The following is a 60948-nucleotide window of genomic DNA, read 5'->3' as shown; positions in this document are numbered from 1 at the left end:
TCGGGTCCAAAGACCGGCCCTGCCAGGACCCATTCCCCTCTGTCGCACCACTGCACTTGTGTCCCCGAGACCCACGTGTGATCCCTCTGGGTAACCTCACAGAAGCAGGGGATCCCTGGCCACCCCAGGGCGGTGCGGCCCCTTGAAGCCTCTCAAAGGCTCCTGCCGGGCAGCGTGTTGGAGCAGCCTGGCCCGCGGGTGCTGGCGGGTGGTGCTCCTGTGTGTGCCGCCAGGGGCTCTGGAGACCTGGCCAGCTCCTCCCACGCGTCCTGCTCAGGAGCTGCAAGGAGGAGGCTAACGATGCGCCGTCACAGCCACAGACGGGCCGGGGGCCCTGGGCCTGACCAGGCGGAGGACGGCGCCCTCTGAGAGATGCGGACTCCCTCTCTCTGTGTCCTGGTCACTGACCCAGAGGGCACGGCTGCTATAATTTCAAAGCGGCTGGAAACCTGGGTTTAGGCCTTTGTGCTGGGTGTGAGGGTCTGTGTTTCCCGCCAGACACAGGGACCTTGCCCCTCCCCAAGGCTCCTGGGCTTGGTGAACACTGTGGGGTTAAGGAGACGTGTGCCCTGCCCAGGTTTCGCCAGGCTGTGCTCTCTTGTTGACTCGCAGGGGGTTGGGCAGTCGGGAGAGTCACCCAGCTCAGCTCAGTAGAAACTCCTGGACGTCCCCCAGGGCCCCAGCAGTCCCCTCCCCTTCCCCACCCCCAGCCAGAGGCTATTCTAGGCTCTGCTTTTCGGCAGTGGAGGAAGTCACAACCCCCCTCCCCCACCCAACTCAATCGCCTCTCCCTGCCTTGGTCTCAGCAAGCAAGCCCGGGGCCAAGGGTGCTGCCCAGGGTGGCTCAGCGAGGCAGGGCAGGGCCAGGCCGAGCTCCCTCTTCTGACCTGACCATCTTCTCTTTTCCTCCAGGGGCCGTGAGCTGGGACTGCTCAGCCCAGCGCTCTGGGGCCTTCAGTCCACAGAGGCTGTGCCAGCGCTTGGCTGAGCAGGGCAAGCCTGGTGTGTTTGAACTTGGTCAATGTGCCCTCTGTCAACTTAAAACAAAAAAAAAGCACAGCATGAGAGTTGCAAGCTGCATCTGGGACAATATGAGGACTGCAGCCCAGGGGACGGCCCCTCAGATAGCTCTGAGAAACTGCCCCGAGGAGGCAGGGGGAAAAGGCCAGTTTGTGTGTGATTTCGGTGAAGGGGAAAGACGTGCAGCCAAGCACATATCTTTCCAGAAGATTCTACTAGTCTTGTGGAGCTTTTGCTAGGCACAAGGAACAATCATCACCATGGATATTTTTGGTGCATTTCTAGATATGAGGACACACAAGAACTGGGCTCATAAAATCAGCTCCTGAGAACGTCTAACTCGCTGCAGACCTGTCCGGTCTGTTCCCCGACCCTGCTCCCAGCACAGAGGGCCTCCTTTCTGCTTTCCGCCCTGAACTCCTTTCGGCGGGTGTTGACGGTCGGCAGCTGCAGCAGCGCGTGCTCAGTCCTCGTAGAAGCAGATGGCGAGTCCCATGGCAAGCGCCAGTTTGTAGCTGACGCCCCTGAAGCGGGCAGTGGCGGCCCTGATGGACCTGGAGCCTCTGAAGAAGGGGTTCCTAGGGCCTGGACCCCACCTGAGTCCTGTTCATGCTGCCCATGCTCGGCCGCCTCTCCAGGGGACTCTGGACTCCGTGTTTCGTGCCTGTAGAAACTGCAGTAGAGGGATGAGCCCCCCTCTGGACCGGGGCACCGTGCAGGTCACATCCCGGCTACTCATCGCCCAAGAGAAAACACATGTAATCACCCCTGCCTCCGGACAGGCCATAAGTTCTTTCTGTATCTACTGGAGCGAAACCGCAGGCTTATAGATTATTAACTGTTTGAACACCTAACATTTGAATGATGGGGTTATTGTGATTGTATTCACCCTTCCTGTGTTTTATGTAAGTCTCAAGGAAATTGGGGTGGTGTGTTCGGACACGTACACATGGGGTATGAAAGATTTTCACAAATGCTGGTCGGGGTCCTCAGCTAAGAGGAGACTCCGCCTCGGGCTGCCGGTGTCATAAACTGGGCTCCACTATCTGCATTGTCCTGAGTGACTTTGTTTCCCGGAATGCATGGCTATAACACCTCCTCAAAGGGTGAGATGGGGGCAGAGGTCAAAGGGGAAAGGAGAGAGGCGAGAAGCTGCTGCGGCTTTGAAGCAGAGGGGAAGGGTTGAGCTGAGGACTGGGCTCATCTGGACGCTGGAAGCTCTCGGTTCTCGGTTCACGATTGCTGAAGCCCAGCCTGCAGGATTCTGAGCGCAGCTTTCCTAGCACGTGCCCAGTTGTATGACAGTTTGAATGGTCTTTGGCATTGCCCTTCTTTGGGATTGGATGCTGACACTGATCAATCCAACGAAAACTGACCATTTCCAGTCCTGTGGCCCCTGCTGAGTTTTTCAAATTTGCTGACATATTGAGAGCAGCAACATGGGCTTCCCTGGTGGCTCAGCTGGTAAAGAATCCGTCTGCAACGCGGGAGACCTGGGTTCAGCCCCTGGGTTGGGAAGATCCCCTGGAGAAGGGAAAGGCTACCCACTCCAGCATTCTGGCCTAGAAAATTCCATGGACTGTATAGTCCATGGGGTTGCAAAGAGTTGGACACGACTGAGCGACTTTCAGTTTTTGAGTGCAGCACTTTAAAAGCATCATCTGTGAGGATTTTAAATAGCTCAGCTGGAATTCCATCACCTCCACTAGCTTTGTTCATAGTAATGCTCCCTACTACTTCAAGCTAGCCTTCAGCAGTATATGAACCGAGAACTTCCAGATGTACAAGCCGGATTTAGAAAAAGCAGAGGAACCAGAGATCAAACTGCCAACATCCATTGGATCATAGAGAAAGCAAGGGAATTCCCAAAGGACATAATTTAATACTTCTGCTTCACTGACTACGCCAAGGCCTTTGACTGTGTGGGTCACAACAAACTGTAGAAAATTCTTATTAAAGAGATGGGAATACTGGGCCATCTCACCTGCCTTCTGAGAAACCTGTATGCAGGTCAAGAAGCAACAGTTAGAACCAGACATGAAACAATGGGCTGGCTCCAAACTGGGAAAGGAGTACGTCAAGGCTGTATACTGTCACCCTGCTTATTTAACTTATATGCAGAGTACATCATGTGACATTCTGGGTTGAATGAATCACAAGCTGGAATTAAGATTATTGGGAGAAATATCAATAACCTGAGATATGCAGATGATACCACTTTAATGGCAGAAAGTGAAGAGGAACTAAAGAGCCTCTTCATGAGGGTGAACGAGGAGAGCAAAAAAAACTGGCTTAAAACTTGCCATTCAAAAATCTAAGATCATGACATCCAGTCCCATCACTTGATGGCAAATAGAAGGGGAAACAGTGGAAGCAGTGATAGATTTTTTTTTAGGGCGGGCTCCAAAATCGCTGTGGCCAGTGACTGCAGCCATGAAATTAGAAGACGCTTGCTCTGAGAAAGGAAAGCTGCAGCAAACCTAGACAGTGTATTAGAAACAGAGACGTCACTTTACCGACAGAGACCAGCGTAGTCAATGCCACGGTTTCTCCAGCAGTCATGTACGGATGCAAGAGCTGGACTGCAACGAGGGCTGAGCACCAAAGAACTGATGCTTTCAAGTTGTGGTGCTGGGGAAGACTCTTGAGAGTCCGTTGGACTGCAAGGAGATCGAGCCAGTCCATCCTAAAGGAAATCAAGCCTGGATATTCATTGGAAGGACTGAGGCTGAAGCTCCAATACTTTGGCCACCTGATGCAAAGAACTGACTCATTGGAAAAGACCCTGATTCTGGGGAAGATTGAGGGCAGGAGGAGAAGGGGACGACAGAGGATGAGATGGCTGGATGGCATCCCCGACTCAATGGACACTAATTTGATCAAGCTCCAGGAGATGGTGAAGGACAGGGGGCCAGTCCTGCTGCAGTTCATGGGGTCGCAAAGAGTCAGACACGACTTAGTGACTGAACGACACACAGCAGAGGCTGGAAAAGGCCCCCGGAAGGAACTCAGCCTGAGAGACCTGGAGTTTCTCCTGTAGGACTCGTTTTGTGCTTCTGCCCCCTGACCTGTAAGAGTAAATGTGTGTCGATTGCTTAAAGCCTCTGGGTGATTCATTATAGCCGCTAAAGCAAGAGCCGAGGGCCAGAGTCGCCGAGGGACACCCTGGGCCCTGACCGCGGCCTGCCTTTCTAGCCCCCAAGCGCACCGGGAGGGGGCACCGCCCAGGGCCCCAGCATGGAGGGCCTGTTTGGGGCTCATCACACCCCTCGTCATCAGAGCCTCTGGAGCCGGAGGACCCTGGGGGCCTCACAGAGGGAGTGAGTCCTGACGTCATGGTGTAAGGGAGCAAGTGGCCAGTGGACAAGCCCCGGGGAGGTGGCAGGCCCCTTCCTGGGCCTCAGACCTGGGAGAGCAGCCCTCTCCTCTTTGCTCCCACCTGGCAGAGCTGGGTGGTGAGTTGGGGGACAGCTTGGGGGCCCTGGGGCACCCAAGGGGCCTCAGGCAGGGGTGGGAGAGGCCTTAGGTGTGCGGTGTGTGCAGGGTGGTGGGTTTTTGTTCCAAGGGTCCACCCTGGGTCCAGAGGCAGGAGCTTACCTGGTGCACCTCCCAGGGGCCAAATCCAGGGACCGTTACTATGTAGATGTTGCCTGCCCCCAGATGGCACCCGAGACAGGAACACGGCGGGCTCCCTTTGCAGGGGCAGCCGTGCCAGCTCGTGGTCCTCGCCGCGTCCTGAGGCTACTGGACTATCACCTGTGTGTGTGTCAGAGCCCGGCTTCCAGCAGGGCTGAGGTCTCCGGAAAAACACGACCCCACTTTTGACTGTGGTACAAGGTGCCTGGCTTCTGCTCGGAGACACCAGTTTCCCTCCAGCAAAGGCTTTGTTGTGAATCTCGGAGCTTCCGAGGGACCTCTTGCCGCCTTCCTGAGGAGCTCAGAGCTCATCTCTGTCGCGGGCTCAAGCCTCCTCCAGGTGGGTCTTTCGTGCAACCGTTTTCCTTCCTGGCTCCTTCCAGCCTCTTGCATCCCTGAACCTGTCGTTGGGTGGAGAACCGAGACGCACCCTAGATTTAGGAGCCTATGAAGCTGACAGTGCAGGACTGGCCCCGTGGGTGATCCAGCCCTCGGGAGTGACGAGGAAGATGTGGGGGTGGGCAGGAGATGAACTGGGCAGCGAGGGAGGGGGGCATTCCTGGGGCAGGGCCAGGGCAGGAGAGAGATGACACGGTGGCGGTGGCGGGGTCGCCGTCTAGAGGGTCTGGACCGGGGCAGGGAGGGAGGGCTCATCTGGACGGCACCAGTCCAGAAAGGTGGCGGGGTGGGCGAGGCCCTGAGCTGGAGGAGGAGAGGGCGGGTGCGGGGTGGGTCCCCACCAGTCTCCCAGAGATGCCCCCCCACCCTGACACTGTAAGCTGCTCCCCTTGGGGTATTTTTCTCCTTGGTGCCTGGGTTTCCCCACCCCAGTTCCAGAATCCTGGAGAGGCTGACGATTAAATACGGGACGAGGCAAAGCATGAGCAGAGAGCAAGGTTTCTGAATGACAATGAGAAAGTTGATTGGGTGCAGGGAGACGGCTGGGGTGGGCCCGTGGACCCTCCTGGTTCCTGTTAGGACCCAAGGCCTAATCTCAGGAGCTCCGGGCCCCTGCTCTGGGCCATTCTGACTCTGCCCTGTCCTGTCTGCATAACTTGTCCCCCGGCCCGTGCTCCCTGCAGCTGCTAGCATCGGCGGCCATGACCTCTCACCCCTCCTGGGGCGTCAGTCTGCGGTGACCACAGTCCCCCCAGACCCCACTTGCTCCCAGGGTCCCCACACAGCACGGTCATCTGCCCCGGGGTAGGGTCTCCTCCCTTTTGTGGAGGGGGTTTCTTGCCTCACAGTCTCAGAAGGTGAAGCATCCAGGGAGGCAGCTCAGGAGGTTGTGGGGAGCCCGGGGTGAGAGGGCCCGGGGCCTGGTGGTGGACAAGCCTGCCGTCCCATACTGCCTGCCCATCTGGATATTCTCTGGGCTTTGCTGGTGACAGGGAAACGTGAAGAACCCCAGAGGGAACAGGCTAAAAGTGGGCAGGTTACAGGCGTAGGGCGACTGAGACCTCAGCCCCAGACGGGTAAGGAGACACAAGAATCTACCCAGCTGTCACTCCTGACCCGGAAAGCTGGAAGGGGGAGACTCACCCCGCATGGCCGGCTGGGTCCCTCCACCGAGCAGACACACAGTGACACAGCCTCGAGCATAAACCCTGCTGCCAGCCCACCAGCCCCGGCCCAGGCCTGCCTGCAGCTGCAGAGGAGCCCCGGGCCGCCACACACCCCCCACCCCCCGGCCCCCGCACCCACCTCCCCCTTCCCCCCTCCGGGCGGTTGAGGGGAGCTACCCCTCCCATCCTGTGAGCTCACCCCTGGGAAATGGGGCTCTGGCCATCTCCAGGTGGGGGAGGGGCAGGAGGGACGGCTGGGTGTCACACTGGGTCCGGTCCAGGGGAACTTCTCCTGGAGGAGGTGGGGGCTGCTCATGAGCAGCTTAGGGGGTCAACCCAGTGGGAGACGGTTTACAGCCAGGAGGGGATGGAGCTGTGGTCTCCGCAGAGTGAGGCCATGGTGGATTCTGGAAGGGCTCTGGTCCAACATGACGGTGTTTGCAGTAACTTGTGTGTGTGTCTAACGGTGCTCACGTGTGGTCCCATGTGAATACCTAGCACAGTCTATCCAGGTCTCAGATCCCATTCTGAGCTCCTAAGACAGCGACCAAGGTCAGAGATGAACACACCACGACCTCCCTAACTGGATTCTCAGCTTGCGCTCACGGAATGCATCAACCAAAACGGGCACTTGGGCCTGAGATGGTGCTGGGCTCCGTGGTGGGCTGAGTCCTAAGGGGTCGCAGAGGGCAGAGCTGGGCTGGTCAGCAACCTCAAAGGCAGCTGGGAGCCTCCTGACACACAAGCGGGAGGAGGGCAACCTGGGGGAACTGTGAGATGAGTGCCCAGGGTGGGGGCCTTGCCGGTCCCCTGAAGAATGTGACAGGGAGGCCTGGGGGAGGGGCAGAGGGCCGTGGCCTTGGAAAGGTCGAGGCAGGGGGAGTCTTGGCTGTGACGACTGGGAATCACCAGGGTGGGGTTTCAGCCAAAACACGCATGATGTCAGGGGGCTCATCATCTAAGTGGACAGAGGGCCGCTTGAGCAAGAGCAGCTTCCAGATGTGATTGCTGAGCACCCAGGGGAGGGAGCCGAGATGCTGTCCTGGGGCCGTGGCAACCAAAGAGTGTGTGACGTGGACCATCGGAGCTGGATACGGTCCACACAGTGGAGGAAGCGTGGCGGCTGACGGGGAGGGTGGACAGAGTTGACTCCTGCCGTGGCCCCATCCCCTGTTCTAGAATGTTCTCTGGGGAATTCTGGGTGACAGTGAAATCATCCCTCCCCAAACCCCCAAGCCTCCGCCCTCTCTCCTGATTCCCAAAGGCTAAGAGGATTTGTTTCCTTTGAGGATGATTGAGCTCAGGACACCAAATGTATCAACAAAAATGAGCAGAGAACATTCATTTCTGAATGACAATGAGGACATTTTATTGAGAGCTGATTGCGTGCAGGAGGAAGGGCTAGGGGGAGCCAGGGTGGGAGGGTAGGACTTTCAGGGGTGGGGGCCCAGGGCCCTAAGAGCACTCGGAGGGCCTCACTGTCTTCGTCACGGTGCTCCCCTCGTGCGTGACCTCGCAGCTGTAACTGCTCTTAGACTTCCACTCGCTGCCCGTCAGGGTCAGGTAGCTGCTGGCCGCGTACTTGCTGTTGCTCTGTTTGGAGGCCTGAGTGGTCTTCACGTTCTGATTGATGGTGCTGCCATCTGCCTTCCAGACCACGGTCACGCTACCCGGGTAGAAGTCGCTGATGAGACACACCACGGTGGCCTTGTTGGCACTGAGCTCCTCCGTGGAGGGCGGGAACAGGGTGACCGAGGGTGCGGACTTGGGCTGACCTGCAAAGTGGGGGAGGGGAAGAAGATCACAATCAGAGGTCTGGTGCCTGTCATGGGAGCCTCTGAGTCTGTGTCACAGTGGGACACAGGATCCTTTGAGAGCCCAGCAGGACCCCGAGTCCAGGCACCACTGTGAGCCAAAGGGTCCGTGCCAGGGAAGGTGGGTGGGTTTTCTCAGGCACCTCCCCATCTTCCTGGGAAAGCCTGAGCCTGGACCCCTGACAGTGCTGTCCTGAGACCCCCTGGGTCTTGGCTTCCCACACAGACATCTGACCCTCACTCTCCTTGCCTGCCCGTCTGATGGTTGATGGGGGTCTGCCTGGGGCTGTCTGTCTGTCCCCATGAGTGGGCGATGTGGCCTCCCTGGCCTCCTGTGAGTCAGTCCAGGCATATTTTGAGCTGACATGTCTGTTCGCGCCTTTGCCCGAAGGCGTCCGTTGGTCTCCTAGTCAGTCTGTGTCCCTTGGAGCCTCTGTGCCGGGTCGAGGGAGAGCCTGTCTGCCTGTCCTCGGTGCCCCCATCTGCAGATCTGAGTTCAGGTTCCTCTCTGATCCGTCTTGGGTCTGGAGGTTTCCTACCCTGGTACCTGTCTCTCTGCTCCCTCAGGGACTCCTGCTTCTGAGGACTTTGTCTTGCAGATGCAGGAGTCTGTGTCCCGCGCGTCCTGACCGCCTATCCCCTTCCCCAGTTCTGAGTCCAGCACCTTCTCCTCCCCTGTCTTCCCTCTTGCAGTTTCCATGGGTCCCAGGCCCGCCCAGAATCCGCGCGGCAGCCCCCTGGAGGCCTGGGCGAGCCCCTCCAGCTCTGCCAAGTCCCCGAGCCGCTCCCTAGACCCACAGTCCCCAGACTGTCCTGACGCTCTGACTTCGGTCCCCAGCCCTGAGGGTTCTGGGTCCCTCTGATGTCTCCCCATGGTCCCTCATCTGTAGCCCAGTTCCCTCTTCCCCGTGAGATAGGTGACCCTCAGAGACAAAGCTGGGTCAACATAGAGCCCAGACTAGAGGTTGGGGGAACAGAGGAGAGCGAGGTCCGAGAGCCAGACAGACCGGTCAGTAGGTCAGCCTGCTCATTCCCCTGCCTCTGGGGTCAGGGGAAGGGAAGAGGTTAGGGCCCCAGAGGCGGGTCCTGGTTGAAGGCTTGACCACAGGCTGACACCGGGCCCAGAAAAGAGCAAAGTGACAGAAAATCCAAACCTTGGGGAAAGAAGAGGGAGAGAAAGGAGGAGGGAGACTCACCCAGGACGGTCAGTCTGGTCCCGCTGCCGAAAACACCACACAGTGACACAGGCTTGCACAAAAACCCCGCCCTGGGAGGGCCCACCCCGCCCGCCCCGCCCCGCCCTGCCCCCAGCCCCCCACCTGCAGCTGTGCCAGAGGAAGTGGGGTCCCTGCCCCAGGCTGGTGTCTGCTCACAGAGGGGCTTCAGCACCCCTCCCCCGCAGCAGATGACAGGACAGGGGACCCCGTGCCGAGCTGCAGGAGCCTTGGACAGGCAGGTTCCCTAAGCAGGTGTGCGTGTCGGACGCATTCTTCCCACCAGGCGGCCAGGCGTGGGAATGGAATAATAGGGGGCCGGGGGCCTTCACTGCCCTAAGAGCAAAGTACCCCGGAGGAGAAAGCTGCTGCTCTTCTCTGTGGAGTTGGCAGGAGCCTGACCCCCTGGTGAGAGCACAGGCTGAGGGCGGGGGCGTCCCCATCCCCTCATGGACACGGCTGGAATGGATTTGCCGTGACCGTCTTCCATCTGACCCTAACTGGGGCTCCAGGGGCTCACCTCCAGTTCCTCGGGGTTCTCCTGGCTTCAAACGGGCATCTCTAGTGAGGCTTGGGCTGGTTGCTGTCCAAGTCCGGCCTCCGTCTGTAGGGAGGACTGGACAGTGTCTTGGCCAGCCCTCAGGGTCTCATCTGACGTTTGGAGGCATCTGAGAGCATCTTATTCAGAACAGAGATGTGAGCAAGCCCCTCGCTGTGGTCCTGAGACAGCATCTCTTTAAGGAGAATCAGGCTGCTGGGCTACATGGGCCATCCCAGGCCTGAGTCGGGCCAGGCACCAGAGGGGCCTGGAACACACGGTCCCCACAGAGCGCAGGAAGTTGTGAGGTCTCCTGTGCCTGAGCGGGAAGGCCTGGGGCCACCAGCCGAGGCTGCCCTGGACGAAGGTGGGAACTCCAGCACCAAGAGAGTATGACCAGGGCGGATTCAAACATTGCCTGCGCGCACCCTAGACTTCCCCGCGATACGATGAACTGTTGGCTTTCAGAAGATGGCAGAGACCACTCATTATTTTGTAAAAGTGCTCCACTAAAGGACAAAAATAAGACCCGAAAGCTACTCCTGGAGAAGTGAAGAGCATCGGAGGGGCCTCCCTTTGGGGACCAATTACTGCTTTCACTCCTGGAGAAGGAAATGGCAACCCACTCCTGTAGCTTTGCCTGGAAAATCCCATGGGAGGAGGAGCCTGGTAGGCTATAGTCCATGGAGTCGCAAAGTCAGACAGGACTGAGCAACTTCGCTTGCTTTCACTTACTGCTTTCACTAGAGCGAGGAGGACAGAACTACAGTTGCCCCTGGCTTCCCATCCCACCTGAGGGACCTGGGATTGGAGCGTCCAAGGAAGATAAGCTGGCTACTGACCTGTGATCCCGAAAGGGCCCTGTGGGGGGAAGTGGCCAGCCGTCCCAGGGCCGCCTCTGGCCAAAACGCGCCCCAGAACCCTGCTAGCCCTTTGCAGCTAGAGCCACTTTACTTTGCAGGCACGTGAAGCAGTGGGGATTTCCCAGATCCAGCTTGAGGTGGGGGGCTGGGGGCTGCACCCCAGCAACCGCACTCTTGCAGCCTCTTCCAGCTAGAGAAAGCCAGAGCGATTTGGGAGAGACTGAAGGACCCACCAGGCCCCAGACATACCCACCAAGCAAAGGGTCAAGTCTTTCCAACCCTCGTGGAAAGAACACAAAATACACCAAATCAAACAGCGCCCCAAACACAACCAAGTAACCAGGAGGCACGTGGAAAGATGCTCGACATCACTCACTATTAGAGAAGTGCAAAGCAAGACTGCAGTGAGGCACCAGCTCCAAACGGTCAGAACGGCCATCATCTAAACGTCTGCGAAGCGTGCATGCTGGAGAGGCTGTGACGAGAAGGGAACACTCTTGCACCGCTTGCAGGAATGTCAGCTGGTGCAGCCGCTAGGGAGAAGACTGTGAAGGTTCCTTAAAATCCAGAAATAGAGCTACCGTATATGATCCAGCAACCCCACCACGGGGCATACACCCCGAGAAAACCACAGCTCAAAGAGACACGTGTACTCGTGTCCACTGCAGCACCGCTCGCAGTAGCCGGGGCGTGGGAGCAGCTTAAATGTCCGTCGGCAGATGAATGGATAGTGAAGATGTTGGTGCGTCCGCGCAAGGGGGCATGAGTGACCCATAAAGAAGGAAGTAAGGCCATGTGCAGACATGGACGGACGGAATGAAGTCAGACAGCAAAAGACAGATAGCACTTGATACGGCTTAAATGTGGAATCTAAGAAAGTGGTTCAAAGGAACTGATTAACAAAACAGAAACGAAGTCACAGATGTAGAAAACAAAATTATGGTTACCGAGGGGGACAGAAGCGGGGGGATAAACTGGAAGATTGAGGTTGACATACACATGCTGCTCTTACCAAGTCTGTATATCAAGTAGACGGCTAATGAGAAGCTATTATACAGCGCAGAGAGCGCGAGTCAGTCCTCTGTGATGGCCCGGGTGGAGAGAGAATCTAAAAGTGTGGGCACACGTGTGTGTATAGACATAGACAGCTGACTCACTTTGCTGTGCAGTAGAAACTTATCCTACCACAGCTCAATAGAAATGAGTGAACACAGGGTTTTCTTGGTGGTCCAGTGGTTAAGAATCCGCCTGCCGGTGCAGGAGACATGGGTTTGATCTTCCCTGACCTGAGAAGGTCCCACGGGCCTTGGAGCTCCTATGTCCTCACACCACAGCTGTTGAGCCTGGGCTCTAGAGCCTGTGCTCTGCAACAGGAGGAGCCTCTGGAACGGGGCAGGCTGCGCTCTCTGCAGCCAGAGAAAGAGCTGGAGAAGCAGTGAGGACCCAGCATCAGATTCCCCTCAGAACTGAGCCCACCCCGGACCTGGCTTCAGGTGCCTCCAGTCCTCCTGCGGGAGGCCCCGCTCCCCGCTAGGGCCCCAAGGCTGCCCTGTGTGTCTCAGTCTCACCCGGAACCCTCCTCATTTCTCCCCGAAATGAATGAGATCAAATAAAAGGAGACTTTAAAAGCTAATCACTGTCCACATGAAAAATTACCAGGAAAAAAGACGTTACGAAAAATGAATGGAAACACAATACAGCCAAGTAAATCTGCTATGACAACTGTGAGTCATTTCATGAGAAGCTATTTTTCGGACTTCAGGAATCATGGACGATTTCTGTTTGGCTTTGCTCACGATAATTTAGTTACAGTTTAGGTTCTTTCTTTCCAGGCCACGAGTGACATCTTTTCAGATGAGACGACGTAGTGGGGGATGGGCGCCAGAGGCTCCCACTGGGGAGGAGGGATTCTGTTGTGGGGAGGAGCTGGCGGCGCCCCTGAACTGATGACCTGGGGTCCAGGCGACGAGAACCTGGGGGTATTATTATTCCCCTGCCTTCTCATGTCATGCTCTCAGTTCTTCACGATGAACACGTGTGGCGATACAGGGGAGTTAGATTTGGGCGGCCGCAGCTCTGGGTGGGGGACACGGTGGCATTGTGCCCAGCAGGGCCATCAAGACGAGGGCGACCTGGGTGGTCCCCTTCTCCCTTGGGGCCTTAAGTTTCCCATCATGGAAATGGGATCAGGCAGCAGCTATGGAACACCGCGCCCCTGGCTTCTCTCACCTCCTCGTCTGTGATGTGGGGTCGGGGTACCAGGGATGTGGGCTGCCGTCTGTCGGGTCGCACAGAGTCGGACACGACTGAAGCAGCTCAGCAGCAGCAGCAGCAACCAGGGATGAAGACCTGGGGAGGGGGCCTCTCCTCTGCTGCAGGGAAGCCGCAGAGTCCTCTGTCCATGTGGACTTCGTCCCTGGGCTGACCCGGCTGTCTCCTGGAGGCTGAAGCTAGAGGCACAGGCGGGCTGTGAGCCTGGGGTCCTGGGGACCACAGAACCAGTGGGGCTGCAGCTCTGGGCGGATGGTGCTCGCCCCGGGCCCTGAGCTCGTGTGTCCAGCTACAGGCGCGCTCGGGTGAGCCACTAGGTTATGGGGGGAGGGCGCCCTGGGCAGGGATCGGGGGTGCTGACTCCCCTGAGAGCCCGACCCTGTGGGAGCCCTCTGGCCATACTCTAAGCCTGGTAAGAGCAGGGTTCATCGGCCTGACTCTCCTCCTGAATTTCAATGCACTCTCTCCAGGTGGCAGTCACTGGATGGCCTCTTTATCCCCGATGGTGTCCTTTTCTGCTGACCCGGCTCTCCTGACCACCTCCCACCCCCCCACCATACAGGAAGATGGCACCTGGTCCCTGCAGATTCCCCTCAGAACTAAGTCCACCCCGGACCTGGCTTCAGGTGCCTCCAGTCCTCCTGCGGGAGGCCCCGCTCCCCACTAGGGCCCCAAGGCTGCCCTGTGTGTCTCAGTCTCACCCGGAACCCTCCTCATTTCTCCCCGATCCCCAGAGCCATCCCCTGCCCCTTTCACAGGCCCTTGGCCCTTCCTGGGGGGACGGGGTGTGCGGGAGGGCAAGCCTGCCCCCAGCAGCCTGCACCGCTGACCATGGCCTGCTATGCGTCACCGCTGCCCGGGCACTCAGGGCGCCCTGGTGCCTGGGGATGTGTTGGGGTGATAACAAGTGGATGGACTCTCAAGTCACAGCTGTCCCTTCCGTAAGGAACTGACCCTTAACCCCGACACTAGCCCAGACCCAGAAAGCACTTCAGACATGTCGGCTAATAAATGAGAAGGTCTTTATTCAGGAGAAGCGGGAACAAGGAGGAAGGAGAGGCCTCTGGTCTGAGCCGACCTGGGCGGGGGCTCAGGGGTCCATGGCGAGCTGGGGGAGGGGGTGTGGGCCAGAGGGCCCCCAAGGGTGGGGGCCCAGGGCCCTAAGGACACTCGGAGGGCCTCACTGTCTTCGTCACGGTGCTCGCCTCGTGTGTGACCTCGCAGCTGTAACTGCTTTTTGGGTTCCACTCGCTGCCCGTCAGGGTCAGGTAGCTGCTGGCCGCGTACTTGCTGTTGCTCTGTTTGGAGGCCTGGGTGGTCTCCACGTTCCGAGTGATGGTGCTGCCATCTGCCTTCCAGGCCACGGTCACGCTACCCGGGTAGAAGTCGCTGATGAGACACAGCACGGTGGCCTTGTTGGCGCTGAGCTCCTCCGTGGAGGGCGGGAACAGGGTGACCGAGGGTGCGGACTTGGGCTGACCTGTGTGGACAGAGGAGGGGGTGTAAGACGCTGGGGAGGTTCTGACCTTGTCCCCACTGTAGTCCTGCTTGCTTCTCTGTGGCCCCCTGCCCCTTGCACTCAGCCCCTGGGCTGCAGGCAGCCCCTCAGAAGCCGTTGCACGTCACTCTCCCAAGTGACCTGCCAAGCGTGGCCTCAGAGGCCCTGCTGTGACCAGGGCAGCTCTCCTCCGTCCTCCTGGCCCCGGGAGTCTGTGTCTGCTCTTGGCCCTGACCCCTTGAGCCCTCAGCCCCTGCCAGACCCCTCCGTAACTTTCCGCTTCTGCAGCCAAGTGCCTCCTCCGTGAACCCGGGCGCCCAGCCCACCTGCCAGGACGGTCCTGATGGGAGGCGTGGGGACAGGTGCGCCAGGGGCTCGTGCGGAGCTGGGCCCAGGCCTCCCTCTCCTCGCCCAGCCCAGCCTCAGCTCTCCCGGCCAGAGCCCGCGACTCCTCTGCGGCCCTGCCTGTCTCCCTGTTCCCCCTGCCTGAGTGTAGGGCCCCTTGCCTCGCCTGACTTCAGGGGATGGTGCCCCCACACAGCACCTCCAATGACCCTGATTTTGTGGGGGTCAGAGCCCTGTTCATCATCTTCTAAGTCTAACCCCCGCTTCGAGGCCAGCGGAGGCCGACCCTCGGACAGGTGTGACCCCAGGGGATCAGGGCTCCCGGATGGAGGCGTTTCTGCCCCAGGGGACCCGCTCCTTTCTGACCGCTGTCCCGAGAGCCTCTGGTCAGCTCGCCAGAGACCCCTCTCTCTCTGCCCTCCAGGGGCCTCCCTCAGGCTGCCCTCTGTGTCCCTGGGGGCTGGTCATAGCCCCCAGTGAGCCCCCAAGTTCCTGTCTGGCCCTCCCGGCTGGGGCACAGAGCTCACAGCCCAGAGCCCGGGGCTTAGAGATGCCCCTAGTCAGTACCAGCCTCTGGTCAACACCCCAGCATCTGCCCTGCAAGAGGGGAACGAGTCCCCTCATTCCTGGACCAGACACCAGCCGTGGTGCCCGGACCGGCCCCGTCGGATGGTCGGCCTCTGGAGGCTCCTGCTAGTTACCCCAAGACCAACCCGCCTCCCCTCTCGGCCCCACGGAGAAAGGTGGGGATCGGCCCTTAAGGCCGGGGGGACAGAGAGGAAGCCGCCCCCAGAGCAAGAGAAGTGACTTTCCCGAGAAACCAGAGGGTGAGACTGGCTGGGGAAGGGGTGAGAGCCGCTTACCTAGGACGGTGAGCTGGGTCCTGCCACCTAAGACGAAGCACAGTGACTGAGCCTCGGACCAAAACCCGCCGGGCCAGCACCTGGGGCCTGTCCCCCGGGGGCTGGGCCAGGTGGGAACCTGCTGGGCGTGACGGGCGCAGGGCTGCAGCTGGTGGGGTTGTGTCCTCGGGCTGAGGGGTGTTGTGGAGCCAGTATTCCAGAGGCCAGGGCAGCCCGGGTGGGCTCATGTCCTGGAGGTGCCCCGTGCCCAGCCCCCTGGCTGAGGCAGCAGCCACACACGCCTTGGGGTCACTCAGTGCCCCCTCACTCAGAGGCTGTCCTGGCCACCACTGATGCCTCAGCACTGATGGAGACACGGAGCGCCGGGCCTGCGTGGTGCGGCAGAGGAGTACCGGGCTGGCTCCGACCTGCCCGGCCGCTCCTGGCCTCACTGTAAGGCTGCTGGGTGTCCCTTCCCACAGTTCCTCATGGTCCAGCCAGGTAGCTTCCTTCCTGGGACTGTGGACACCGGGCTATTCCTCAGGCCCCAAGTGGGGGACCCCTGGCCTGTTTCTCCACCCACGGAGACACAGTTCAGCTTGTTCTCTCTGATGAACATTCTCTGCTGTCAGTTCACTGTCTTTCTGTACATCTGTTTGTCCATCCATCGATCCAACATCCATCCATCCATCCATCACCCATCCATCCATCCGTCATCCAACATCCATCCTTCCATCCTTCACCCATCCATCTGTTCATCATGTATCTGTCTGTCTAACAATGGCCATCAAGCACCCGTCTGCCAAGCCCTGTTTCACACGCTGGGACTTGGCGGGGGGAGCCCTCCTCCTCCCACCCCCATCCCTCCCTGAAACTTCTGAGGTCAAGTCTAACAAGGTCCCGTCCCGTCGAGTCTGAGGCCCCCACACAGCCCCCAGTCCTCTTCCACTCTCTCTGCTTCTGACCCACACTGTGCACTCGGGCACCTGCCCAGGGTTCTTGCATCCCTACTTCCTTCCTGACCTCTTTTTTCGGCTCTGGATTTATACACATTCTGCCTCCTGGATGTGTCTCTGCCTGAGTGTCCCACAGCCACATCAGACTCAGCATCTTCCATCGAAACTGCTCCCAGGCCCTTGCAGACCTGGTCCCCCGCATTGTTCTCAATTTGGTAGATTTCTCTGCAGGCCAGAGGCCTGGACTCATCCCATAACGCTTGGCCCTCATTGAGTCAGCCTCTGTGTCCTACCATAACAAAACATACCTTCAAAAATCTCAGAAAAACAAAAAAGCACCCAGATTGCACTGTCAGAGTTTATGACGACAAGAATCCTCAGACCTTGCCAAGTCTGATGCTATCTCCCTACGTGGTGAGTCTAAGCAGGACGGTAGCCAGAACTGCACTGCGTCCAGCATTCTTCTAATTCAGCAACGGAACTTTTGGGTCATGGTTGTGTTTAAGGTATGCACACAGAATTTTCGAAACAAAATTCAACAGGACAGCAATGTAAATTCAGCACTTATTTCTGATTAAAGAGAGCAAATATCCAGCCTTTTACTAAGTTAATTAACTAAAGAAACATCCTCAACTTAATGAACAGTATCTCCTGAAACTTACAGAAAGTTTCACATTTAAAAGCAAAACCAGTTTAGAGGCCAGGGTTCCCACGCTTACTTTTATTATTTCACATATTCTACAGATTCAAGCCCATGAAATGAGATGGGGGGAAGAGTGCGAGTGTTAGGAAAAATGAGATAAAATTGGGTTTTGCAGGTGATGGGCTAGTTTACTTCAAACAACAAAAACAAGCTCAAGATGAACTGAAGGACTATTAGAACCGGTACAAGAGTTAACCTGTGATCGAATACAAGCAGCCTGGGCAAAACTCAGCGGGTGTCCTTCTGTACAGGCGGTAACCGCTGAGAATGCGAAATGGCGGAAGCACTGACAAGCTCGGTGACAGCTCTAGTAAAAGCCCTAGGAATAAACTTAACACGGGATGTCTAAGATCTGTGAGGATAAAATATAGCACAACCTAGTGAACGGACACAGCAGCAAAGACATCAATTCCCCTCAAGTGAACCCATGCACTCCATGAAATTGCAAGCACAGCATCAAAGGAAGAATTTCGGCCTTTCCTGGTGGTCCGGTGGCTGAGACTCCAAGCTCCCAGTGCAGGGGCCTGGGTTCGACCCCTGCTCAGGAAACTGGAACTCACGTGCTGCGGCTAAGAGTGTGTAAGTCGCAACTAAAGGTCCAGAGTGCCGCAGCTCAGACCCGGCGCTGCCAAATAAACAAGCATTTTTAAAAAGTCAGTGAGCCAGTTTAAAGTCCAACAGTACGAATAACTGTGGAGTTCAGTTCAGTTCATTTGCTCAGTCACCTCCGACTCTTTGCGACCCCACGGACTGCAGCACGCCAGGCTTCCCTGTCCACCACCAACTCCCAGGGCTTACTCAAACTCACGTCCACTGAGTCGGTGATGCCATCCAACCATCTCATCTCAACGGTGGATAACAGACACAAATATTTTGATTGAGAATAACACCGGCGGGATTTTTCTCCAGCACCAACACACACTGTAAAGCCACCATCATTAAAACATGGTGGAAGGGACGGGGGAATTGATGGTCAGAGCCACAGAGAGGATGCGGTAAGTCGGTAATTCAGCGTTTGATGAAAGCTGTGTTTGTATTCAACAGATACAGGACGACTGGTTTCCCATTTGGAAAATATATAGGGACACATTTCTACCAACACAAAAATAAATCTCAGGCGAAGTAAAAACAAACACCGAGACAACAGAAGTACCTGAATTAAAAAAAAAATCAAAATAGAAATGTCTTTGCTATGCTCGCCACAGATCACAAACACCATAAAGAAAAGCAACCAACCTGACACGTAAAAATTAAAAAGGCTTAATGTTGAAAGACCCCACAGATGAAATTGGAAAACAGATCAGGGAAGCATATTTACCACATACATACTGAACGAGGGGTTACTATCCCAAATGGATGAAGAGTTTCTATAAACCTTAAAGTACAACCAACTGAACAAAAAATAAGCCAGACGAAATGACAACCGGTGCATTCACAGAAGAAAAAAAATCAATCAATTAAAATATGAACGGAAAATAAATTTCACCAACAAGCAAAGAAACAAACAGCAGACAGCTTTGTTCTTACTTTTGCTCTTCAGATGCACAAAATAAAAAAAGATCCAAATGTCACAGTATTGGTGAGGATGGAGGGGAAAGCACTGTCATTCTGGAACAGACTTCCGGGAGGACCATTGGCATCGCCTATGAAAATTTCAAAGCCTGTTCTCTCTGACCCAGCACCCCATTTTCAGGCATCTTTCTAGGCAGATAAAGTGTGCAAAGTACAGGCACATAGCTACGCATGTGGGGGTTTCCACGTAGCATCTCTTGTAATTTACGTTTTTTAGTGGAAGCACCCTAAATGTCCATTAATAGGCGAATGATTAAAGACACGCTGCTTCTTCCAAACTTTGAATTCATACAGAGCCATTCAGAGAACATGGGGGATCCATGTGGGCTGATATAGAAAACCTCAACAGACTGTTTAAAAAGATAGTTGCAGGCTCATAGGCAGAGTATAAGTCTGTTTTGAAAAATACAACCCCAGCACCATTAGTCGTGTGTGTGTGTTTTCAGGGAGATACATGCCTAGGAGGAAGGCCAGACGTGTACAGACCCACGTGACATTGTCTCTCGCTGGAGAATGGGTTTTAGGGCAAGACGTGCGCGCTTGGTGAGCAGAAGCCCTCCGGGTTTACTTTATATGCTTCTGTGCTCAATCGTTTTTAAAAGCACATATTATTCTGGTATTAGAAAGTATTGTAGGAGATAAAATCACATGTATATCTTCTTGTGAACATTTTCATAACCATTTTTATAGTTCATAATTTTATAATTATATTATATTTGTGTTATAATTATACAATTATAAGTTTATAAAATTATAAAGCAAAAATTAAAAATATCTGGCTAGAGACACATTATTGTCATATTTCTATATTTTCTGACAAGCTTTTGAAAGGGCACACATGCTTTAAAAACCCAATTTTAGAAATATCGTTTTGGAAGTTTGTGTCAGGATTCCTTACGACGGACGTTCCATGCTGTGTTTCATCACACCCTTTCTGTTGGAGATTTAGGTTATTTCCGGCTTTCTCCCATCATTAATAAGCTGAGTTTCTGGCTTGTAAACCTTTGGTCACATCTCTTTGATTGCTCCCCCACCCCCAGATGAATTCCTAAAAGCGGAATTGCGCAATGTAAAGAAATAGGCTTTCTTTAACGACTTGCTGCATATTGCCGAAAGGTGCACGTTTTAGATTTTAGTAGCCGGTTCATGACAGGGCCTGTTCCTCCCGACAGCCCTCTGACGACGTCACTGTAAATTCGCCTGCGGACTCCAGAGGCGATCTCGGTGCCCGGTCACCGAGGACGGTCCCCCCACTCTCCATCACCTTTTCACAGCTTCTTCTCCATCTGGCCTGACCTCACACTGGTCTCTGATCTGAAACCATTTTTCCACAGCACGAACTGGACTCCGACAGCCCCGCACGTAAATCCCTCAATACCTGCCCTGGGTCCCAGGACAAAGCAGGGGTGGACAAGACCCCGGTTCTGTACCCCGTTCTCCGCAGCTCTGGAAGCTCCCTGCATGGCTGTGCACCCCTCCGTCCTCCTCGGCCTCCCTACTCCCTTTGCCTGGAGCACCCCCATCCCAGGTCAGGGCCCCATACCTGGACGTGACCCCTTGGTTCAGGCTTGGCCCCATTAGACACTTAGGAACCTCACTGAGGAGCTGACCTCCGTGGGGGAGACCGAGCCAAGCCCTTGCTCCCTTCTCTGGCTGCCTTGCAGACTTGCCCCTTCTCTTGGACCGTTTTCTGGTGCCTGTCTAGTCCCGGGATTTCTACAGTCCTGGGACTGCGCCCGTGTGCTGTGTGACCCTGGGCAGCTTGCCTCACCTCTCTGGACCTCTGTCCCCGCCTGTAAGTAGGGGAGGAAGGCAGACCTGCCTTGTGGGCCGCTGCCCCTCAAAATGATCAGTGCCTCCTGGACACGTCCTGCCCCGTTGCGCTGTGTCTGCCCCGCTCAGAGGGCCGGGGTGAGGCAAGTGCGACACCAGCCGTGTGTGCAAAATCTCAGGGCGCCGAAAGCTCCACAAGATAAATAGTATTTCAATACAAAGTTAAAAAATAAAAACCAACACAAACAAAGGCACTCTAAGCACAGCCACTGTCTGCTCAGGCTCCTTCTCTCCAGCTGGTTTTTCCTTCTCGTTCCCCGCTCCTGCGGTCGTTCACCCCTGGGTCCCATCGAAGGGAAGCCCCTCGACTCCCCCGGCCCTTACCTGCCCCACAGGCTCCACGGGCTCTTTCCTGACGGGGCTTCCATGCGGGGGGCCGTGTTCCGAGGCGCCGCCGTCGGGGGCAGCAGGCCGTGGGCGCCCACGGGCTGAGAGGCCAGGCCCAGCAGGATGAGAGGCCAGGGCTGCCTGGGGACACTGCGCTGACCCCTGGGGCCCTCACGGGCCCCCTGGCCTGGCCTGGGCCTCATGCGCGCTGGTGCGGGCTCCTCCTTGGAGGGGGTTGAAAGTGCCCCCGCTTCCCCTTGCTGGCAGGGGCCGTCTCGGTGCGCCCCGTCCCTTGGGGCCTGTCCCCTGCCTGGGCCTTCTGTCCCTGCCCCCAGCCCCGCCCCCTCCCCCAGGGCCCAGGGCCGGTACTCCGGGGGGCCTCTCCCAGGGGCCTCTGCCAGCTGCCCTGCTCTGGTTCCAGGACTCAAGGGCTTCTCACTAAGGCCCGCCCACCAGCCCCGCCCCAGCCCCGGGGCCTGGTCCGGCACACCAGCTCTGGTCCGCTTCTCTGCTCTGCGGGCGTGTCTCGGGCCCTGGAGAGGCCGTGGAGGGCCAGGTCACAGCGCTGTCGGGACTCTGGCTGCAGGAAGAACTCCACGCGGCAGGTTGCACGTTCCCGCTCATCACAGCCAGCACCTACCCTCCGGCTTGCCAGCTGCTTCAGTTCTGTCAGTCGCTCAGTCGGGTCCGACTCTGTGCGACCCCATGGACCGCAGCACGCCAGGATTCTCTGTCCATCACCGACTCCAGAGTTTACTCAAACTCATGTCCATTGAGTCAGTGATGCCATCCAACCATCTCATCCTCTGTCGTCCCCTTCTCCTCCTGCCTTCAGTCTTTCCCAGCATCAGGGTCTTTTCCAATGAGTCAGCTCTTCGCATCAGGTGGCCAAAGTATTGGAGTTTCAGCTTCAGCATCAGTCCTTCCCATGAATATTCAGGACTGATCTCCTTTAGGATGGACTGGTTGAGTCTCCAAGGGACTCTCAAGAGTCTTCTCCAGCACCACAGTTTAGAAGCATCAATTCTTCGGCGCTCAGCTTTCTCTATGGTCCAACTCTCACATCCGTGCATGACCACTGGAAACACCGCCACTTTGACGAGATGGACCTCTGTGCTGCAGGTGCTCGGGCCCACTGAAGTCCAGCTCTGCGGCCCTCCCGGCTCTCTGTTTCAGCCGCTCTGGGGAAGGACCCCAAAGGGACTTTCCTGGAAGGGACCTTTCAGACATGTCTGGCCCTCATGTTTTGAGGCTGATACTCCTTAACATTCCTGCGACATTTGGTGAAAATCAGTGCAGCCTGTTCCATGGGATGCGGTACCAGACACACAGCCTGGGACTTCAGTTCCTTCACATAGATAGGGTGCTGGGAGACAGTGTCTGTGGACCTCTGTGCTTCTGCGCATCTCAGGAGCAAAGGCACGGGCTGCCTTTGGTGTGGATTGTCTTTGGATGTTTGTGGAATGAGAAACCCTGGAAGGTGGAGGTGGTGTCTCCCTCCGGAGCGGAACGTGCTTACTGTCCGGCATAACAGACTTGGGGTCCCCCAGCTTGGACGTGCAGGTGGCTCCTGGCTCCTTTGCATCACCCTGTCGGGCTCAGAGAACCACTGCTTGGATGATGCTCGTGGCCCGACCGCTGCTGTGGCGGAGTGACAAGCTGGCCTTTGTCTCCGGCCCAGCATTTCGGGTCTGCCCGCACCAGCGCAATTGCGGCAGCGTCACGGTTTAGCTGGCAGGCGGGATGACCTCCCAGACCCTCCACAGCTCTCGATAATGACAATAACGACGGTGATAAGTAGGGCAGAAGGGGGCGAATGGATGGTAGTGATTAGAACCTCATGGTTTGACCAAACTCATAAAGCAGTTTTGGAGGAACCCCAGGCTGCCTGGTCCAGTGCTGAGGCTGGACTGCGCGCGGGTGCGCGTGCGTGTGTGCACGCGCACCCACACACCCACCCACACACACACACACACACACACACACACACACACACACACACACACACCCCTGGCCTTGGACACTGGCCAGCACTGAACAGCAATGGGGTGTGAGTGCCCCTAACAGCGGCCGTGCAGGTATGGGGGAGCCCCTAGGGGCCCGATCCAGTCCAACTTCTCCCCACCGTGGTGCTTTGCTCACCCCAGCCTGGGAGCTGCACTCCTTGCATCTTGGGGGCTGGGTTCCCTGCCTACCCCCGAGGTCCCAGGCAGAAGCTGCTTTGTCCCAGCACCCCCCATGCGGGTGTGACACTCCCCCACTGCCCAGGGCCTGGAGGCTGCGGTGGCCCCTGGGACAGCCCGAGGTTTCGGGGAGAAAAAGGGACTGTCCCTGAACTCAGCGGGTGACTCCAGCTGCCCCCTTCCCCCACCCTGCACCTGCCCAGGCCTCTGGGCCGACTCCATCACGACCACTTCCTCCTGTGGGGGCTGCGGTCGGAAATCGGAGTCTGGCTAGACCCCGGGGGACCCCGGGGGACAGGGCCTTCCCAGCCCTTGCAGCTGCAGCTCTGGCCACTGCACTCAGGCCTGCCCTGCACCCTGCCTGGGCTGAGCACGGCTTAGAGCTGGATTCCAGCTGGCTCAGAGATGTCTGGGTCCAGCGGCCCTGCTCGGTGGGCCCCCTTCCCAGGGTCTCTTGCTCCTCTGTGCCCCTGCCCCTGCCCACCTCCCCTGGAGTGGAGGGGTGTGTCGTGTCCAGTCACCTCTGTCTACTCCTGCCCGCTCTCCACCCCGCAGGCCCCAGAGACCCTGACTGCAGCCTCTGTGGATTCCTGTCTCCCAGGCCCAGGCCCCTCCCAGCTCCCCATTTCCCTCCTCCCTAAACTCAAGCATGGTGGATCCTTCTCTTAAGTGCTTCACTGTTGGGGCTTGGAACGTTTGAGGCGGAGCGGGGGGACAAAGGGTCGTCTGGAGGTGTGACCAGGTTTCTGGAATCAGGGTCTGGCTCTGTGGTTCCTGAGCCCCCTCTGAGGGATCCCGGGGAGCCCTGAAGACCCCGGCTCCTCTGGTGATCCTAGGGGTGCAGAAGCTTCCCCCACCTCGAGCTGTCTTTCAGCAAATGGGGAGAGAATCCTGTGGCTTCTGGAGACGTCACAGACTCCCCCACCTGGCAGTCCCTTCTGCGGATGAGGGAACAGAGGCGCAGAGAGGGAGAGTTTCTTTCCTACGACACACAGCAACTTGACGTAAAGACAATATCCTGGGACTTAGCGGCACCAGCCGGAAACCTGGGAGGACCAGGCTTTCTGGGACATGGGAGTGGGGTGGGGCCCAACCTGGAACTTGGGGGCTCTGGGAGATTTCCCTTCCTTAAATAGATGGGGAAACAGTGGAAACAGTGACAGACTTTATTTTTTTGGGCTCCAAAATTACTGCAGATGGTGATTGCAGCCATGAAATTAAAAGACGCTTGCTCCTTGGAAGAAAAGTTATGACCAACCTAGATAGCATATTAAAAAGCAGAGACATTAGTTTGCCAACAAAGTTCCGTCTAGTCAAGGCTATGGTTTTTCCAGTAATCACATATGGATGTGAGAGTTAGACTATAAAGAAAGCTGAGTGCTGAAGAATTGATGCTTTTGAACTGTGGTGTGGAGAAGACTCTTGAGAGTCCCTTGGACTGCAAGGACATCCAACCAGTCCATCCTAAAGGAGATCAGTCCTGAATATTCATGGGAGGGACTGATGCTGAAGCTGAAACTCCAATACTTTGGCTACCTGATGCGAAGAGCTGACTCACTGGAAAAGACCCTGATGCTGGGAAAGACTGAAGGCAGGAGGAGAAGGGGACGACAGAGGATGAGATGGTTGGATGGCATCACTGACTCTATGGACATGGGTTTGAATAAGCTCTGGGAGTTGGTGATGGACAGGGAGGCCTGGTGTGCTGCAGTCCATGGGGTGACAAAGAGTCGGATACAACTGAGCGACTGAACTGAGCTGAACAGAGGGGACGGGCCTGGTAGCGGCAGCAGAAACCAGCTGTAGAGGGAGGCACTGCCCAGAAAGTGTGGAGATCAGACCCAGGACAGGGGAGACCTGGGGGCAGGGGTGGGGGGTAGGGGAGTGGGGGGTGGGGTGGGAGGTGGGGTAGGCGGCTCCAGTGGAGGAGTTGGTGGGGGGAGGGGGCAGGGGCTGGACTCTGTCTTCCTGGCACCCCTGGAACTCCTGGAACCCCAACCAGTCCCAGGGTGGGGGGTGCTTAAGGTGAGTTACATCAGTGCACGTCAGAGCCTGACTTCACTTACTATTTCTATGCTTTATTCATCCGGATTGGGCGGGGGGCGGGCAGGAGCTTAATGTCAATTCTAAAACCTATTGCATCAAATATTTCTCTCTCTCTCTTCTTTGTTTTTTAAATTTGACCATGTCTTGTGACTTGTGGGATCTTAGTTCCCCGACCAGGGATTGAACCGGTGCCCTTGGCAGTGAAAGTGCAGAGTCCTAACCACTGGATTGCCAGGGAGGTCCCGAAATATTATTTACCTTGATGACTGAGTTTTGGGGACACTTCCTGGGCCAGCAGCGCCTGCCTCTCCTGGCCAGGTGGGTTTATATTAATATCTGGTGGGTAGCGCTTATTTTCCAGGTCCTTTCCAAAGGTGTGGACTGACACCCGGGAAGGGCACACTCCTGTCACAAGGAGACCCTACTTTGGCAGCTGGTGGTTTCGCAGCAGCTGCTGCTTCCTTACCTGTTCCTCCGGCAACTGTCAGCTCGGTGAGTCCTCCTGGGACCCTGGGATGGTGGTTCAGAAGGAATCCCTGTTCCGTGCATGGGAAATGCTTCACCTGATGGCTAATGATGCCAAGGTGATTTATATTTGATTCTTACTTCATCGTTTCTAAACGCCAAACACCTAAACACCCTGACGTTTATTCCTCACTATCCATGGCGGCCAACAGGATCTGCTGCTAATTCAAGAATGATAAGTAGCCTGGTGACTTGTTTTTAAAGAGCTTTTATAAATGTAGGTAAAGTTAACGTTGATTTCACTAGACAGACACATCGTTTAAGTTTCAGTGATTTTGTGATATTCCTCACAATGCACACGGATACGTTTGTACTGACGCAGTGGGAAGGCTTCTGACAGAGCGTGGTCGGAATGGGACGTTTGGCAGGAGGACTGGCTTTGTTAGATCACGCGCTTAGACTCTTCCATCGACTGAAGGATTCAAGTCGGCGGCCTCAAGCTTGGGAGGAAGCGTTTACTGAAAGCAGCAGTCCTTTTTGGCTCCAGGGACAAGGGTGGGAGGTGGCTTCAGGCTGGTTCAAGTGAGCTACGTTTATTGTGCAGCTTATTTCTATTATTGGTGCATCAGCTCCACCTCAGAGCTCAGGCGTTAGATCTTAGAGGCTGGGGACCCTTGACTTAGAGGGCGTGATAAGACGCAAGCGTTTTCCTCATAAGATACCCGATTGGCAAAGATGCACGAAATTGACTAGCATGGGCATGCCAAGTCGTGTCTGACTCTTGCGACCCCGTTGACTGTAGCCCACCAGGCTTTTCTGTCCGTGAGATTTTCCAGGCAAGAGTACTGGAGTGGGGTGCCATTTCCTCCTCCAAGGGATCTTCCCCACCCAGGGATGGGACCGATGTCCCTCGTCTTGTCTGCGTTGGCAGTTGGGTTCTTTACCAACTGTGCCGCCTGGGAAGCTCCGAGATGGCAGATATTTAAGATTTCCTCAGTCTTTAAAGCTGCGTCTTCTACAAGGGGCCTCTAAAGTGAAGATTTAAGCGGGAAGCTCTGCTCGCGCTTTCTTGGTATTCACCCCTGAAACGGAGAAAGTGAACAAGGGACCGGGTGACACCTCTCAGCAGGTGGTTTCTTGAAAAGCTGCCTCTGGGGTGGGGCCAGCTTGCGGGGATTTCCTCCAGTGGATGGAACAGTGAACCCTCCTCTCAGACGGTCCGGAGGTGCCTCAAACGGGTCCCTCTTGAATCCTCTTGAGGTTAGATGCCGTCCGATGTTTTGCGATCTGCAAAATCAAAAGAGAATGAATTGGAGCTGTCAGCTGATAAGTCGTTCAGAGAAACAATTTCTGACCATCCAGCACGAATCGTTTTTGGCAGCTGACCAGGAAGGAGTTCATGGCAGGCAGTGACGCTCTATTGCAAAACTCCTATTTGTGGGACTGAAGTTTCTCCAGGTTTGTTGTAGAAACGAAAGCCAGAGCAGCATTGTTGACCACGCTGGACCTACTTCATTCCAGAGGTAAAGAAAGAAAGAAGGAAAGTGAAGTGACTCAACCGTGTCTGACTCTTTGTGACCCCATGGACTCCTCCAGGGAGCCCTACCAGGCTCCTCCAGGCCAGAACACTGGAGCGGGTAGCTGGTCCCTTCTCCAGGGGATCTTCCCAACCCGGGGATCAAACCCAGGTCTCCCGCATTGTGGGCAGATTCTTTATCAACTGAGCCACAGGTGAAGGCCCTAAAGGTAAAAGCAAATTGTACCAGTTGATGGATCCATGAATCAACACTAGCTGATAATTATTTGTAAGGATTTCAGGACGTCCCTGGTGGTACGGTGGGTAAGAATCTGCCGGCCAGTGTGGATCTGATCCCTGGTCGGGGAAGGGCCCACCTGCCACCGAGCGACAAAGCCCACATGCCGCACCCGCTGAGCCCGAGCGCCTGGGGCTGTGCCCCACGACAAGAGACAATTCCACAGTGAGGAGCCAGGCTGTGCCCCACGACAAGAGACGATTCCACAGCGAGAAGCCAGAGAGGCCCGCTGGTCACGGGTAGAGAACGCCCACCCGGTGACAGAGACCCAGGGCAACCAAAAATTAAAAATAAGTAAATAAACTGTAAAAAAAAAAAAGATTTCAATACATTTATGTTGTTTGAGTCAAACTCTGCTACTAATAGGGTAATAATTCAAGGTAGGAGGAAACTTTTAGCACTTTAAATCGCGGTGCCGTTGAACATTTTAAAAGGAATGTACATGTTCTGACAGAGATGTGTGGCAGGATACTGAACGAGATTCTTGGGTGTGAAAACGCATGAGCAGAAGTCCATCTGCTCCGTCTGCGTCTCTACTCCTGCCCTGGAAATAGGGGCATCTGTGCTATTTTTCTAGATTCCACACGTATGGATTAATGCGCGATATTTGGTTTCCTTTCTGACTTACTTCACTCTGGGTGACAGAATCTAGGTGCAGCCACATCTCTACCAGTGACCCTATTCCGTTCCTTTTCGTGGGTGAGTAATACTACATGGTATGTGTGTGCCACGTCTTTAAAAAAAATTATTAAATCTTTCTCTTTCTTTTTTGCTTTCTAAATGATGAAAGTGTAACAACACACTTAGAGGAGACTTGGAAAATGCAGAGCAAGTTTACACAGACTTCCACTATATATTACAGTTATTTTTTTAAGTAGATAAATTAAGATTTTTAGTTGGAGTTTCAACATCAAGCTCTCAAGAATGAATGGAACGAGTATGCAGAGAAGCAGAAGGATAGCGTAGAGCTGAAAAGCACGATGAACCGACTCAACATCGTTAAGGTCTGTACAGTTTTCCCACAACAGTGGAATCCAAATTCTGTTCAATTTCCCATGAACTATAAACTAGGAGACAAGAGAACATACCTAGGGACACAGAACAGTTGCAAAAGTATAATGGGTTAAAGGTACTGAAATCATGCAGAGTCTGTTCTCTTATTACTGCGGAAATATGTTAGAAATCAATACAAAAGATATTTGAAAATAACCCACATATTTTGTAGTGCAATGTGACATATATCAAGAGAGATCTTTGAGTTAACCATTGAAACTCTCAATAAAATCAGAAGACTGAAAAAACACAGAGGGTGATTGCAGAGAAGAAAACATTTAAGTGAGAAGTTAATATCAAAATGAGCAATTAATATCAAAGATACTTAAAAAAAAATCTCATGCAAATGAAATGTCCACTTTTAAATGATGGGTGTATCTAAGAAACCATAGCAAGGAAAGTTAGAGAATATTTATAACAGAATAAAAATGACAAGAGAATTTACCAGAAGTGGTTGCAAGCAGCTGAAGCTGCTCCGTGCATCATGCCCTCTCTACTCATTCCCTGCCAGTGGGCATTTCGGCTGTCTCCATGTCCTGGCTATTGTCAACAGAGCAGCTTTGGGAAGGGGAGAGTGGGGTGGGCTGGGAGAGGAGGCCTGACACATACACACTGCCTTCAGTGAAACGGGTAGCTCGCGGGAGCCTGCTGTAAAGCACAGGAAGCTCGGTGCGGTGCCCTGTAACGGCCAGGAGAGTGGGACGGGGTGAGGTGGGAGGAGGCTCCAGAGGGAGGGGATATGCGCATGGCCTTTGCCTTTTGCTAAGTTGCTTCAGTCGCGTCCAGCTCTTTGTGACCCTATGGACTGTAGCCTGTCTATCCATGGGATTCTCAAGGCAAGAAGTAGGTTGCCATGCCCTCCTCAGGACAGTTCAGTGCAGTTCAGTTCAGTTGCTCAGTCATGTCTGACTCTTTGTGACCCCATGAATCGCAGCATGCCAGGCCTCCCTGTCCATCACCAACTCCTGGAGTTCACTCAAACTCATGTCCATTGAGTCGGTGGTGCCATCCAGCCATCTCATCCTCGGTCGTCCCCTTCTCCTCCTGCCCCTAATCCCTCCCAGCATCACGGTCTTTTCCAATGAGTCAACTCTTCACATGACGTGGCCAAAGTATTGGAGTTTCAGCTTCAGCATCAGTCCTTCCAATGAACACCCAGGACTGATCTCCTTTAGGATGGACTGGTTGGATCTCTTTGCAGTCCAAGGGACTCTCAAGAGTCTTCTCCAACATCACAGTTCAAAAGCATCAATTCTTCAGTGCTCAGCTTTCTTCACAGTCCAAGTCTCACATCCATACATGACCACAGGAAAAACCATAGCCTTGACTAGACGGACCTTAGTTGGCAAAGTAATGTCTCTGCTTTTGAATATGCTATCTAGGTTGGTCATAACTTTCCTTCCAAGCAGTAAGCGTCTTTTAATTTCATGGCTGCAATCACCATCTGCAGTGATTTTGGAGCCCAAACAAATAAAGTCTGACACTGTTTCCACGGTTTCCCCATCTATTTCCCATGAAGTGATGGGACCAGATGCCATGATCTTCGTTTTCTGAATGTTGAGGTTTAAGCCAACTTCTTCACTCTCCTCTTTCACTCTCATCAAGAGGCTTTTTAGTTCCTCTTCACTTTCTGCCACAAGGGTGGTGTCATCTGCATATCTGGGGTGATTGCTATTTCTCCCATCAATCTTGATTCCAGCTTGCACTTCTTCCAGCCCAGCGTTTCTCATGATGTACTCTGCACAGAAGTTAAATAAGCAGGGTGACAATATACAGCCTTGACATACTCCTTTTCCTATTTGGAACCAGTCTGTTTTATGTCCAGTTCTAACTATTGCTTCCTGACCTACATACAGATTTCTCAAGAGGCAGGTCAGGTGGTCTGGTATTCCCATCTCTTTCAGAATTTTCCACAGTTGATTGTGATCCACACAGTCAAAGGCTTTGGCACAGTCAATAAAGCAGAAATAGATGTTTTTCTGGAACTCTCTTGCTTTTTCCATGATCCAGTGGATGTTGGCAATTTGATCTCTGATTCCTCTGCCTTTTCTAAAACCAGCTTGAACATCTGGAAGTTCACGGTTCACGTATTGCTGAAGCCTGGCTTGGAGAATTTTGAGCATTACTTTACTAGCATGTGAGATAAGTGCAATTGTGCAGTAGTTTGAGCATTCTTTGGCATTGCCTTTCTTTGGGATTGGAACGAAAACTGACCTTTTCCAGTCCTGTGGCCACTGCTGAGTTTTCCAAATTTGCTGGCATATTGAGTGCAGCACTTTCACAGCATCATCTTTCAGGATTCGAAATAGCTCCACTCGAATTCCATCACCTCCACTAGCTTTGTTCGTAGTGATGCTTTCTAAGGCCCACTTGACTTCACATTCCAGGATATCTGGCTCTAGATGAGTGATCACACCATCGTGATTATCTGGGTCGTGAAGCTCTTTTTTGTACAGTTCTTCTGTGTATTCTTGCCACCTCTTCTTAATATCTTCTGCTTCTGTTAGGTCCAGACCATTTCTGTCCTTTATCGAGCCCATCTTTGCATGAAATGTTCCCTTGGTATCTCTAATTTTCTTGAAGAGATCTCTAGTCTTTCCCATTCTGTTATTTTCCTCTGTTTCTTTGCATTGATCTCTAAGGAAGGCTTTCTTATCTCTTCTTGCTATTCTTTGGAACTCTGCATTCAGATGCTTATATCTTTCCTTTTCTCCTTTGCTTTTTGCTTCTCTTCTTTTCACAGCTATTTGTAAGGCCTCCCCAGACAGCCATTTTGCTCTTTTGCATTTCTTTTCCATGGGGATGGTCTTGATCCCTGTCTCCTGTACAATGTCACGAACCTCCGTCCATAGTTCATCAGGCACTCTATCTAACAGATCTAGGCCCTTAAATCTATTTCTCACTTCCACTGTATAATCATAAGGGATTTGATTTAGGTCATTCTTGAATGGTCTAGCGGTTTTCCCTACTTTCTTCAATTTAAGTCTGAATTTGGTAATAAGGAGTTCATGATCTGAGCCACAGTCAGCTCCTGGTCCTGTTTTTGTTGAGTGTATAGAGCTTCTCCATCTTTGGCTGCAAAGAATATAATCAATCTGATTTTGGTGTTGACCATCTGGTGATGTCCATGTGTAGAGTCTTCTCTTGTGTTGTTGGAAGAGGGTGTTTGCTATGACCAGTGAGTTCTCTTGGCAAAACTCTATTAGCCTTTGCCCTGCTTCATTCCGTACTCCAAGGCCAAATTTGCCTGTTACTCCAGGTGTTTCTTAACTTCCTACTTTTGCATTCCAGTCCCCTAGATTGAAAAGGACATCTTTTTTTGGGTGTTGGTTCTAAAAGGTCTGGTAGGTCTTCATAGAACCGTTCAGCTTCAGCTTCTTCAGCGTTATTGTTTGGGGCATAGGCTTGGATTACTGTAATATTGAATGGTTTGCCTTGGAAATGAGCAGAGATCATTCTGTCATTTTTGAGATTGCATCCAAGTATTGTATTTCAGACTCTTTTGCTGACCATGATGGCTACTCCATTTCTTCTGAGGGATTCCTGCCCACAGTAGTACATGTAATGGTCATCTGAGTTAAATTCACCCATTCCAGTCCATTTTAGTTCCCTGATTCCTAGAATGTCGACGTTCACCCTTGCCATCTCTTGTTTGACCATTTCCAATTTGCCTTGATTCACGGACCTGACATTCCAGGTTCCGATGCAATATTGCTCTTTACAGCATCGGATCTTGCTTCTATCACCAGTCACATCCACAGCTGGGTATTGTTTTTGCTTTGGCTCCATCCCTTCATTCTTTCTGGAGTTACTTCTCCACTCATCTCCAGTAGCATATTGGGCACCTACTGACCTGGGGAGTTCCTCTTTCAGTATCCTATCATTTTGCCTTTTCATACTGTTCATGGGGTTCTCAAGGCAAGAATACTGAAGTGGTTTGCCATTCCCTTCTCCAGTGGACCACATTCTGTCAGACCTCTCCACCATGACCCGCCTGTCTTGGGTTACCCCGCGGGCATGGGTTGGTTTCATTGAGTTAGACAAGGCTGTGGTCCCAGTGTGATTAGATTGACTAGTTTTCTGTGAGTATGGTTTCAGTGTGTTTGCCCTCTGATGCCCTCTTGCAACACCTACCATCTTACTTGGGTTTGTCTTTCCTTGGACGTGGGGTATCTCCTCATGGCCGCCCCTCCTGACCTTGAACGTGGAGTAACACCTCTCAGCCCTCCTGCGCCCATGCAGCCGCCCCTCCTCAGGACATGTATAACTAATTCACATTGTTGTACAACAGAAACCAATTCAACATTGTAACGCAAATATATTCCAATAAAAATTTTAAAAAAAGAAAATACCCGAGCAGCTCAAAGGTAGTAAGAGATGCGGACAGAAAAGACATCTAAGGAGCGGGAAAGACGATCGTATGGAAGAAGTTTAAGGAGAATGGTTAGCAAGTCATGGTAATTTTTAGCCTCTGAGGAATGCGCGTAAAGGCGCGGTGTGAGTATTGTGCAGAAATTCTGATGAAAATGTTCGGATGTCAGGTTGCAAAGGGCAGGCATCCTGGGGAGCCCGGTTCTTCGAGGGTTTGGGGTGACGGTGTGGGGGGCCGGGCTGCAGTCCAGCATCCTGCCCTCCCAGGGAGGCCCTGGGTCTCAGTGCTGGACGATCCGGTAGGCTGACCAGAATGGCTGCCTGACTCAGAGGCCAGCAGCGGCCACCAGCGACTGACAGTTTCCTGCCTGTTTCTGGAATCTTCCCAGCACTCCTGAGAGAAGTTGAGCATGGAGAGGGGACACGGCTGTCCTAGGACTCCGCCGGCATGGGGGACCCTCTGGCTCAAGGGTGCTGGTATGCCCCCAGGACTCGGGACCCAACATCCACTTGGCACTGCTCAGCAGGATGAACAGAGGCCCTGAGCACAGAGGGCAGCGGGCCTAGCGGGACCTGCAGCTGCTCAGAGGAGGCCGGGGCGTGCGGGCCAGGCAGGGGGTTTGCGTCTCGCTTCCCATCTGCCTGCGTCACTGTGAGGATTATAACTGCTGTCCCACAGCTGACAGTCATAGTCGGCCTCGTCCTCGGCCCAGGCCCTGCTGGTGGTCAGGGTGGCCGTGCTCCCTGAGTTGGCGCCAGAGAACCGGTCAGGGACCCCCACGGGTCGGTTATCGTCTCCATAGGTGACCAGTGCAGGGGCCTGGCCTGGCTTCTGCTGGTGCCACTGAACGCTTTCACCTCCAGCGCTGGTCCTCCCACACGTGATCCTGGCATCTGGGGACACTGACGCCGAGGGTGGCTGAGTCAGCTTGCAGAACAGGCGCCTGCAGGAGTGGAAAGGAGAGGCGGCTGGACATGAAGAGCCCAGGAACAGAAGCCCCTGCTTGACCCAGATTAAGTGCCTAAGAGTCTTTGGGACCCAGGGACACCCTCTCCTCAGTCTCAGCCACCCCGGGTCATGGGCCTGGTGGACGGAATCTCTGAGTAAAGGAGACCCCCTTTTCCCTGGCAGGCACAGCCCTCAGGGCTGACCCAGCAGTGAGCAGAGAGTGGGGATTTCAGCCCCTCCAGTTGCCCACCCTGCAGCAGCCCCAGGAGCCCCCTGCCCCCATGGGCAGATCCCACTATGCTCAGAGTCAGGGCCAGGCCTGTCCCCGAGTCCTGGGCTGGGGTGGGTGGACCGTGGGGCTCACCTGTGCAGTGAGCCAGGAGGCCGAGGAGGAGGGGGGCCCAGGCCATGGTGGAGGCGCCCCGAGTCTGCTTGCCAGGCCCAGGCTGGGCAGGGCTCCTCCCAGGCCTGTCTTATCCCCTTGCTGCTGGGGATGCCAATCAGCCTGAGCTGGGGGTGGGGGTCGGGGGGGTGCTGCCTGTGGCCGTGGTGGGAGAGGCTCAGCCCAGGGACACGGGGGAGGGCCGCCCCGCACACTCCCCTCAGCCTGGGGAACACGGGGGTGGGGGGCGGGTCAGCCCAGGGCTCCCCCTGCACCTGCTGGTCTCAGGGTCTGGGGGGACAGCTGCACCCTAGTCTGGGTCCTGGCCCCACTCCTGGGAGAGAAGCCCTTGTCACTGAGAGCCCAGAGGTGGAGACTGTATTTTCCAGGAAACCTGAGTCCTTTGCACCAGAGGATCCTGGGCCCTGCCGTGCATGTGGCCAGAGTCACGGTGGAGATGTTGGGGTTTCCTGGAAGCCAAGTCCTTCCTCTGCTCCATTCTGGTTCAGGTGAAGGATCTTAATCTCATCCAGGACTTTGAAGTGTCTCCTCCTTCACTGTTTCGAGGTGACGTTCACATGTGGGTCTGGTTCTAGCTCCACCTCCAGAACTTTTAATGGAAGGTTCTTCTGACCCTTCAGGTTCCCTGGGCGGTGACCCTCACCAGGCCCACACCACAGGTGACGCACAGCTGCAGGGCCCAGCCCAGACACAGCTCCCGAGTGACAGAGCCAGGATGACATGCTCCTCTGCCCAGAGCAGAGGGAGACCTTACAGGCCCCTGAGGTCCTGTAAGCGTCCACCGTTGCCCCTGAGGTCCTGTAAGCATCCGCCGTTGCCCCTGAGGTCCTGTAAGCGTCCGCCGTTGCCCCTGAGGTCCTGGGCAGCCGGTGGGTGCTGGCCCTCAGTATCGCCGTGTGTGGTCTGGGCCATCGACCGATCGTGTGCTCAAGGGAATGACTGAGTGTAAGGCAGAACACGTGCTGTGAATTATAAAAGCACCTCATGTGAAATGTATACGTACTAAGCTTTTGTTTCTTTGCCTACATCGGGTGGCATGCAGGGTCTTTATTTGCCACCTGTGGGATGTAGTTTCCTGAGCAGGGATTGAACACGAGCTCAGAGCCTAGCCACTGGAGCACCAGGGAAGTCCCGGAAATACATTTTTAAAAGTTGCCTTCAGTTACTGGGGAAACGCAGGAATACAAAGAGTTTTTCTAATTAAGACAAATAGACCTCTTGGCTCTGTGTGCCTGGAGCGGACAAGAGAGATCACTGTAGGGCCCCAGCCCTGTGGGGAGGAGCCTGTCCTGCAGGAAGGACAGAGGCTGTCAGTGCAAGCGAAAAGGTGGAGTCTGTGCATCCTGACGGGACGACACCACAGAAAGCCGGCCGCTGTCCTCAGGTGTGAGGTGTGGGTACCCAGCCCCTGCCCGGGGACCTGATGCCCAGGTCTCCCCAGCTCCAGGTGTGGTGTTGAGTGACTCTGCTGCCCCCTGGTGGCCACTGACTGCTGAAGGGGCCAGGAAGTCATCTGCCAGGTGCAGATTCAGAACCCGCTGCCCAGGTGGTGAATCCCTGGGCCTTGACTGTTGGTCCCGTGGGAGGAACCATGGCTCTCTTCATGCCCTCAAACTGCCTCAGTGTCAAGCTTTAGGGTCTCAGGTTACCTGTGAAATGATGGGCAGACCTGTTTGGAGAAGGAGGCCCAGGGTTGCACCTGAGGCATCTCTGTGTTGCCACCTTTAAGACATTAAGTCTCCAAAACACAAACTGTCTTTCTATATGATTTGCTCGTATTTAATTTCATCACCAAATGTTTTATAACTCTCTGTAAACAGGTCTTTTCTCTCCTAAGTTAAATTAACTCCTTGGATACTATTGTTAATGGAATTGTTTGTTGGAGCATCAAAACCCAGATGATTTTTGCATCTGAATCTTGAGCCTGGACACATTTCTGGATTCATTATGAGCTCTAGTAAGTTTCTGTGGACTTTTGAAATTTGTCTATATTGTATTATGCGGCCAGAGAATAGAGACCCTTTGATTTCTTCCTACCAGTTTAGACGGCCATTATTTCTTTCTCATGCTCATTTGCTGTGACTAGAAGGTCCAGGACGGAGTTCAATGGCAGTGGGGAAAGCTTTCAGTCTTTCTCATGGAGTGAGATGTATGTTGTGGGTGTTTCATAAATGCCCTTCATTGGCTTGATATAAAGTCTTTCTACACAGAATTCTCTGGTGTTTTGTTTCTTTTTTTCCTTCGGTCATGAAAAGATGTTCAATATTGCCAAATCTTTTTCTGCACCATTTGTGATATTTAATGTCTTTTCTCTTTAATTTGTTTCGGTGGTACACTCATGACTGATTGTCTTAGGTTGAATCAGACTTGCATTCCTGGGGTGAATGTCACTTGCACTTTTGATACATTTTTGTTGATTATGTTGGCTAATATCTTAAAAGATTTTTTCTTGTATATTTATAAGGCATTTGGGGCTTCACTTTCTTTCTTGTAACGTCTTTATTGGTAAGTGTAATTCCAACTTTATGGAATAAACTAGAGAGTACCCTTCCTCCTCTACTGTTTGAAAGATTTTGATAAAGATTAGTGTGTAATTAGTGTGTGTATACACCATTAGTGTATAATTACCATCTGTCCTCCCTGCTGGCTCAGACGTCAAAAACCTGCCTGTTAGGTAGCAGACCGCATGCACAGGAGGCGACTCAGGTTCCATTCCTGGGTTGGAAAGATCCCATGGTGAAGGAAATGGCTACCACCTCCAGTATTCTTGCCTGCGAAATCCCATGGACAGAGGAGCCTGGCGGGCTGCAGTCCATGGGTTGCAAATGGTCAGACATGATCTTGCAACTAAACAATAGTAAGAGTTAGTTAGCAAACCAGGACAGGAGTGGAATGCCTCCTGCTAAGAAATGCATCCGGAGATGGCCAGTCACAAACAGCAGGCGGTCTTCGCAGCTCCCTGTTCCTGCCCTCTGGCCATCATGCAAATTCCTTGCTTTGCTTCCACTTCTTTCCAGCTCCTGATGGTGGAGCAACCGCTCCTGAGACTTTCCCATTTGTTGCTAACCATTCAAGTGTATTTTTGTTCAGCTAAAACCCCACGTAATAAAAAATGCCAAGCTTTTCTTTTGAAAAGAAAAAAAACCCCACCACATTGGACATATGTCTTTGCCGGACTTTAAATGAGACCCGAGCTCTACATTTCACACATTGTCAAGAAAACACCATGGAGCCTGGTCCTGGAAGCCCTAAATCCATTCCTGACCCCCTGTGCAGAGCCTGCCGAAGGGCCGGGAGGAGGGGCCGCCTGGGGGCTCAGCGCTGAAGGTACTGGGCCAGGCCTGTCCCTGCGGTGTCCACAGTCCTCCCGGGGCTGGAGGAGAGCGTGAGCAGCACGGGAGGGTTTGTGTCTCACTTCCCTGTCTGTCTGTGTCACTGTGAGCATCACCACTGGTACCAGCTGACTGACAGTAATAGTCGGCCTCGTCCTCGGCCTGGGCCCCGCGGATGGTCAGGGTGGCTGTGGTGTCTGATTTGGAGCCAGAGAACCGGTCAGGGATCCCTGAGGCCCGGTCGCTACCACCATAAATGACCGTCACAGGGGCCTGGCCCGGCTTCAGCTGGTACCAGTTAGCACTAAGAAATGCTAAGTTGTCTCCCTGGCAGGTGATGCTGGCCGTCTGTCCCAAGGACACAGACACCGCAGGCGGCTGAGTCAGCTGAGAAGAAGCCAGGTGACCTACAAGAGAGGAGAGGAAGGGGCGTGTGAGGAAGAGGGTCTCCTCCCTGCGGCCCCCAGCCCCTGCAGCAGCCCCTGTGCTGAGCTGACGTTCAGGGCCAGCCTGAGCCCTGGTCACTTGGGGGCCGAGCCTGGGGGGCCGCACCTGTGCAGAGAGTGAGGAGGGGCAGCAGGAGAGGGGTCCAGGCCATGGTGGACGCGCCCCGAGCTCTGCCTCTGAGCCCGCAGCAGCGCTGGGCTCTCCGAGCCCCTTTATTGCCTCTCAGAGCTTTGCGGGGGGCAGTGGGGTTTCGGGTTTATGCAAATTCACCCCCGGGGGCCCCTCCCTGAGAGGCGGGGTCACCACACCATCAGCCCTTGTCTGTCCTCAGCTTCCTCCTCGGCTTCTCACGTCTGCACGTCAGACTTGTCCTCAGGGACTGAGGTCACTGTCACCTTCCCTGTGTCTGACCACATGACCGCTGTCCCAAGCCCCCCGGCCTGGGGTCTCCCCTGGGCTGTCCCAGCGGAGCCCTCAGCCTGGCAGGATCCTGGCCATGGGCTGAGGCGTGGACTGTGCCCCTTGCTCTGGGTGTCCTGTGTGTCCTGAGGGGATGGCCTGCCCAGTCCTGACTTCCTGCCAGCGCTGCTCCTTGGACCCCTGTGGACCCGCAGGGCTGGTTCCCCTGAAGCCCGCCTTGGGCAGCCCAGCCTCTGACCGGCTGCTCCTGGCTGCGCTCTGCTGCCCCCTGCTGGCTACCCCACGTGCTGCCTCGAGCAGAGCTCCGATTTCTCAGCATGGCTGATTATTTACTGTCCTGAGTTCAGCTCAGTCGCTCAGTCCTGTCCGACTCTATGGGGAATTCTCCAGGACAGAATACTGGAGTGGGTAGCCTTTCCCTTCTCCAGGGGACCTTCCCAACCCAGGAACCGAATCGGTGTCTCCCGCATGGCAGGCAGATTCTTTACCAACTGAGCTATCCTGAGCGTGAGTGTAATTATTGTCTTCAGTTCTGTTCAGTCCCGCAGACTTGTCCACCTCTTTGCGACCCCATGGACTGCAGCACGTCAGGCCTCCCTGTCCATCACCAACTCCCAGAGTTTACTCAAACTCACGTCCATCGAGTCAGTGATGCCATCCGACCGTCTCATCCTCTGTCGTCCCCTTCTCCTCCCGCCTTCAATCTTCCCCAGTATCAGGGTCTTTTCCAATGAGTCAGTTCTTCGCATCAGGTGGCCAAAGTTTTGGAGTTTCAGCTTCAGCATCAGTCCTTCCAGTGAATTTTCAGGACTGATTTCCTTTAGGATGGACTGGCTGGATCTCCTTGCAGTCCAAGGGACTCTCAAGAGTTTTCTCCAACATCACAGTTCAAAAGCATCAATTCTTTGGTGCTCAGCTTTCTGTATAGTCCAGCTCTCACATCCATACATGAATACTGGAAAAAAACAAAGCTTTGACTACACGGACCTTTGTTGGCAAAGTAATGTCTTTACTTCTTAATATGCTGTCTAGGTTGGTCTTAAATTTTCTTCCAAAGAGCAAGCGTCATTTAAATTCATGGCTGCAGTCACCATCTGCAGTGATTTTGGAGCCCCCAAAATTAAAGTCTGTCACTGTTTCCATTTTTTCCCCATTTATTTGCCATGAAGTGATGGGACCAGATGCCATGATCTTAGTTTTCTAAATGTTGTGCTTTAAGCCAATTTTTTTCACTCTCCTATTTCACTTTCGTCAAGAGGCTCTTTAGTTCTTTGCTGCCAGGCTGAGGGCTCAGCTGGGACAGACCAGGGGAGACCCCAGGCCGGGGGGCTTGGGACAGCGGTCATCATAAGGGTGGTGTCATCTGCATATCTGAGGTTGTTGATATTTCTCCCGGCAATCTTGATTCCAGCTTGTGCTTCATCCAGCCCAGGATTTTTCATGATGTACTCTGCATATAAGTTAAATAAGCAGGGTGACAATATACAGCCTTGACGTACTCCTTTCCCTATTTGGAACCAGTCTGTTGTTCCAGGTCCAGTTCTAACTGTTGCTTCCTGACCTGCATATAGGTTTCTCAAGAAGCAGGTCAGGTGGTCTGGTATTCCCATCTCTTTCAGAATTTTCCACAGTTGATTGTGATCTGCACAATCAAAAGCTTTGGCATAGTCAATAAAGCAGAAATAGATGTTTTTCTGGAACTCTCTTGCTTTTTCTATGATCCAGCGGATGTTGGCGATTTGATCTCTGGTTCCTCTGCCTTTTCTAAACCCAGCTTGAACATCTGGAAGTTCACGGTTCACATACTGTTGAAGCCTGGCTTGGAGAATTTGGGGCACTACTTTGCTAGCGTGTGAGATGAGTGCAATTGTGCAGTAGTTTGAGCATTCTTGGCATTGCCTTTCTTTGGGATTCGAATGAAAACTGACCTTTTCCAGGCCTGTGGCCACTGCTGAGTTTTCCAAATTTGCTGGTATATTGAATACATCACTCTAACAGCGTCATCTTTTAAGATTTGAAATAGCTCAACTGGAATTCCATCACTTTAGCTAATTCGGTCCATTAGCTTTGTTTGTAGTGATGCTTCCTAAGGCCCACCTGACTTTATATTCCCGGATGTCTGGCTCTGGTGAGTGATCACACCATTGTGATTATCTGGGTCATGAAGCTCTTTCTGTATAGTTCTTCTTAGGAACAGATTTTATGATCTCCATCCTTGCATCTCCTCATATCTAGAGAGGCACTAACTCCCTTCATGGTGACATCAGACCCTCATGACTCATAAAAAGCCTTTTGTAAAACGAGTGCTTCATGGCATTGAACTCTCCCTCCACCAAATCCTTATGTACCGACTTTCCCCACTGCCCCAGATAGCTCCCAGGGCTCTCTGAGAAGCTGCCTCCTGGGCCGCAGTCCTCATTTTGCCCCACGTGAAACTTAGCTCGCAACTCTCAAGCTGTGCATCTGTGTTTAGCTGACACTACAAATATAATGGAAAATTTAAATTAAATACAAACCATGGGGAGAAATCCAAACATCTTATGAGGGAGAGGAAGGAAAGAAGAAGCAGCAGGAGGAGGAGAGGAGAGAAGCGCGGAGAAGGCGGCGGGGAGACGGAGGGGAGGACACGCAGGGGAAGGGGAGGAAGGGGAGTGAAGTGGGAGAGAGGCCAGAGTTCATCAGAGTCTGGACTCGCAGCCCAACCCCGCGGGTGTTTCCCGAAGCCGGGGAGAGCCGGAGCCAGGCGGGGGACAGAGCTGTGTCTCCAGTCCTTGTGGCCGTGACCTGGAGCTGTGTGGTCAGCCCCCCTGACCCCAGCCTGGCTCTGTTGTTGGTCGGGGGCTGTGATCCTGGGCACAGTGTCTGAGCGTCTGTCTGAAATCCCTGTGGAGGCGCCACTCAGAACGGACCCTGCCTGGCCCCACCTGGATCTGCAGATCCAGGCCCGAGTGGGGCTTCCTGCCTGGAACTGAGCAGCTGGGGGGGGCGTCTGCACCCTGGCAGTGGAGTGGCCCCAAGGTCACTCAGAGCTGCTGGGGGCAGACAGAGCTTGTCTGAGACCCAGGGCTCATCTCCAAGGGGTCCCCTAAGGTGTCTCCTGGCCACGGTCAGAGCCAGGATGAGCACGTGGTCTGAGTCGGACTTTCAGAGCTGGTGGCTGCATCCCTGGGGACAGAGGGCTGGGTCCTAACCTGGGGTTCAGAGGGCGGGATGTGAGCCCAGCTGACCCCTGGGGACTGGCCTCCTCTGGGTCTCCCTCGAGCGGTCACAGCTTCCCCTGGAGGTGGACTCTGAGGAGGACAGCTGGGGCCCAGCTGCCACGAGGGGGTTTGGGAGGCCACACTCAGGGGAGGAGACCCTGACCTGCCCGGGTTGTGACTGAGTTTTTGGGTCCTCCTGGAGGCTCTGGGCAGGCAGGCCCTGCGAGGTCATCCATAAGACTGATGAGCTGAATCCTCTAGGAGAGGCGTGATTGTGAGGGGCAGCATTCTAGAACCAGCAGGGTGCTCAGGTAGCTGGCACTGGGCCCAGTTGGCGGTGGGCAGGGGACTCAGGGCCGACCAGGGGTCTGGGGGATTCGATGATGCCCACAGCACTGGGTGTTCCATCGGAATCCCAGACGTCACAGGGCGGTTTCGGGGATCAGGTCAGGTCATGAGGGCCACAGAGAGGTGGCGATGGCCTAGACAAGGCCATCACAGAGAGAGCTCCAGGAACCACGATGGGATGGATGAGTCTGTGTTGTCAGCTTCCCCACATCAACACCATGCTCCCGCCAGCCCGTCATCCACTGCGGACGCCCCGGTGCAGAGCCTGCCTGGAGGGCCGGGAGGCGGGGCCGCCTGGGGGCCCAGCTCCGGGGGACCGGGGCCAGGCCTGTCCCCGCAGTGTCCACGGTCCTCCCGGGGCTGGAGGAGAGCGTGAGCAGCACGGGAGGGTTTCTGTCTCACTTCCCCGTCTGTCTGTGTCACTGTGGACATTGTAACTGCCACTGTCCCATGACACACAGTAATAGTCAGCCTCATCCTCTGCACGGACCCCGCTGATGGTCAAGATGGCTGTTTTGCTGGAGCTGGAGCCAGAGAACCGGTCTGGGATCCCTGAGCGCCGCTTGCTGTCTTCATAAATGACCAGCTCAGGGGCCTGGCCCGGCTTCTGCTGGTGCCACTGAGTATACTGTTCATCCAGCAGGTCCCCCGAGCAGGTGACCTTGGCCGTCTGTCCCAAGGCCACTGACACTGAAGTCGGCTGGGTCAGTTCATAGGAGACCACGGAGCCTGGAAGAGAGGAGGGGGAGGGGATGAGAAGGAAGGACCCCGTCCCCGGTGAGAAGGGCGTCTCCCTGAGGTTGTGTCTGGGCTGAGCTCTGGGTTTGAGGCAGGGTCTGTCATGGGTGCTGTGGGACCAGGGCCAGGGTGCAGGGCTGGGGGCCGCACCTGTGCAGAGAGTGAGGAGGGGCAGCAGGAGAGGGGTCCAGGCCATGGTGGACGCGCCCCGAGCTCTGCCTCTGAGCCCGCAGCAGCGCTGGGCTCTCCGAGCCCCTTTATTGCCTCTCAGAGCTTTGCGGGGTGCAGTGAGGGTTCGGGTTTATGCAAATTCACCCCTGGGGGCCCCTCCCTGAGAGGCGGGGTCACCACACCATCAGCCCCTGTCTGTCCCCAGCTTCCTCCTCCCCAGCTTCTCACATCTGCACATCAGACTTGTCCTCAGGGACTGAGGTCACTGTCACCTTCCCTGTGTCTGACCACATGACCGCTGTTCCAAGCCCCCCGGCCTGGGGTCTCCCCGGGACTCTCCAAAGGGGAGGTCAGCCTGGCAGCGTCCTGGCCGTGGACTGAGGCACTGTGCCCTGGCGTTCACTGTGGATGTGACCCTCAGAGGTGGTCACTAGTCCTGAGGGGATGGCCTGTCCAGTCCTGACTTCCTGCCAGCGCTGCTCCTTGGACACCTGTGGACCCGCAGGGCTGGCTCCCCTGAAGCCCCCCTTGGGCAGCCCAGCCTCTGACCTGCAGCTCCTGGCCGCGCTCTGCTGCCCCCTGCTGGCTACCCCACGTGCTGCCTCTAGTAGAGTTGATTTCTGAGCGTGACTGATGACCGTCTCAGGTACATTCATGTCCCCGTGAAGGGCTCACTTAGCTTTTCTCACGCTAGAGAACCACGGTCCTCCTGTGTACAGTGACCACACGCCTCTCTGTGGGACTTTTTCAGAAGATGCTGCAGCCAGGAGTCACAAGGAGTCTTAGCTGAGAAATGCTGGATCAGAGAGACCTGATAACCAGTGTGAGCGGGGAACCTGGAAGATCTTCAGTTCAGTTCATTTCAGTCATTCAGTCGCGTCCGACTCTTTGGGATCCCATGGACTGCAGCACGCCAGGCCTCCCTGTCCATCACCAACTTCTGAAGCTTGTTCAAACTCATGTCCATCGAGTTGGGGATGCCATCCAACCATCTCATCCTCTGTTGTCCCCTCTCCTCCTGCCTTCACTCTTCCCTAGCATCAGGGTCTTTTCCATGAGTAAGTTCTTTGCATCAGGTGGCCACGTTTTGGAGTTTCAGCTTCAGCATCAGTCCTTTCAGTGAACAGTCAGGACTGATTTCCTTTAGGATTGACTGGTTTGATATCCTTGCAGTTCAAGCCACTCTCAAGAGTCTTCTCCAGCACCACAGTTAGAAGCCATCAATTCTTCGGTGCTCAGCTTTCTTTTTGGTACAACTCTCACATCCATACATGACTACTGAAAATATCTTAGTCTTGTAGAACCGGTTTGGGGCTTTGCACGTGGCGCTAGGGGCAGAGACTCTGCCCGCCAACTCAGAAGGTGTGGGACATGCAGGTTCAGTCCCTGGGTCGGGAAGGTCCCCTGGAGAAGGGCGTGACAACCCACTCCAGTATTCTTGCCTGGAGAATCCCATGGACAGAGGGCTGCTGGGCTACAGTCCATGGAGTCTCACAGAGTCAGACACGACTGAAGCAACTTAGCTACATGCAAAAGAGCATGCATGAAGCTGTCGAAAAAACAGGTCCAGAAATCTCGTGTTTTGAAGGCTTACTGAGAAAGGTGATGCACTGTTCCAACACCCCCTCTCAGGTGAAAAAGATCAGCAGCATTAGTTCAAATGGTCATCAGTACCTTGGATGTGCTCCAACAGGTTATATCTGCAGATGGAAATGAAGGCAATTTATGGCGTAATTGGAGGACAAGATGAGATCATACACTTAGAACACTGTCTGGCATTTAAGGCATTATGATAAACATTAGCTATTATTAGCAAAACAAATTTAGCTTAAATCACCAAAATCAGATAGTATTCTTAAAGTCACTGAGCTGTAAAATCAGAGATGTGTAGCCAAAATGTAAATTTTGACTCGTTGTGATTTCCATGTCACAAGACAGAAAATCACAAATGTAATATTAGTTAAAAAAAAAATCCAGAAAGAATCCAAGAATTTAAAATTGCATCACATTTCTATGCTAGACAAGCTGATATTAAGTTATAATTACTAAAGGATTGGAGTATTAAACTCTTAACGTATGAGGCAACATGGCTCTCTAGCAAAACATTTAAAAATATGTTGTGGATAAATTATTGTTGTCCTTAAAGAAATAAAAAGACATAAGCATAAGCAATTGGTTGATATAGTCCACTGAGAATTTCAAAAGCCATTTGGCAAAGTTCTACACGAGCTAATTTCAAAATCTGGTCGGGCTGTAGTGAAGAGTCTGTTTTATCTTACAAAGGGTCTAGAGATAAGAAGCAAATAATATAAATTAATTCTTCTCTGAACAGAAATGGGTGAATAAGAGAGTTCAGTAAAGACTGCATGAATTAATAAAAACTTTTATTAATAATGTAATAACTTGGAATGGGGACAACAAAGCAAAATGTTTACATTTGGAGATGATACTAAGCCATTTTGAGTGGCTAAGAATAGCCTCCTGAAAGATCTGATTTATCTTTGAGAATAAATAGAAAAATTTATTAGGATAAACCATTGTATTTGTATACTACAAAGGATTTACTACAAATGGTTTACAAGGATAGACCGTTGTATTTGTATACTACAAAGGATTTATTACAAATGGTTTACAAGGATAAACCATTGTATTTGTTACTAAAAGAATCCAAGCCAGAGAAATGGAATTCTAGTTTCTGGTAATGGAGGAATAGCTTTTACTGGGCCAAATAGTCTTCAAAAAACAACAATGAATTCTGAGAAAATACGACAACCACCTAAAGTCACTGGAAAGCAAACAAAAACAGCAGAAGCTTGACAGCAGCCCACTCTTGCAAGGAAGACGTGGCATGGACTAAGTCTCTCATTTTTCTGAATTTGTTTACCTGAGAGCAAACCCCAACTTATGCCAGATGGAGTGGCTAAAACTTGGCCAGAAAATTCACAGTCCTAGAGGCGTGAAAAGTCAGAGGACAAGTGTCAGGGGAGCCACAGAAGGTTGAGGTTGAAGAGCAAGTCTCAGAGCGGAGAGCGCCGTGGGGCAGGCGCCACCCTGCGCGCCAGCTCCGCTTGAGTCTCTGTCTGACTCTTGAACTACATAGGTATGCAGAAGGCTCCAAGCAGCCTACTTAAGTCTAGAAGAAATAGACTAGGTTTCTGCTGCTTCATCTACTGGATGAGACGGCTGGATGGCATCACCGACTCGATGGACGTGAGTCTGAGTGAGCTCCGGGAGCCGGTGATGGACAGGGAGGCCTGGCGTGCTGCGATTCCTGGGGTCGCAGAGAGTCGGACGCGACTGAGCGACCGAACTGAACTGAACTAATGCTTCAGGCAACACGAAGAGTCTATCATTAGAGTTCTGTCAGGAAAACGGTCTGGTAAAAGGTTCGATAGTCTCAAGAGGGACACAAAAGAAACCAGAACCTGTACACCATATCATTAGCAACGTCCAGGGCATAAACCAAAATGACCAGGAATGTGAAGAAATAAGAAAATGCGGCCAATGTTCAGATAAAAGGCAAGCAATGGAGACAAACCCAGAGACAACCGGTACAACGAAATCACCAAAGATTTTAAAACAGCTTTTTAACTATACTTGACACTAAAGGAAAATACACTCAAGTGAACAGAGAATTCCAGAGAGGAATAGAAAATGTCGAAAAAAACCCAATTAAGTCTTAGACCTGAAACATCAATGTCTAAAACGAAACATCCACTGGGTAGTCTCAACAGGAGACTGAAGACACGGAAGAAAGTGCTGGTGAACTTAGAGACAGTTCAGTCCAGCTCAGTCGCTCAGTTGTGTCCGACTCTTTGCGACCCCATGAATCACAGCACGCCAGGCCTCCCTGTCCATCACCAACTCCCGGAGTTCACTCAGACCCACGTCCATCGAGTCCGTGATGCCATCCAGCCATTTCATCCTCGGTCGTCCCCTTCTCCTCCTGCCCCCAATCTCTCCCAGCATCAGGGTCTTTTCCAATGAGTCAACTCTTCGCATGAGGTGGCCAAAGTACTGGAGTTTCAGCTTCAGCATCAGTCCTTCCAAAGAAATCCCAGGGCTGATCTCCTTCAGAATAGACTGGTTGGATCTCCTTGCAGTCCAAGGGACTCTCAAGAGTCTTCTCCAACACCACAGTGCAAAAGCATCAATTCTTCAGCGCTCAGCCTTCTTCACAGTCCAACTCTCACGTCCATACATGACCACAGGAAAAGTCATAGCCTTGACTAGATGGACCTTAGTCGGCAAAGTAATGTCTCTGCTTTTGATATGCTGTCTAGGTTGGTCATAACTTTTCTTCCAAGGAGTAAGCATCTTTTAATTTCATGGCTGCAGTCACCATCTGCAGTGATTTTGGAGCCCAAACAAATAAAGTCTGACACTGTTTCCACTGTTTCCCCATCTATTTCCCATGAAGTGATGGGACTGGATGCCATGATCTTAGTTTTCTGAATGTTGAGCTTTAGGTCAACTTTTTCACTCTCCTCTTTCACTCTCATCAAGAGGCTTTTTAGCTCCTCTTCACTTTCTGCCATAAGGGTGGTGTCATCTGCATGTCTGAGGTTATTGCTATTTCTCCCGGCAATCTTTATTCCAGCTTGTGTTTCTTCCAGCCCAGTGTTTCTCTACATGTATTCTGCATATAAATTAAACAAGCAGGGTGACAATATACAGCCTTGACGGACTCCTTTTCCTATTTGGAACCAGTCTATTGTTCCATGTCCAGTTCTAACTGTTGCTTCCTGACATGCATATAGGTTTCTCAAGAGGCAGGTCAGGTGGTCTGGTATTCCCATCTCTTTCAGAATTTTCCAGAGTTTATTGTGATGCACACAGTCAAAGGCTTTGGCATAGTCAATCAAGCAGAAATAGATGTTTTTCTGGAACTCTCTTGCTTTTTCCATGATCCAGCGCATGTTGGCAATTTGATCTCTGGTTCCTCTGCCTTTTCTCAAACCAGCTTGAACATCAGGAAGTTCACGGTTTACGTATTGCTGAAGCCTGGCTTGGAGAATTTTGAGCATCACTTTACTAGCGTGTGAGATGAGTGCATCATTTAACCTTTACTCACTACATACCTGCAGCAAGTACATCCTCTCCATTTGTGTCAATCAAAACTGTCTCCAGACATGGACAAACGTCCCCTGGGATGGTGGAAGGACCTTTTGTTAAGAACCACTGGGTCAGAGATTCGTAGACTTTTGTCTTGTTGACTTTTTAAAAATACATCTTGTTTTTTATTTTATTGGTTTCTGCTCTTATCTTTATGATTACTTTCCTTTTGCTTGGGGCTTCCCTGGTAGGTTTTCCCTTCTGGCTCAGCTGGTAAAGAATCTGCCTGCAATGTGGGAGACATGGGTTCAATCCCTGGGTTGGGAGGATCCCCTGTGAGGAGAAGGGCTACGCACTCCAGGATTCTGGCCTGGAAGATTCCATGGAGTGCATAGTCCATGGGGTCACAGAGTCGGACATGACTGAGTGACTTTCACACACACACACACACACACACGTCCATGGTAGCTCAGCTGGTAAAGAATCCCACCTGCAATGCAGGAGACTCCGGTCCAATTCCTGGGTCAGGAAGATTCCCTTTTGTTTACTCCGTAAGATCTTGTCTGGGGACAAAGCTAACAGCTATGCCAGGCCTTCTGGGCATCAGGGAACGTGGGGGCTGTGGGCTGGACAGATATATGTGTATTCTCCCAAACACAAACATAACCTATACACATGTACATGGACAGAGAGACGGGGAGGCAGTGAGTCTCCAGGGGGCCGTGTAACCCACGTGACACTCATGGAGGCGTTTGTGGCTGATCACTACACAGTTTTTCCTTCCGGTTTCTTGGTCAGTTGACTTCACAGTTCAAATTCCTATACTTCATTTTAGACTGAGGGAGTTTTAAACTATTGTAAATCTATGTGTACATGAGTTATTATGTCCAGCGCCATGAGGGCTCATTTCGTGTGTCCACTTTACCTGGAAACAAGGCAATCACCCCTGATTTACTTCTAGGGGCGTCTGGGGGTGTTTCTGGAGGACAGGAGCACTTGAACCCAAGGGCTCAGTGAAGCAGGGGGCTCTCTGCAGGTGGACCCAGGAGGAACGCAAGGCCAAGGAAGGCAGAGTCCCCTCATCCCTAACCCGAGGTCTCTGCTCAGAGAAGGGACAATCTAACGACTAGAAGGAAAGAAAGAAAACCAGCTGTTGGAGGCTTGCTCTCTGGAGCAGATTCACACTCTGAGGCTCATGTGGAGGAATTCTGGGTGAAGCAGAGCACTCACCATGTGTGTTGGGAAATCTTAAATTACATGTGCAGTTACAACTCTGTTTAAGCCAGACAGGGTAGCACAGCAAAGTCAGCACATCGGTCACTTGTTTTTTTGATAAAGGAGAGGGAACTTGCTGGCACATTCAGGAAAGGCTCTGTCTCAGCTTTGGAAGAGAGAGGCCACAGGAAGTTGGTGAGGACCAGGGTCTCGGGCAGAGGGATCAAATTCCCTGCTCTTCACTTTTGCACACCTGTGTGCTGTCCATCTTGTCCAGAGTAGTTCAGTCTTCAGATGCTATAGTTTCCATTCGAGTAAATTCAGTCTGGATCATTTTTAAACCTCTCTTGTTTCTACTTAACGTGTTTAAAATCTCTTTATCTCAAGAAAAAAAAAAGAAACACAATTTTAAAGGTTGGTTTTGTGTCCTTGACTATGAACTACATTATCTGGGCCATTTCAGAGCATGTTTGAATCAGTACATTTTGTACTTACTATGGCTCCTATTTTCTTGATTCTTTACAGGTAATTTTTGTTAGGAATCGGGTACTGTGAATCTTTCCTTGTCGAATATGGGATATTTGCGTTTTTCCCTAATTTTTCTTTTTTTGACTTTTGGGTTTACCTTCAGGAAAGTCACTGGGACTCAGGAAAGTCCTTTCTCCGCTTGTTATTTCGTCTCTTCCTGGGGCCAGGGCAGCGCGTCCTCTGGGCTGAGTTTCCCCGCACGGGGCCAGCTCTCCTGACTCTCACGCTGAGGCCTTCGTGAGGAGCTCCCCCTGCATCTGGGCAGCCGGCTACTGGACGTGCGTGTGTCTCTGGCCATCGGCGTCCAGTGTCCTTGGAGGTTCCGCCCTCACCTCCGCGTACTGTGTGCCACACTCGAGCTCTCGGGGGCCGAGCAGTGTCTGCAGTCGGCAGACCCTCTGTGTAGCCCTCTCCTCCTCAGGGCTCTCGTCTCTAGACGTGTGTTTTCTTTTGGCCCCTGGGACCTCCGCTCTGAACTGCAGGCATGGTGCTGAGTGTGACCTCTGGTGGAAGCCTGGGAGGCTGGACGGGTCCGCCCTGCGGTGTGGTGACAGGTGTGGGCTCGGGACGGGGCCTGCACGTCGTCCTGGCCCGAGCCGGGACTGGGCTCCGGGCCTCAGGCTTCGCTGACCTGAATCTCCCCTCAGAGAGGGGTCGGGGCCTGGGCGGGGGGACCGTCTCTGCAGCGACAGCCCCTCCCAGGGAGGGCGCAGCGGGGAGCTGCCGCGGCCCCAGCACAAGTGGGAGGCAGCGGGGCCCAGGGGAGGGCTCTGATGGCCCCACACCGGCCCCAGGCTGGTGCGTTCTGTCTCTCGAGCTCCACAGAAGCTCCGAGGAGCTGGGTAGCTCTCTGAATTCATCCAGGAGTTTCGGCTGCTGAGGGTCCCGTCAGCACCGTAGGGACATCCAGGGTCCATTAGCAGTGGTCTCTGTCCCTCTGTCTGTCCTCATCCAGGCCTCCATTCCCCAGGTCACTCCACGGCCCAGACACCCACACAGCTGGGCCCGCCAGCCCGTCGTCCACTGCGGACGCCCCGGTGCAGAGCCTGCCTGGAGGGCCGGGAGGTGGGGCCGCCTGGGGGCTCAGCTCCGGGGGACCCGGGCCAGGCCTGTCCCTGCGGTGTCCACGGTCCTCCCGGGGCTGGAGGAGAGCGTGAGCAGGACGGGAGGGTTTGTGTCTCGCTTCCCCGCCTGTCTGTGTCACTGTGAGGATTATCGCTGCTGTCAGCTGACAGACAGTAATAGTCGGCCTCGTCCTCGGTCCGGGCCCCGCTGATGGTCAGGGTGGCTGTTTTGCCTGAGCTGGAGCCAGAGAACCGGTCAAGGATCCCTGAAGGCCGCTCACTATCTTTACAAATGACCTTCACAGGAGCCTGGCCCGGCTTCTGCTGGTACCAAGCTGTATATTTTTCATCCAGCAGGTCTCCCGAGCAGGTGATCTTGGCCGTCTGTCCCAAGGCCACTGACACTGAAGTCGGCTGGGTCAGTTCATAGGAGACCACGGAGCCTGGAAGAGAGGGGATGAGAAGTTAGGACCCCTTCCCCGGGCATCTCACCCTGAGGCGGTGCCTGGACTGTGCTCTGGGTTTGGGGCCGGCCCAGCCCAGCGTCCTGTGTGGCCTGAGCCTGTGGGCAGGGCTGGGGGGCCGCACCTGTGCAGAGAGTGAGGAGGGGCAGCAGGAGAGGGGTCCAGGCCATGGTGGACGCGCCCGAGCTCTGCCTCTGAGCCCGCAGCTGGGCTGGGGCCTCTGGGCTCTCTTATCCTCAGAAGGGACATCCTCATGCAAATCTCCTTCCTGCCTCTCCTGGCCTGGTGACCGGCCCCCTGCTGAGCAGAGAGCTGCTGGCTCCCAGGAGGAGTCTCCTGGGGCCTAACTCTCAGGCCTTTGCCCAGGTGCCCAGACTCTCTCTGGGCTGAGTGAGAAAGGTTGCCCCTTCCCCCAGCTCTTTCACACATCCTGTGTCCGCTCATGGGGTCCCCTCTGTGTCTGGGAGTCCTCTCTGGGGACGAGGTCATCATGTGGAGGGCTGGGCACTGCTGGAAGTGGGTGCTGAGGGGACCGTGGTCCTGCTGCTATGAGAGCCAGGATTCCAGCATCAGACACGATGACACTGGTCACATAGCTCTGGCAGAATATTTATTATATTTCTTTAAAATTGCATTTATTTATTTATTGACATATCGAGCTCTGCAGGTGACTCAGTGGCAGAGAAGTCAGCTGCAATGCAGGAGGGACAGGAGACGGATTTGATCCCGCGTGGGAAGGTCCCCTGGAGGAGGGCATGGCAACCCTCTCCAGCATTCTTCCCTGGAAAGTCCCCCGGACAGAGGATTCTGGTGGGAATCTGGGGCTCCTGCCCATGGGGAAGCGAAGAGGAGACGCCACTGAGTCAATGAGCACACACTTGTTGGCCTGTGGTTGATTTGCAATGTTGTATTAGTTACAGGTCACAGCAAAATGATTCATATACATGTGCATGGTTCGTATGCATAAATATTCTTTTTGTATCGTGTTTTAGAAATAAAATGGGAAAAAAAATCTTCTGTACCTAGACCAAGGCAAGAATTCTTGGACTTGACAGTAACTTCTTTATATGTAGAAGGAAGGAGTCAAGTGGAAACATTAAAATGTAAAGCATTTGTTTTTAGAAAAGTGTTTTTTAGAGCGTTGAAAAATCCAGGAAAGTTTAGAAAGTACTTTCTACTCACAGATTCATCAAAAGACTTGTGTATGCATTTCAAAAATTCTCAAAACTAATCAATATGAAAAAATCCACTAGGAATGGGGAGAATGTTCTGAAGAGACATTTCTTCAGGAGCATACAGATGCCAGGGGAGCAGATGGGACGATGGTCACCACAACTCACTAGGGGAGTGTCAGTTACACCCTAAGGAGACCCCGCTACACACCTGAGCAGATGGACTCAATATAAATGGCGGCGAAACCCAAGGCTGGCTGGACAGCAGAGAGATAGGTTATCCCTGAGTCACAGAAGGCATGTCAAGTGTCACAGCCACTCTGAGAAAGAGTTCTGCAGCTACTAACACACTAAAAACTGGATTACTGTACAATCTAGAAATTGTGCTCTTAAAATTTATTTCAGGGAAATGAAGACTTAGGTTCCAATAAATCCCTATACACCAGAGCGACCAGCTCCTGATACAGTCAGCTCAGGCAGCTATGCTCAAACACCATCCAGATGGTGCTTAAATACCATGAATCTCTATGCTCTATTTCTGGGGGTCAGAAGTCTGTGATCAAGACCCTGCAATCTTGTTTTACTTGCCAGGGCTTTCCTTGGCTCACTGAGGGCACCTCCTGGCTCTGTCCTTACAAAGCCTTGTCTCGGTGGCTCACGGGGGGATTGGGCAAGTGTTCCAGGTTTCCTTTATAATGTCACCTATCCTATCTCCACAGGGCAGAGTAACCTGGAAGTGGACACCAGTGTCCACCCAGTTCATCTGTCACTTTCAGAGATGGGGCAGACAGTGGCCTCCCTGAGAGCCTGACCTTGTTGTGACCTTGTCACAGAGATGACCTCTAATGGGTGCCCTGCGCTCTATGGCCGAGACTCTGCAGGGGGGACCCCTCACTGGTGCGTCACCATCTCAGCACAGCGGGGAGTGGTCTTCTCTGCCTCCCTTTCCCGCTGCTGTCCTCCCTTCTGTCTGTCTGTCCTTCTGTGTGTCCATCAGAGGCTCCTGCTGACTGTCTCCAGTTCTCAGCAGCCCAGCCCATGGGGGTGTGGATGTGCTGGGGCCCGCGGGGGTGGGTTTGCTCCCTGCTGACGTCCGCCTCCCTCTCCTGCAGCGTCAGGAGGACAGGACACTCCCCACTTGAGGGAGCCGTAGGAGCTCTTGTTTGGGTCAAAGGCACTGGAGAGAACAGCCCTTCCCTGGAGTGAGGGCCTGGGAGACGGTCCTGTGTCCCCAGTGAGTCCAGGCAGACTCGTGGACAGAGGTCACTGCGGGATGGCACCCAGATGTCCTGTCTAGCCCTGCCTCCTGCACCCTGTCCACCCCTCATCAGGACACCAGCCTCCTCCTCTCCTCCTGCCCACGGGCATCACCAGGCCATGGGAAGCTCCTGGACTTGCCCCATCAGCCCTCAGTCACTGAGGCCCAGCTGAGCTTCCCAATCCAGCCCCGAAATCCCACTCGATGCTGGCCAGGTCAGTGCTGAGAGTCAGGGTCCCTGTGGTCAGGACAGCTGCCCCATGTTGACTCAGGGGCCGAGTATGTGTGAAAGATCCTTGTTTTTCAGATTTCAGACAAACTATGCGGGAACCTCAGGTGCACAAACCTCCCTCTCAAATGCATTTGAAGGGATCGCCCGCAGGCTGAGACATGGGGCGGGACCGTAACCTCCAGCTCAGTGTCCCTCCCCCATCCCTCTTGCTGTCTCTGCGGCAATGGCGCTGGCCCGTCACGAGGACGACCTGTGGGTGGAACGGGAGCCATTCTTGACAGCAAGGCTGAGACTCTTTCTAGCGGGCTCCGGGTCTGTCTGGTCACAGAGCCCCTCACACGCCCCTCATTCCACAAGGACCCAGCTCTGCTCCCACCATGAGGCTGAGGCCCCGTCCTCCCCCGAGGCTCAGTCCTTCCCGCTGAGCCCTCAGTCCCGGCAGAGCTCCACTTCTGCCCCCCGGGCACCTGAGTCCGGTCACTTGGTGCCTCGACCTCCAGTGTCACTTGTGGACCCCGAGACCCCGGTCCCTGGCTTGAGAGACCCCAGGGTCGTCTCAACTCAGCCCCCTCCCAGGGTCATGGGCCCTCCTGGTCTGGGCTGGCCTCTCCCAGCATCGTCCACACAGGCTTGTGGAAGAGGAAACGCAATGCCCTGTTTCTAAACCACTTAAAATTAATGTGTATCTGATCTCCAGCTGGTGAATCTGGGAGAGTCGGGGAGATGGATTTCTGAGGGGAGACTCAGAGGTCAGGGCCCTGTGGACGGACAGGGAGCAGCTCACCCTGCTGCCCGTGGGCAGAGGGCCCGGGAGGGAGGGATATGCCTCACTTCCCCTTTGTCTGTGTCCCTGTGGTACCCACTTTGGCCACCATCATTACAGCTGACACCACAGATGTCATCAGCCTCGTCGTCAGACTGAGGTTGCTGATGGTCAGGTAGCCGTCAGCCCCGGAGCTGGAGCTGGAGCCAGAGGCGCGGTCGGGGATCCCGTCCCCCGGGGTGACCTTCCCGTCACTGGTCAGCCTCATCAGATGCCGAGGGGCCTGCCCAGGACTCTGTTGATGCCACTCAATGTAGACCGTGCTGCGCTCACTGCTCAGGGCGCAGGTGAGCTTGGCCGAGCCTCCCAGGGAGGAGGACGCAGATGGGGGCTGGGTCAGCACAGGCCGAGCACAGAGGCCTGCAGACAGAAAGGCAGTGGAGGCTGAGGCCGCCCACACTGGGCAGGGGACCCTCAGGACTGAGCCAGACGGAGGGGCCGGGAGCCCCCCGAGGCCCTGGGCCACACTGACCCGTGCTGACTGGCAGGGACAGCAGGTAGAAGGCGACCCAGGCCACGGTGGGAGGCGCGTCCTGAGCTCTGCCCGGAGGCTGCCCAGCTGCCCGGGCCTCTCCAGGCCCCGTTTTATCCCCGCCCCTTGCAGCTCCAGAAGGAGGGGCCGTGCATGCAAGTCAACTCCCCGCCCCCGTCCTGGGTCTCAGCTCCTGTCTCAGCCCTGAGCCCAGGGCCTCACTCGGGGGATCCCCTGGCATCAGAGGCCAGGGCTACGTGTGGGTTTCAGAGGAACAGACATTCTCCCCAAGAGAAGTGTGTTCAAGGAAGCACCAGTCATGCCCTTTGCACTTGAGCCCTGCCCAGGGGACGGGCACCTGGGAGGGTCGGCAACCAGGACCCGCAGCGCCCCCTGGTGCCCCAGGACGGTCATCTTCCTACCCCTGTAGCTCCTTCAACACAGGGAGGACTTGGGAGCCCCAGTAGAGGCCAGACTCCTGGGGAGTCGCCTGCCTCCCCTCCCCTGGGGTCATAATAACCCCCAGCGCCCTCCGTGACTGCTCAACCTCTCCCCAGTCTAATGAGCAGGAGCCAGCATGGGAGAGGACATGACTTCCCCAGAGTCTTCCAGACAGGGATGAGTGGGTCAAGATTCCATCCAGGGCCCTGACCTCAGAGTCTGACCTTGCAGCCTCTTCCCTCCCCTCCGCATCTTCGGGCCCCATAGCTTCTTTCCCTCCCCCACCCGAGGCCTCCCGAGCCCCTCCACTGGCAACATTCTCCTCTGTATTCAAGTGCCCGGGAACCTACGCCAGTAAAATAGTCCCTACGGGCCAGCGTTCCTTTTAGATCCAGGTACAAAATAAAACTTCATGACATGTCATGGGGTTCTTGCAAACATCTTCCCACTGAAAGGGATGCTTATAGAAATTTAAAAAAAACCAGTATTGCCATTTATTTCACAAACAATATTAACAATGTGCATGATGGCTCAGAACCACCTTTGAAAATTATAGTTACATTCCTCACTTGCCTTTGAGATGGAAGTCACATGGATACATAAAAAAAAGCCCCCAGTTTCTCAGTGGAATGTAGGTTGGCAGCTTCTCCCCAGCAATAACTCTAGGTTTGGGACCCTCACTCACATCTTGGTGGTGGTGGTGAGTGTATTCTGCAAGCACAGATATCCCAAGGAAGCCTCATCCATCTCACTTGCTCAGTCCAGTATGGTGGCTAAAAGCGCAGGTGGGTGGTCCCAGTAGAGAAGTGCTGTTCTGAAATACCCAGCAGATTTCAAACAATTAGGATAGAGCAGTGTAGAATGTCGGAGAAGGCAGTGGCACCCCACTCCAGTGCTCTTGCCTGGAAAATCCCATGGACGGAGGAGCCTGGTGGGCTGCAGTCCATGGGGTCGCGAAGAGTCAGACACGACTGAGCGACTTCACTTTCACTTTTCACTTTCATGCACTGGAGAAGGAAATGGCAACCCACTCCAGTGTTCTTGCCTGGAGAATCCCAGGGACGGGGGAGCCTGGTGGGCTGCCGTCTATGGGGTCGCACAGAGTCGGACACGACTGAAGCGACTTAGCAGCAGCAGTGCAGAATGTATCCAAATTCTCATATTCAATCCATACTGAAATGGTACTTTTAAAATACCATTTGACTGATTTATTTGCGGCGGTGCCGGGTCCTCACTGCTGTGTGGACCTCCTCCTCTCGTGCTGAGCGGGCGCTTGTCTTGGTCGCGGTGCTCCGACTTCTCAATGCGGCGGCTTCTCCGGCTGCGGAGCGCCGGCTCCAGGTGGGCGGGCTTCCGTACATGTGAGCTCAGCAGCTGCAGCTCCCAGGCTCCGAGCGCTGGCTCAGTGGATGTGAGGCGTGGCTTAGTTGTCCTGTGGCATGCGGAATCTTCCCTGATCAGGGATAGAACTCGTGTCTCCTGCATTGGCAGGTGGATTCTTTCCCACTGAGCTTCCAGGGAAGCTCTTCAAATTATGTTTTCAGCTAATTGAGTAAACACAATCTATCATGGAAACAGCATCTCTTCTGCATAATTTTTCAAAAGTGTCTCTTGGAAAATTTAAAATTACATATGTGGTTGTTGTTGGTGGTGGTTTAGTTGGTAAGTCGCGTCTAACTTTTATCACCCCATGGACTCTTGTGACTCCATAGATGGTAGCCTGCCAGGCTCCTCTGTCCATGGGATTCTCCAGGCAAGAGAACTGGAGTGAGTTGCCATTTCCTTCCCAGGAGATCTTCGCGACCCAGGAATTGAACCCTGGGTCTCCTGCATTGCAGGCAGATTCTTTACCAGCTGAGCAATAAGTGAAGCGCTCACATGCGGTTGAAACTTTGTTTTCAACAAGGCAGCAGTGCACAGTCCCACATCAGTCACTTGATTTTTCAAATGGGAGGAACTTCCCGGCACATTCAGGAAAGGCCGTGTTTAGCTTTGGAAGCTCAGTGAGAGGCTGCAGGAAGGCGGTGAGGACCAGGGGTTGGGTGGAGGCAGGAAATAGTTCTGCTAAACAAGTAAATACATAGAAAGAACTTTGATGGTGCTTGATACATCTTAAGCACATATGAATATTTACTCATTCCATCTGTTAATATTCATATTCCTTATCCTTAACACAAACCAGAGGCTTTGGGATGGTGGGGGTAGAGTGTGAAGGCTTTGGCGCACTTGACAAGGGCCCTGTTTTCTGGCGACACCAATACATACACTCCGTGTGGGAACCCTCCACACTCACGAACTCAAGTCCTAACCGCAGTGCCTAAGAGTGGGGCCTTATTTGGAAACAGTCAATTCAGATGTTATCAGTTAAGTTGAGTTCATGTTGGGGTGAGGTGTCCCTAGTCCCAATCAGTGCCCATGAGTCTCAGGAGCTCTGGTCCAGGAAAGCGTCACCCTCTCCCGCCAGCCCATCGTCCACTGTGGACGCCCCGGTGCAGAGCCTACCTGGAGGGCCGGGAGGCGGAGCCGCCAGAGAACCAGTCAGGGATCCCTGAGGGCCGCTCACTATCTTTATAAATGACCGTCACAGGGGCCTGGCCCGGCTTCTGCCGGTACCAGTGAGCATAAGAGCTTCCTATGTCGTCTCCCTGGCAGGTGATGCTGGCCGTCTGTCCCAAGGACACGGACACCGCAGGCAACTGTCATCTGAGAAGAAGCCAGGTGACCTAGAAGAGAGGAGAGGAAGGGGCGTGTGAGGAAGAGGGTCTCCTCCCTGCGGCCCCCAGCCCCTGCAGCAGCCCCTGTGCTGAGCTGACGTTCAGGGCCAGCCTGAGCCCTGGTCACTTGGGGGCCGAGCCTGGGGGGCCGCACCTGTGCAGAGAGTGAGGAGGGGCAGCAGGAGAGGGGTCCAGGCCATGGTGGACGCGCCCCGAGCTCTGCCTCTGAGCCCGCAGCAGCGCTGGGCTCTCCGAGCCCCTTTATTGCCTCTCAGAGCTTTGCGGGGGGCAGTGAGGGTTTGGGTTTATGCAAATTCACCCCCGGGGGCCCCTCCCTGAGAGGCGGGGTCACCACACCATCAGCCCTTGTCTGTCCCCAGCCTCCTCCTCGGCTTCTCACGTCTGCACATCAGACTTGTCCTCAGGGACTGAGGTCACTGTCACCTTCCCTGTGTCTGACTACATGACCGCTGTCCCAAGCCCCCCGGCCTGGGGTCTCCCCGGGACTCCCCAGTGGGGAGGTCAGCCTGGCAGCGTCCTGGCCGTGGACTGAGGCATGGTGCCCTGGCGTTCACTGTGGATGTGACCCTCAGAGGTGGTCACTAGTCCTGAGGGGATGGCCTGTCCAGTCCTGACTTCCTGCCAAGCGCTGCTCCTTGGCCCCCGCGTGGACCCGCAGGGCTGGCTCCCCTGAAGCCGCCCTTGGGCAGCCCAGCCTCTGACCGGCTGTTCCTGGCCGCGCTCTGCTGCCCCCTGCTGGTGGAGGACCATCAGGGCAGCGGCTCCCCTCCCGCAGGTCACCGCAGCGCCCGGGTCACCAGAGAGGGTGTGGACCTGCGAGTCCAGCCCTGCCTCTGGGCCAGCACAGAGAGGCCACCTCCACCGCGAAGTTGCTGTTCCTGTAACCCTGGCTCAGGGTGGAAATGGCCGTGCCGTCCCTTTGGTTTTCTTGGTGGAGTGGAGAGCCGGGATGACTGTAGCTGTAGCCGTCAGGTTCCATAGCAACGTGTGCCATCCCCTAGGGACCCAGCGCTCCTTGTACTGGTATGCCAAGGTTGGCACCTGTCCCACCCCAGGAGGGCAGTTCGCTAATGGTGTTCCTGGCAGTTGAGCTCATCTGAGAACTCACATCATTTTCATCATCACATCCTCATCACCGGTATCAGCACCCCCACCACCATCTCCATCGTCTCTTCTCCTGTTTTTATTTTTATGTCATCTCGCAATCTCACACCCCTCAGAGTTTGCATTGGTAGCATTTTTTGTTTAGCATAGTGCGCCTCTTTTTAGGAAATTGGGGATCTCCTGCTGATACCCCTGGGAACCCATCCAGAAATCGTACTGATGGCTGAACCCCTGAGTTTGAATTCCTGCCGAGGAAACCCTAGGACCTCAAAATTCTCTGAATCACTCCCATAGTTAGCAACACTCACTGGGCCTTTTTATACTTTAATTTGGAAGAATATCCTTGAAGTTAGTATCTACCTTCCCATTTCACAGTAGGTAACGCTGCATCCCACTTGAGAGCAAGTCCCCAGGTCAATAGAGAGAATGGGATGAGCCCAGGATGGGGCCCAGGGGTCCTGGATTCAGACTCCGGCCATTTAGGGCAGAGCTTGGCCAGGGAGGGAGCGCAGCAAGGTGGGGGCTGGTCTGGGAGGAACCATGGCATCCCCAGGGCTCGGGGCCATCCTCACCACATCCTGGCTTTCATCAGAAGCCCCCTCGGCCTGAATGTGGCGGAGGCAGGGAAGCTGTGCTCCAGGTCATGCTGGAGAATATGTGGGGCTGGGGTGCTGCTGGGTCCTAGGGGTCTGGCCAGGTCCTGCTGCCTCTGCTGGGCAGTGGCGATTGGTCCTCATCCTCCTGAGAAGTCACGAGTGACGGGTATCTCATGGCCAAGCTATTGGAGGAGGCAGTGAGCACTCCCACCCCTGCAGACATCTCTGGGGGGGTCAGTGGTCCTGTAGGTGGTCCTGGGGCTTGGACCTGGGGGACATGAGACTCAGCCGTTGACTCTCAGAGGGCCAGCTGTGGGTGCAGCGGCAGGGGTGGGCGGTGGGGGATACCTCACCAAAGCCAAAATAAGAGGCCATCCAACGAATAGAAACTGACTCACACCCTTTGGTCTGGCACATTCCGTCTTGAAATATCCTGTGGACAGGATACAGTCCCTGGAGAAAAGGATTTCTATCTTGTGTGTGCAATAGAGCTATAGACACGCTTGACTGTCATATGTAATCCTTTGAACATGGTATTAAATTCTGTTCACTAACATTTAAAAGGATTTTTGCATCAATAAACCTAAGGTATATTGTCCTGTCATTTCCTTGTCTTGTAGTGTCTCTGAGTAGGTTCGAAAGGGTAACCAGCTTCACAAATCGAGTTAGGAAATTCCCTTATTTTTCCACTGTCTAATAGACTTTCATAAGATTAGTGTTAATTGCTCTTTAAATCGCTGCTATAATCATCACTGTGGCCACCGGTACTGAATTTTTTGTTAGGATGATTTTTTAAAATAATTTTAATAGTTTTTAATTTTATTTTCGGCTGTGCTGGGTCTTCGTCTGTGT

The 60948-nt window shown here is 54.0% G+C and overlaps 2 protein-coding genes across 2 annotated transcripts; both read right to left on the bottom strand.

Moving 5' to 3' along the window:
- Positions 1-7597: 7597 nt before the first annotated feature.
- On the bottom strand, positions 7598-51445 carry LOC138093648 (immunoglobulin lambda-1 light chain-like). The gene is made up of 4 exons (XM_068989712.1): positions 51388-51445; positions 50946-51242; positions 9232-9270; positions 7598-7996 (listed from the first exon to the last, which is right to left on the bottom strand). The coding sequence occupies exons 1-4, from the start codon at positions 51431-51433 to the stop codon at positions 7677-7679; spliced, it is 702 nt and encodes a 233-aa protein (XP_068845813.1). The 5' UTR covers positions 51434-51445; the 3' UTR covers positions 7598-7676.
- Positions 14082-21200, bottom strand: LOC138093649 (immunoglobulin lambda-like polypeptide 5). Its single transcript, XM_068989713.1, has 3 exons — positions 20993-21200; positions 15628-15744; positions 14082-14401 (listed from the first exon to the last, which is right to left on the bottom strand). Exons 1-3 carry the CDS (start codon positions 21198-21200, stop codon positions 14082-14084), a joined length of 645 nt encoding a protein of 214 aa, XP_068845814.1.
- Positions 51446-60948: the final 9503 nt, after the last annotated feature.

This window comes from Capricornis sumatraensis, chromosome 17 (genome assembly GCF_032405125.1).
Source record: "Capricornis sumatraensis isolate serow.1 chromosome 17, serow.2, whole genome shotgun sequence".
Classification (NCBI taxonomy): Eukaryota; Metazoa; Chordata; class Mammalia; order Artiodactyla; family Bovidae; genus Capricornis; species Capricornis sumatraensis.
The sequence above is the reverse complement of the archived record's forward strand: the minus strand, read 5'-3'. Positions and strand labels throughout refer to the sequence as shown.

Coding starts and splice junctions, on each gene's coding strand:
- LOC138093649 (XM_068989713.1), bottom strand. CDS start 21,200: ATGAGGCCCAGGCCAGGCCAGGGGGCCCGTGAGGGCCCCAGGGGTCAG. Junction 15,745..20,992: donor GTGGAGCCTGTGGGGCAGGT/AAGGGCCGGGGG, acceptor ACGCCCAGCAGG/TTCCCACCTGGCCCAGCCCC. Junction 14,402..15,627: donor GACCCAGCTCACCGTCCTAG/GTAAGCGGCTCT, acceptor CTGTCCACACAG/GTCAGCCCAAGTCCGCACCC.
- LOC138093648 (XM_068989712.1), bottom strand. CDS start 51,433: ATGGCCTGGACCCCTCTCCTGCTGCCCCTCCTCACTCTCTGCACAG. Junction 51,243..51,387: donor CCTCCTCACTCTCTGCACAG/GTGCGGCCCCCC, acceptor CCTCTCTTCCAG/GCTCCGTGGTCTCCTATGAA. Junction 7,997..9,231: donor GACCAGACTGACCGTCCTGG/GTGAGTCTCCCT, acceptor CCCACTTTGCAG/GTCAGCCCAAGTCCGCACCC.